We start from the raw sequence: 69,327 nt of genomic DNA, 5'->3' as shown, positions 1-69,327 counted from the left end.
GCAAGAAGCTTAATGTGGCACCATAGTTCTCTCCCCCCTGCCCTCCCCACTTTTACTCTCACAACAATGCTGTGACTTAGGTTAGGTTGAGATAAGTTGACTGGCCCAAGGTCACTCATTGCAGAATAAAGATCTGAAAACGAGTTTTCCCAGGCCCTAGAACCAAAACTCTTAACTACTACCTCTCTCTTCCAAAGTACAGTTAGGTTGCAGAATTTTAGGTGGTGTGATCCTGCGGGACTTGACATCCTTCCGCAGGGCCTGCAAGATAGAGCTGTTCCGCCTGGCCTTCGGTCTGGGCCCAGTTTGACCCCCCTCCATGGGACCCTGTAGGTTACCTCTTTGCCCTTTTATCAGCTCATGTGGGACCAACATGGACAGCTGGCCCTGATGAATACTTCAGGTTCCCGACCCCTAAGGTTGTAATTCGTGGGCAGTCATTTAAGTTTATCCTGATTCTAATTTTTAAGCTATATTTTAATCAGTTGTTTGATTGTATTTTAATGTATTTGATATTTGATGTTAGCCGCCCTGAGCCTGGTCTTGGCCAGGGAGTGCGGGGTATAAATAAAAATTTGCTAACTTACTACTTACTTACTTAAATGAGAGGAAAAAAATACAAAACGAACAACCAGTGCTTATACACGTACAAGTTACCAATTGCTTTTATGTGAAATTATGAATACATAGGCAGTGGGTTTAACTGCAGGTTGGAAAGCTAGCGGTAATACTTGTAGGTATTAGACAAGCATGAAAATGGCTGCACACTTCTTGTATATGACCACAGCCAAATAGAAACTGATGAGGAATGTCAGGGAGCATCCATCACTTTTACCGTTCTTCCCCAAGGAAAAGGACCTCAATTGAGTCTCTTTTTTTTAAAAAAGAGAGAGATAGATTCCTGTGTATAACTAGGGTCAATGGGCTGTGTGTGGCTTCCTTTCCTACTGTCCTGACGGGTTTGCCTGCTCTTGGAAAAGTGATGGGGCTGGGCTGGGGGGGGGGCGGAGTTCCTAGCCAGAAGTCCCACGGTATACTGTCAGTGCGACAGCCTTAGATAGCTTCAGCTGCATGTACACCATGCATTTAAAGTGTATGGCTTCTCCCAAAGAATATTGGGAACTGTAGTTTGTCAAGGATGCTGAGCTTTGTAGCTCTTTGCACGGTTGCCTGCAGATCCTAGGATTGGTTTTTTTGGGGGGTGGGGAGCAAAGGTGCTTTAAATGTGTGGTGTGTATGCAGCCTTCCTAATTGATCACTTCACTCCTCTCCTGCTGGGTGGGTGCATGGCTGGTGCTAGGAAGGTGCCTGCACCTACCTAGCAATTGCCCCGTGTTGTTGTGGGTGGGGGCACACACTCTCCTAGCAGGCCAGTGCTCTAAAGCAGGCAACACCAGTCAGGGCTGGATATTCAGCTGACCTGACCAAGTGAGGTAGTTACCACGGTATTAAGGACGTCCACCCCACCACAAGGGAGACCTACAGTGTAAAATGAAGAAGGCAGAGAAGCAGCCGTGCCCTTTTCCCACTTAACTGATGTGAATGACGCACAAGAGTGCCCCTTGCATCTATAGGGCTTTGTTGAGAAATGGAATTCAGAACTTAAGGGGTGTTCACTGTAAACACGACTAGGGGCATTTTCACAGACACTAAAATTGGCTCTTGCCCCCACCAGCTGCATTGCCTGCACCCATAATTCAAATGCACCGCCTTTGTTTGGTGTGGGCTGGAAATGCACAACCTACAGTGAGGGGGGAAAGTATTTGATCCCCTGCTAAATTTGCCCGTTTCCCCTCTGATGAAGAAATGACCAGTCCATAATTTTAATGGTAGGTTTATTGAAGCTGGGAGAGACAGGGTTTTGCCAACAAGTACTAAGTCATCTTTTGCAAAGGGATCAAATACTTATTTCACTCAGTATAATGCACATCAATCTCTGACTTTTGTCTTCTGGTTTCTGGGGGTTTACCTGTTGTTATTCTGTCTCACAGCTACAATAAACCTACCATTAAAATTATGGACAGGTCATTTCTTCGTCAGAGGGCAAACGGGCAAATTTAGCAGGGGAGCAGATACTTTTTCCCTTCACTGAGCTTAGAGCTCCTTGCGGGGAAAGGTGGGGCACAATAAATGCATAAATAAATGAATTAATAGTTTCAATTTTCTGGAAAACATCATGTCTCAAGGAGTGTGTGTGGACAATTCCTTGGGGGAGTTGTGGGGGGCAGGATACGATTGATATAAGAGACAAACCCCAGATGAAGGTAGTATAGGATTGAGATGAGACTTTTGAGGGGAGAGAGGCTTTTGTGGCCGAGAGGGAAATGGGGTGTAGGAGGGTGTGGGCTTTTTGTGTGTATGTTTTTGCACGTCTCTATCCTGGTATATGAAGCGGGGCCGGATTTCTCAGGACCGTGGGGTGGGGGGGAAGTGGGAATCAAAAATATACGCAAAGCAGAGCATGTTCCGAAGGGGCACGGACCGAGTGCGCGTGGGGCATCCGTGGGGAGGAGGTAAGGATAACGCGGAGTTGGGGCTCCTGTCTTTTTGTTCCGGGGAAAGGGGGACCTGGTCTTGCTAGGTGCCCCCTCCCCTACACATCTGGGGTTGTTAGAGGGGGCATTTATGCAGGGGAGAAATATTGTGAACTTGGGGATCGTGGATCGTGCCTTTGGGTGGGGGTGGGTGGGCGTCTGGCTCCGCAGTGTTCCACCACGGGGCAGAGACCACCCCCAGGAGGGGAAATAAGAGGAACCTCCAGGGGAGGGCGCTCACAGATACGGTCCGGATGGGGGGCGTTGCAAGGGGGCGGGCCCTTCCCTAAGGCGGGAGGGAGGATAGAAGGTGGAGGGGTCCTCTGGCGCCGGCTCCCCAGCACCCGTCCCTCCCTCCGTCCGTCCCGGAGGCGGTGCCCGTGCCTGCCCCACCCTGGACGCGCGCTCGCTCTCTCCGTCACTCGCCTCCCCGGGAGACGCTGCGGCGGGGCTGCTGGTGGCGAGCGGGGAGCCGCGCAACCTGCGGGAGAAGAGGTGAGGGGGCGCCGGAGGACCCCGGAGGTGTTTTATGCGGCGGGTAGGAAGAAGGAAGAGGAGATTCAACAGGGGCAGCCCCACTTTCATGTGTGTGTGTCTGGTGGGGTGGGGTGGGGGGTGGCGGTTCTTGGGGAGGGGGCGATTTCTTTCCTCGCGACCCCTCCTTAGATTTCGGAGGTAACCGTTGTGTTTGTTGTCGTTGATCGAGATGGGGGAGGCCGGAGGGACCCCTTCCCGTACCTTCCCTCCCCGACCCCCCAACCCGCACCAACCCCCGGCGCCGTTCCGCGTTTCTGCCGTTCCGCGTTTTCCATCTCGCCCCCCCGCTCCGGGCAGCCGTGCAACTCCGCGCCGGGTTTTGCGCGCCGCCGGGCCGGTCTCGCGAGCCCGGAGCCCCGAGCGGCCAATCGGGGCGCGGGGCCCGAGCGCCGGCGGCCAATCGGGGCGCCGCCCTGGCTCGCGCCGCGGCCAATCGCAGGCCTCCCCGGACCGTCCCCCCTCGCTCGGGCTGCGGCGCGCTGAGGGCTCCGAGCGGCGCCTCCATTTAAAGGGGCCGCAGCAGCCACCCGAACCTTGGGCGGGCTCCGAGTTAAAGGCAGGGCTGGCGGGCAGAGAGAGGGAGGGGAGCTCGGGGAGGCCGGCGGCGGCGAAGCTCGGGTCGGGGAAGCTGCGGCAGGTAAGGGGGCGCCGGGCGGGGCGTGGGGGAGGGGGCGGCCATCGTGGGCTGGGGGAGGGGCGGCGGCGCGGGACCTCGTGACAAAGGGCGGGGCCTGGCTTGGTTAGGGGGGCCCGAACCCGCACTGGTGGGCGGGGCCTGTAGCGATTGGGCCGCGTCACGGGGTGGGATCCTGCAGGTACTTGCTGTTCATGGGAAGGAGCCAGGCCAAGTCTCACCTGGAGCCCTTGGAGGGAAAGGGAAAGCGAGGGAAGAGGGCACTAAAAGGAGGCGGGCCTGGGATTGGCCAGGCCTGCAGTGGTGAGGTCAGGATCCTGCAGGTACTTGCTGGGCAAAGGGGAGGAGGTTGTGGTCGAAGCTGGTGGCAATCCTGGCCAAGTGTCACCAGGGGTGGGTGGGAGGGTAGCCTAAGATCTGTGCAACAAGGCAGGTCCGGGATGCACCGGAAGGGTGGGATTCTGCGGGCACTTGCTCAAGGAGAAGAGCTTACTTGTGGGTAAGCCCATCAGGTTGCAGCAGCAGGCCGAGATGTGCTTGGCATGCCACTAGAGTGTGCAGGGAAATGCAGCGGTGTTGTGCTTGTTAGGCTGCCTCTGAAGATGGGTTGGAAACTTCAGCTGGTGCAAAATTCGGCAGTGACACGAGAACGGGCCTTTTGTGTGGTGGCTCCCTGATTATGGAATGCTCTCCCCAGGAAAACTCGCCTGGCACCTTCCTTACATATCTTTAGGTGCCAGGCAAAAGTGCTCCTCTTCTCCCAAGCTTTTGGCCAATTAAACAATCTATGGCTTTTAAAATGCGTTTGTTGGAAGGGGTATTGGTTTGCTTTATTTTATTGTGTATTTTGTGTTGTCATTTTTTATTTTATGTTGTGAAAAGCTATGTTGTGAAAATCATGAGGGATTCTGCAGGTACTTGCCTTGCAAGGAGAGTTCTACTGTTAGCAGGGATGGACTACAAGCTCAGTTCAGAGAATTGTAGACTTTGAGGTAGTTTTGTAGGCCACAGGGTAGCCGTTTTCCTGTCTAAGCCAACATTGGGGAATCTGTGCCCCTCCAAATGTTGTTGACTGCAACTTACATGTGCCCCTGACAGCATATCCAGTGGTCAGGGATTTGTAGTCAAAAAATATCTGAGGAGTCATGTTGGCAACCTCAATTGTAGGCCCACCTATCTTAGCCTATTGCTCAAATTGGGGAAACCCTGGTCAGATCTCACCTGATACTTAGAGGACAGGATAGTGGTTTGCCCTGGGATGTATTTACACTAGGGAATAGTCATTCATGTCTTTGATGTGAAGGGGAGGAGCAAAACCCCTGAACTGGGACCAGTTCAAGCTATAGTAGCTGATTGGCTTAAACCAAGGTACCTGGAAAGGACCATAGATTGCAGGTTTGGGTGTTGGACTGTACTAGGAGAAAGGATCCTGTAGGCACTTGTAGAAAACAGAGGCAGTAATTGGATTGAGCTGCACCACGTCTGAAGGAGAGAGAATGGCTTAGAAGGTTTGGGGGCAGCGGGGGGGGGGGGAGAATCTTGGAGGTCTGAGCTGGGACAAGGCAAGCATGACTAAGTTGTACTTGTGGAGGGAGGGGAGCTGGTCTGCAGAAAGGCAGATTTGGTTTGAGCTTGGAAGACATCAAATAGCATGCAGATATTTGCAGAGGAAAGAGGGAGTGATGGCTTGAACTGGACAAGTTTTTGTTTTGTCTAACATCAAACGCTGGATTGTGCTGAGGAGTGACCAAGGCTTGTGGGAGGTGTAGGTCCCACAGCCCTTATCCTTGGGAAAAGCTTTTTTCAGTAGACAACATGCTTAGGTTTAGAGTAACCAAGGAAGGAATCCAACATGAAATTGTTGAAGATTAAAGAGCAAATGGCTTCAGCTCTGTTAGCTGTTTTTATCGTACCACTGAAATACTGCTGCTTTGAACTTCTCTGAGATGCCTGTCTGAGGGAGAGCAGTTATTTTGAGTTCTTATGAGCAGGATGCAATTTAAACATTAAAAAGATGAGTTGCTTCCCTAAAACCCAGGGGTCTTGTTCTGGTGCAGATTCTCTACAGCTTCCAACCCATTGGGTGTAATCCTGGCTCTGTGTGTAGGTTCACCAGCCAAATAGGAAGCCTGTAGAATGTGTGGCTTGGTTATTGCATTTGGTCTTTTGTCCTCCCCACTGCCCCTCCAACTAAATGATTGGCAGCACCTGGCTTGATGTCAGCATTCAGAGTCCCAATGACTGAATATTAAATTGGACTGTTGATTGGATTGGACCAAGGAACCTCTGCACCCTGCATTCTGATGTGGGTTCAAAGCTAGTGAAAGGCAAGAACTGTACATTAACACTCATTCTCTGCTCCAATGTTGGGATGGGACTTTTGTAATATTAGCTGTTCTACTTGATTTGGAGAATTAAACTGTGGCGTGGAAAGGTTCCAAAGGAGTTGCAGACAGAGGGAGAGGAGGTTTTGCTTGTGATGTATGCAGAAATAAGAAGCGTGGAAAAGCTGTTATATGTCCCCATGGGGGGAAGTAGTAGTGACTTGTGCTATTAACCCATAGAGTGGGCTAGAAGACTGTGGTGGGTCCCTTCCTGACGGGATACAGCAAACAGTGAGGGTGTGTGTGTGTGTGTATATATACCTCTGTGTAGAGCAATTATTAAGAGACATACATTTTCTCAAAGGATGGAATCTTGTTCCTAGGTGGTTTAAAAAGATTTGAGACCACTGAATGCAGAGTTTCAGAAAATCTGACTAGGTGACCTTTGGGTCCCCTTTGTGTCTGTGTATCAACCATTCTTGCAATGCACTTAGTGCTCCTTGTGTGAGAGGCCCCTAGCTGAGAGAAAGAGAGGGGGGGAATCTCCCCCACCATTCCCAGCCTCTTTACTTTCCTCCTAAAAGGGACATTTGCTTTTTTCCTAGATCAACACATAGCTTGTGTTTCACAGACTGTTCCTGGAAATAGATGCCCTGCAAACCTGTGTGTCCTCAACATCACCTGGCACACGCTGTTGGCTTGTTGTCTCAGAAGTGGCTTTGCTTTTTCCTTGTGGCTGGGTTTCCAGGGTGGGCCTCCGTGAGCAAGCTCAGAGAATTGCACTTGAGTTGTATACTGACTGAGCAGGAGGCAGATCCACAGGAAGTTGTTTGTCTGTCTAGGACTTCAGAGCCTTCCCTGGGTTCAGATAGTCCACCTGTTCCCAGACTAAGGAATAGCTGGTGTTGTAATTGCTCAAAACAGAGATCTTCACTTGGAGAAAGCTCATAAGGTCTGCTGCAGATTCAGTACATGTAATATATTGATAACCCAGGCGACCTCTGTAAGGAAAATGCACCCGTTTTACAGATAGGGGAACTGCCCATTGCAGGTTGGTCTTTAGTATAGTCACTGCCAACATGTTGTTTTCAGTGTCCTTTATGAAGCCGGCAGGTGTCCCCTCAGGATAGAACTTGCATACCTGCTAGTCCGGGCTTAGCCAACATGTTTTTGGACAGCTGCCCCATCATCCCTGACCATTGGTCATGCTGGCTGGGGCTGAAGGGAGTTGGAATCCAACAACACCTGGAGGGTCTCATATTGCCTGCCCCTGTTCTAGCTCATAGCTGATGTACCCACAGTGCTGTTCAAAGGAAACCAGGGTTAACTGAAAGGCGATGGGAGAGGTAGGAGCTTCTGATTTCTTGCAGATGCTTGCTTGCTAAAGAGCCTTTGTTAATTGTCCAAAGAAGCATTTGGGCTTTTTTATTTTTTCCTGAGTCCCACTAACACAGGTGCTGATTGGTTCACATCCAGCTCTGAAGTCTTCCATGAGGCTGTGGCTACCTTGCCTTTTTCAGATTTACATATTCGGATTTGTAGCCTTGTCTCTCCTATGCCTCAGAGGTAGCAACAGGATTTAGAAACAAGCAATCAAAATGCTTAATTGGACAGCTGCTGCTTCTTTTTTGACCCAGTCTTTAGAAGTCCAGTGTTCCTGATCACCAAAAACCAAACCCAGATTTCTGTGAAAAAAGGCTTTCTCAGGCATGGGTTGCTGTAAAGCTGAAGAAGAATTCGGTCTGGGAGGAACAGCTTTTGCAAGGGCCCCTCTCTGCCTGGCTTAGCTGTGTAGAATTGTCTGGTGGTAACACTAAGGGGCTATTCTAGACTAACTGGATCCTAATGGTGTCTATCATCCTGAGAGCACCTTGCGTACTTGGAATGTGTATTGTCTGTTGATCTTTTTAATAAACGGAGCAAGTGACAGGCGCTGGTGGAAAAACATGACACTTCACTGAGACTTCAGGGTTGGTGTGGGGTAAGGTCAGGGACACAATTTCAAATTACAGTATACCTACTCATCACCTGATTCCTTCTTATTTTTTAAGATCTCCTCCAGCCAATAACTTTTGTGCGAACATAAATTTTCTGAACCCTGACTAGTTCAGAATTGCTCCCCTGAGTGTGAAAAGGCCTAAGTTGGTGTGTGGGGGGTTTTAAGGATTATGTGTCTACTTCTCACAATGCTTAAAAGATCTTCTGTCTTCTGGACCACTTCCAACGGATTCCCAGTATTTGCCATGAATGAATCAGTTGAATTTGAAGTTAGAAATTTTTGGTTTGTGTTAGTTCTGGTTCACGAGGGGAGGCACCCTTCTGAGCCAATTTTGGGGTCTGATTCAGTTTGGCTCCTTGTTGCTGGCAGCTGATCTCCAAGGCCTCGCACGGTTAGCTGCTCAGAAGAGCTACATCCCTTAAATTCCCATATGTGCTTAAACTTGCTAACATTCTATAATCTCCCCTTTCTGCCTCCTTGTTTTAAGCCTTTTTCTGAATGGAGTCGAATGAATTTCCTGGCTCCTTGGGGCCAATGTCGCTGCCTGATAAGCCACTGATTGGAGACCTTCCTGCAGACATGGAGTATGGAGAGGATCTGCTAGCGTCCCAAACAGCCTCCATCCCACAGGCTTCAGCTCAGCAGCCCCAAGAGATGGAGTGGGAAGCACCTAAGCAAGCAACTTCAGATGCAGACCTGGACCCGGGCTTGGTGAAAACAGCCGGATTGTCTGATCTGAGCAAATCCAACAGTCTGACCCTCAGCAAGTCTGGTGCTCTAGATGTTACAGAGAAGCCCAGTCTTCTCGGTAGCTTGAGCAACAATGACAACCTGGTGGACCTAGATAAGTCTGAGGACCTGGACAACGTGTACAAGACACGAGGTTCTGCAGATCCAGAGGATGGACCTAGGGATCCTCCTGTGCCAGGAACCGAAGCCCTTGTGCCAGAAGCATGGAAAGAAGCATCAGCATCGAAAGTAGACTTCAAAAGCACAAAGGATGATGGAGAGGAGAGTGCAGCCTCCCTTCCCGACACCCATGTGGTGAAGTCGCCTGACGTGGTGGAGATGAGCAGCACTTCCTCCTCACAAGAACCAACAGAATATTCCGAGAACTCACCGAAAATTCCGCGACCGGTTAAGAAAGCCCGATTGAAAGCCCCAAAGAAAAGTGCTCCAGTGCAGAAGGAGGAAGTGGCGACATCTACAGATGAGGGGAAGGAGCCTGTTCTCAACAGTACTCCAGCTCCAGCTCCTGAGCCCATGAAAGAGGGTGTGACTGAGGCTGAGAAAGACAGCAGTGTCAGCCAGAAGGACCCTGCTGAGCCCAAAGCACAAGAGGCTGAACAATCGCTCCAACCTCCAGGTGGGTAAGCAGGAAGGAGGGCTCTCCCTAGAGCATTGCCCCAGCCCCACTTTTGCTTCTGCTCTGAGGCCAAGCGTGGGGAGGGGTGCCAGGAGCTGCTCCCACTGTTCTTGTCTTGGGTAAAAAGCTGTTGCAACTCGTTTCTGTTTATAACTAGCCAAACCTAGAGAATGTGATACCTGGCCAATCAGGAGATACGAAAGAGTAAATAAAATCAACTATATATAATGTTGATTATTTTGTTGTTGCTGTATATAAATCTTTGCTTATCTAAATTAATGAAATTGTGTTCATTTAGTACCTTTATTTATTCTTTTGCATCTTTTGTAAATAGCCCCTGCTTTGACTTTGCTCGGCAAACAACAAATTAGAGGTTATGTTATGTTATGTTATGTTAATATTTTATTTATCATTTTCAACAAATTAGATGTCTGGCCATTCTCCTGTTCCTTGCAAGATTATACGATTACAGTTCACATTTATACCCAACGTTTTCTCCATTGTTCTCCTCTTTCATTTCATCCTCACAACAACGTGCCATAGTAGTTTAGGCTGAGAGACTGTGACTGACTCCAAGGTCACCCAGCGTGCTTCATTGCTGAGTGGGGGATTTGAACCCTGGTCTCTCAGGTCCTAGTCCAACACTCAGACCACTACATCACACTGGCTCCTTTCCTTTCTTCCCCAGCTTCTTCCCCAGACAGAGCTAGAGAGCTTGGTCAGCTGTCTGAATGTTGCGCCAGTTGTAAAGGTGTTTCTACTCTCTCTTCCTCTCACCAGCCATACACACCCATAGATGGTTCATTGATAGCTTTCAAGCAGCATCTTAGCAATGCTTTCGGCATTAGTTTGTTTCATTCCTGACCCTCGTTAGAGTGTAAGACCATAAGAAGATCAGGCCAATGTCCCATCTAGTCCAGCATAGTGATCCCAGAGTGGCCGACCAGATGCTCTAATGGGAAGCCTGCAAGCTAGCCATGAGCACAAGAGCTCTACCCACCTGTGAGTCCCAGAAACTGGCATTCAGAAGCATAATGCCTCTGACAGTAGCCGTAACAGCTAGTACTAATTGATAATATAATCATAGAATGGTAGAGTTGGAAGGGATCTCAAGGGTCGTCTAGTCCAACTTCTAGTCTCAACATGCAGTTCCCCCATCCAATTTGAAACCATACTGGACCCTGCTTAGCTTTGCAGATGTGCGAGCAGTTTTCCTGCTGCACCACTGTTCTCCCTGAATTTGTCCAGTCCTCTTCTAAAGCCACCTAGACTGGCAGCCTCACAGACAGCTTTGAGGTCTCTCTTGTGTTTCTCTTGCAGGGGAAGACCCTGGCGCAAAAGGGAGCGAGAAGCCAGTTGTGAAGGTAAGGGAGGAGGCAGCTGAAGCAGCCGCCACCCGGTTGAGTGTTTGTCTTTCCACTAAGACCCTCCTAACACTTTCCTCGATCCCCTGGTTTTTGTTTTTTTGTTTTTTTAGCATGGGGGAAATTATTGACATGTTCTGTTCATTTCAGGCTTAAAGTTTCTTGCACTGTACGTTTCCTTCCTCCTCCTCCTCCTTTGTGAGTGGGTGTGCATCACTAAACCAGTGTCCCCCAACCTGGTGCCCTCCAGTTGTTTCGTAATGTGATGTTCTGGGCTTGGTCAACAACATCTGTATGGCAGCAGGTTGCAGGAAGTTGGTTTAGACTGTGGACCTGTGGGCAGGGGTTACTCTCAACCATACCTGCCATTCTTAGGTGTTCGGTAAACAATTTCAGAGATGGGGGTTTCCCTGGGCTGCTTGCCATTGTCTGTTTAGATGGTTCCTTGGTTCGTTCCAGGAGCAGAAGAGAAGCGAGCGTGCCAGGAGGGCGGAAGTGTCTCGGCCTGAAACAGTGAACTCCTCTGAGAGCAGTAAGTTACCTCCTTGACTGTAAGAGGACCATGCTTTACATATTCTTCACGTATTATAAGAAGCTGTGTTATTCCAGGTTAGACCCTTTCTTCATCTAACCTGTTGTTATCTACTGTAATGGGCAGCAGCTCTCCAGAGTTCAGGCAGAAGAGGGTCTTGATCAACACTTGCTTGCCTGGAATATTTTAAAACTAGGCGTACTGGAGCTTTCTGCATTCAAAGTGAGCACTCTGCCACAGAGGTGTGGCCCTTCTCCCAGAAGAGTAGGCCATTTTGGCGTGGTGGGTAGAGAAAGGTTTGGAGGGGAGACTCCTGGGTTCAAGTCCTGTTCAGCTCTGCAGCTCAGTGGGCCGTTGACTACCTCTTAGGATGGCCCACCTTGCAGGGTTGTTGTGTGGGTTAAAGAATGGGTTGAGGAAGAAGTATGTGCAATGCCTTGAGCTCTTCAGTGAAATGGGAGAGCGAAATATAGCAAATGTAGTCAGATATGTGTAAAGAAAGGGTGGAATCTGCCTTCTGTAGGATTTGGAGGCAAGGCTTACTAACGGATCTAGTTGCACAGTTAAAGAGGATCCTGCTCCAGTGTGGGAGTTGACAATCCTTGTTGTCTGTTTTGTGTATGTGGAAACTGTGCAGGCAGGATCTGCCCTTCTCCCGCTCTTTCCCCCCAGTTTCTAGACCCCTCCTGTGCAGCAGTGGCCAGCGAGAGCCAACAACCTCTTGTTCTCTCTTGTGCTCCACAGTCCCCGTCTCGGATGAGGATTCGGATGCCATGGTGGATGACCCCAACGACGAGGACTTTGTTCCCCACCGCACCCGGCGCACCACACGCCTGTCCCTGCGTAACCAGGCAGCCCAGCGAGCTGCCCGTTCCACCGTCACCAAGATGACTTGCGCCAACTGCCGGACCCCACTGCAGAAGGGCCAGACGGCCTACCAGCGCAAGGGGCTGCCCCAGCTCTTCTGCTCCAGCTCCTGCCTCACCACCTTCTCCAAGAGGCCTCTCAGCAAGAAGTGCTGCACCTTCTGCAAGAAGTGGGTGCCCCAAAATCAACCAACCCTCCCTCTTGCTGTAGCCAAGTGCCCTTTTCCCAATCTGTCCCTTCTGCTTTGGCAGGCCACAACTTTGCAAGTACACTTTGCCCTCTTCTACTTCCCTACCGCTTTCGTTGCTCTTGGGTCCCCATGTCACCTCTTGCCCACACTTATTGGGATAGTCCAGGGCGTGGCCTCCAGGCCCTAGTCTGACCAGTGTCTTTCTGCCCCTTAGGGAGATCTGGAATGCCAAGGACTCCGTGGTGGCTCAGATTGGCTCAGGCAGCTCTTTCCACGAGTTCTGCTCTTCTGTGTGCCTCTCGCTGTACGAAGCCCAGCAGCAAAGACCAACACCACAGTCGGCAGAAGCCTCAGACACTGTCCGTTGCAGTGTGTGCTACAAGGCTGGAGAGGTGAGCGTGTCGGCTGTCTGAAAAAGTATTGCAGGGTGGAGGGGAGATGGGAATCCATGTGAGTAGTTGAAAGCTGCCAGGCAAGCAAGAGGCCAGTTGAGGAGTGCAAGGGACAGACAAAAGGGCGCAGATCTTTGCTGAGGACACGGTTAAGCTATGGAATTAACGTTCACAAGTGGCAGTGATGGCCAGCAGCTTGAACTTGAAAAAGAGTGCTGGACAAAGTCATGTGCTACTAGTCACAATGGTTATGCTCTGCCTCTGCTGCCAGAGGCGTTATACCTCTGAAGGCCAGTAGCTGGAAGTCACAGGTGGGGAGAGTGCTGCTGTTGCCCTCATGTTCTGCTTGCAGGCTTCCCAGGAGAGGCTTCTGGTTGGGCCACTGTGAAAACAGGGTGTTGGCCTGGTCCAGCATCCTGGCTCTTCAGATGTTCTTCAGGGACAGGCCACAGAGGACTATTTGTTTCGCATGCAGAAAATCCCAGATCCAATCCTGTTGGTAGTATTACATTTCAGGTAGCAGGACTGGGAAAGGCTGCTGCCTTGAGAGTCCTGAGTCCCAGTAGGTGGTGTGGACCTCTATAAGGACCTGTTCATCTCTGTAACTTGAATATCAAGTAAGGTGATGTTGGTGGATGTGTGGGAAAAGACAGGTTCCAGAAAGGTAGCCATGGGGCAGATGGGCCCTTGGAGACTTTAACAGATCCATTGAATGATGGATTGCACGAGCATTTACAACCTGCTTCACTTTGTTCCTGAAGCACAATGTCAGGGGGGAAAGGGAGAATGGAGTAGATTATATGGGGATGTTCTGAACCAGAAAAAAACGTGATTTTTGGGAAGGAAGATCTGTTAAATAGAGGTTTCTCAAGTAGCAAAACAATCATATACTAGTATAGGGATCGAGACTAGAGATTCGTCCCGACTGACAAGCTCACTGAGAACAGAGAACTAAAATTCAGCAGCATGTCTTCCAAGATGCCGCAATTCCTGGTGCAAAGTGGAATGTCAATGCAGGATATTATAAGGTTGGCTGCTAGGTACAGCCTCCCCCGCACACAAAACGTTCAGCTGTTTCCTTGCACCTGGGCCCAGCCACCTCCAGTCATTACTTAAGGGCTGTAGAGCACCGCTGCTCTCTGGGGATGGAAGCTAATGCCAGCCCTGGTGACCCACAGTTCTGCTTTGCCTGCAGATCCAGCACGAGGTCAGCAATGGGAATGTGGTGCACCGCATCTGCAGCGACGCCTGCTTCACCAAGTTCCGTGCCACTAAGGGTCTGAAAACCAACTGCTGTGACAACTGTGGCCTCTACCTGTACAACAAGGGCCTGCCACTGGAGTACCTCTTCCACGAGGGGCAGCAGAAGCGCTTCTGCAATACCACCTGCCTCAACAGTTACAAAAAGGTGTGAATGGGTGGAGGGGATGTCCCAGAGCTTGGGTCCAGACCCTCAAGTGAACCTCTCTTTGAGCCAGGCCATGTGATGGACCTTGCCCTGTCTCCCCTCCCCAACGTGAGATTGTGTAAAAAAAGTTATTGTGGGAAAGGTGGTAAGGATAGCTTGGCTTGGGTGACTGAGTCTCGTGTGTGTGTGTGTGTGTGTGTGTGTGTGAGTGAGAGAGAGAGAGAGAGAGAGAGATATGTTTGATGGGGAAGGAGATGCTTGTGAGGGAGAGAGGTGTGTGTCAGAGAGAAAGACACACACACACACACACACGAGTGCAATATCCGTTAAAATCCAGGGGGGAGTGGGACATAAAGGGTGCCCTGCAGTGAAAGAGCCTGCGTGGCAGCTGTCCCTGCACTGTGTTTCTGCAGAAGAACACCCGGGTTTATCCATGCATGTGGTGCAAGACACTCTGCAAGAACTTCGACATGCTGTCCCACAAAGACCGGAATGGGAAGATGGGTCTTTTCTGCTCCGTCTGCTGTTCCACCTCCTACAAAGTCAAGCAGGCTGGCCTGACAGGTAAAAGCAGAAGGGTGGGTGAAAGAAAGAGCTCCTTGGATTCTGCTTAACCAAGGGTTGCTAGTCCATTAGCGCAAATGGGACACTGCCCCACCAACCTCAGCTTGCCCTCACCTGGCCTGGCTTCTTAACAAGCAGCCTAGGAGGTGGCACCACCAATCAGCTTCCTCCTCTTCCTCCTTCTCCATCTCATTGTTGCCATTTTATAACTTAGCAAGGCAAGAGGATGAGGACAAATCTAGAATTAGTTGGCTCTGCCTGCCGTTGGCTCTGGCTTCACCTATTGTTGGGCTCCTTGACTTCTGTCCAGCTCTCTGATAGCACCATTAGGTTTACTAGCACTTGGCCAGTCTCAGAAGGGTGGTGGTTGGCCACAAGTGTGGCAATTGCTAACCTTAGCACGTGGGGAACGGGAGGCAGCTGGATCTGTGCTTTAAGACACACGAGTTTGCTCCACCTGACTTGCTGCAAAATTCCAGACCAAGATGAGACCCCCAACTCCCATTGGGGTGGACTGTGCTACATGGGAGTGGAGAGAGAGAGAGGTCAGGTCTCTCCATGCTAAATATTGATTGCCCTGCCTGGGGTAAGAGTAGTTTGGACCAGGCGGAGGAGAGCATTTCTACTCATTTTCTCTGCTTTATGTTACATCATAGAACTGTAGAGTTGGAAGGGACCCTGAGGCTCTTTTTAATACAACCCCCTGCAGTGCAGGATTATGCAGCTGTCCCTTATGGGGATCGAACCTGCAACGTTGGCGTTATCAGCACCATGCTCTAAAACCAACAAGGCATCTTCTCTCACCAACCTCTGCCTCTCCTCTTTTCCCCAGGACCCCCTCGGCCTTGCAGCTTCTGTCGGAAGAGCCTGTCTGAGCCCTGCTACTACAACAAGAACGAGCAGGTGGTGTACCAGTTCTGCAGCCCCAGCTGCTGGACCAAATTCCAGGTACATAAGGAGGCTCTGCCGCCGTCACAGTGACGGGACCAAACCCAGGAACGTGGGTTTTCTGCATGGCTGAGATCTGGTGCATCCATCAGACTCCTGAAAGTCTCTTTCTCTTTCTCTTTCTCTCTGCTTTCATATTTATTTAAAAAAAGGGGGGGGAAGCATCTAGCTCGTTGTTTGCCAAGAAGAGTGTTGGAAGGCAAAAGGCATGCCTGCCAAGGGCTCTAAGGCTAAAGAAGACGTGGGGGAGTGGGCTTCTGTTGGCCAGGAGGAGAGGAGAGGAGGGGTCACGTTGCACTTCACAGTTGTCTGCTCCCTGCCAGGATTCCGTGCACTTTTTTTAACCCCGCCCTAAATTGCAAAAGTAAAGACATCCATGGCTTGTGATGTAAAATTCATCTTCTCGACCTTTTGGCACTGCTTAGTAAAAAGGAGCCCATTCTGCATCCCTCGTTCTTGGGTCCCGTATATGTGTGTGAAGATTTGCCACCTTCCTTCCTGGACCTGCAGCCCGCAACTGCCTTGCCTTCCAAGCTCCAACTCTCCTTAGCTGCCCAGTCTGCACACAGCTCCTCCTGTCTTAAGGCTTGTGTGAGAGATTCCAAACCACCCTCCTCCTCCCAGATCAACCTCCCTTCTCAGCAGCTGCCCTGTATATCAGCACTGTATGGCCTCACCTCTCCCTTCAGAACTTAGAATGTCCACCAGCACAACGCTCTGACATCACAGAAGCCCAGCCAATGGCCAGAGGATGGGGCAGGGCACGTTGGTGGAGCTGGTCGGGGCAGGGGAGGGAGGAGGGCGTGTAAAGCTTGCACACATCTACTTACCTTATTGATATATCTCTATATATGATGTCAAATCTATCGTGGGGGTCATTGTCTCGAATAAAACTGTTTCTGCTTCTGCTGACGTGGAAGAGAGTTTGTGTCTGCTATCCAATAAATAGTCAAATTTATAACATTTGTGTGATTTGCATAATTTATTCTACTCGCAGAGTGTTGGTCTTGTACTGCCACTGTCCAATGGCCAATCCCTGTTCCCTCCCAGGAGCAGCTGCAGTAGCTGGACGTCCCCTGGGAAGAACCTGTATGGGGTGCCTACTGGTTGCTGTCCCCCTCTTTGTGGAATGGGGTTCAGTCAGCCCTCTGTGTTGGGGGAAGCAGCGGGGACTTGTGTTTTACACTCAGTGGGTTGGGGGCATGGGCAGGTGATGCTGCTGGGGGTATGTGGTGAGAGGGTGGATGTGAGCTGGGGGGCTGGGGGGGGTAACGCACGGAGAGGGTCAGGAGCGTGGTGAATGCTGTGGGCAGTGCTGGTGGCGGTGGGGAAGTGGCAGGCAGGGATGCGGTTGGGAGTGTGTGGCTTGGGAGTGTGCAGGTGGTGGCAGGGTCGGTGCCTCTGCTGAGTAGTTGTGAGCCTGGGCACGGGCAGCTGCAGGCCAGCCAGAGTGGGCAGAGGTTGATCCTGTGTCCCCCTACCCACCCCTTCTGAATCTTTCCCCTTCCCTCAAAATGCAGCGCACCAGCCCAGAAGGTGGAATCCACTTGACTTGCCATTCCTGCCACAGCCTCTTCACTGGGAAGCCTGAGATCCTGGATTGGCAGGTGAGGGGGCCTGCAAAACAAACAGCAGAGGCAGAGGGATTGCCAGGGAGGGCGATGTGGAGATGAGCAGGACATGGGACCTCACAGCCACTCCTACAGAAAGATGGGCTGGGAGTGGCTGCTGATTTTTGCTTTGTATGTATGTGTGCGTGCAGGGGGTGGGTGGGTGGGTGGGTGAGCAGGAATCTGGAGCCTGCCCTTTGAAAGCAGTGGGGGTCCAGTCCAGCTGCGCAAGATCCTGTCTCGCTGCTGTGTTGCCCGATGGCCAAGCATGGCCTCCTCCTCCTTCTCTCTGGCAGGACAAGGTCTACCAGTTCTGCTGCCGAGACTGCTGTGAGGACTTCAAGCGCCTGCATGGGGTGGTGTCCCAGTGCGAGCACTGCAAGCAGGAGAAGCTGCTGCACGAGAAGATCCGCTTTTCTGGGGTGGAGAAGAACTTTTGCAGCGAAGGTACCTGGGCAGCTACGGGGGGAGCAGGGCCCTGTGCTGGAGAGGAGGAAGAAGGGGGCCTTGTGTGTGGCAGAGAGTCGTCCAGGGGCTGAAGGCAGGGCGGGGGGAAGGCGCCCCTTCTTGGAGGGGCCCTTCCTGCTGTGCTGGCGACCAGCTGGCCCTGCCACGCCTCTGGGTCCTTGCATGCGGTGGGCGATCGTTTGGTCACTCGGAGCAAACTCTTCTTAGAACCAGAGAGGTGAGCGATTGGTGAGTCCCCACCACCCACCCCTGTTGTCAATTCCCGACCCCCGGGGGCCAGTGCAGGACACGTTTTGCTCTCAGGAATCTCTCTCTCTCTCTCTCTCTCTCTGTCTCTGCCTTCCTGTGCTTCGCTTGTTCCTCCAAGCCTTCGCTCTAGGCTTCCTGCTGGCATTGGTGTGCCCACACGTTGCTCACTCTTTCTCTCCCTGCTCTGGGAAGGTTTCACCCGTCTCGTTTCTCCGCAGGGTGTGTGCTTCTTTATAAACAGGATTTCACCAAGAACCTGGGCCTGTGCTGCATCACCTGCACTTACTGCTCCCAGACGTGCCAGCGAGCCGTCACCGAGCAGCTGGAGGGCAGCACCTGGGACTTCTGCAGCGACGACTGCAAAAGCAAATACCTGCTCTGGTACTACAAGGTCAGTGCAGGGGCTCCGCTGGCCTCAGTGCCCACCTGCCGCTTGGCCCGCAAGGGGCCGGAGCGGAGCCCTGGAGCCCAGGTGGCCCCCTCCGCAGCCTTGTCGTGTTGTTTGTTTTTCAGGCGGCTCGGTGCCACGCCTGCAAGCGTCAGGGCAAGCTGCTGGAAACCATCCATTGGCGGGGGCAAATCAAACACTTCTGCAACCAGCAGTGTCTTCTGAGGTTTTATAACCAACAGAACCAGCCCAACCTGGACACCCAGAAAGGGCCTGAGAGCCTGCTGAACAGTGAGTCGCTGGGTGCTTCGGCTAGCTGAGAGCTTCAGGGGTCTGGCTTGAGCGCTAGGGAACGATTCTGCACTGGCCCCGGGGGGTGGGGGTGGGACGGGACCTGGCGGGGAGCACCCCTTCCCCCTCCATCGCTAACCTCTCTGGTTCTATGACACACAGGGCCAGCCACGAGAAGCCGGCGCTGCCTGTAGCTCCCGGGCTGTTTCCGTGGGTGGCTCCCCTTCTCCAGCGGACAGTTCCATGTGTAGGGGTGGGGCCTGGCCTGGCATGTGGCTTGCCCATGCCGCTCCCCAGAGTCCAAAATCTAAGCCAGTGTTGGGCCAGGTCAGTTCTGGGATGGGAGACCCAGAAATATGAGCAGGAAGGGAAGATCCTCCCGTGGCAGGAGCAGTGTCCAAGGCAGGCACTGGAGGCCGTGGTGTTGCCAAAAGGTCTGCTGCTGGGAACAGGCAAGAAGCCCAAGGACTCCTCCTCCTCTCCCATTCCAGTTTCCTTCCTTCCTTCCTTCCTTCCTTCCTTCCTTCCTTCCTTCCTTCCTTCCTTCCTTCCTTTCTCTCTTTGTCACGCTCTCAGCATCACTTTCTGTCCTTTGGGTTTCTGCTCTCCCCTCCTTCCTCCTGGTCCACCCACCATCCTCTTACGGATTTCCTAGGCAGTGATCCTCAGCCGACATCGGGGCGGCAGATGCCCTGTTGAGAAGAACCAACCTTTCGTTTATTTTCATTTTTATTTTACAGCTGTTGAGAGCGGGATGCTGTGACTGTTGCGTCCAGTAGATTACGCATGTGTATCTGAACTCATTAGCCATGAGGGCTAGGAACGTGTTTTGTTTCTGTTTTTAAGGAAAGGTGGGGTTCTTGGATGCTGCATCCACAGTGAATATCAACTTCTGTGTAGGGGGCTTTTGCACTTGCGCAGAATAGCAGAATTCTCATGTGGGTGCTGACTTGCAGAGAGTCCAGCGAGTAAAGGTGGGTCTCCCTTAGAGGCAGGCAAAGACAGCAACTTGGCAGAGCACAGACAGCACTGTTTTCCTCCCGGTTTTTTGTCCTGACTGCACTGCCCTGACTTGCACCCTTTCTCTGGAATAAGTCACATCACTCCCCTGCTTGGCCTGTTAATGGATTTGCCTGAGCTTCAGTGGACGGCTCTTGCAGGGGAGGGGGAGGGGGCTTGTCTAGTTCCTCCCTACCCCACACCAACACTTCTGTGATATTCCACATATCTGCTAAGACCTGGGAGCCTTGCCTCAAACGTACTACCTGAGCCCTGATAAACTCCTCCTTGCCTAGGTCTTTCTGTGGCTTCTCTGCCGGCAGACGGGCCAGGCCTTAACTCTCCAGTGGTGAAGACTTGCCAGACTGAACCTGGAGGAATGGGAGATAATGAGGAAAGCTCCCCTTTATCCCTTCGGCACCAAGCGAAAGGTGGCCCGCAGGACTGCCTGCCTGCCAGATCTGGGCAGGTGGCGACAAGGGGGAAAGCATCTCACTCCCCAAGCCCTTTTTTCTTTCCAGGTCAGACCCCCGAGCCAAAGCAACCCTCCTCTACCACCACCTCGCAGAAAGCAGAGACCAGCACGGTGAGTGGCCTGAGCAGGGATTTCCCACTGTTTGCTGGGCTGCTCCATGGAGGGAGGTGGTTGGCAGTGTGGGGCTTGGAGGCTAAGATGGGGGAGGAGGGCAGCATTTGACCCCCAGGCAGCAGGTTGGTCTCTGTCCCTTCCCCCATGCCCTGCATTGCTAACATAGCCTGGCAGCTTGCAAGGAGTGGGAGTCCACGAGTGGCCCTGCCAAGACGTGAGATGTGCAGCAGAATGCCTTGCAGGAGCGAGGGGTGGGTGGGGCACCATCTCCCTCTGGAGTGGCTTCTGACACACGTATGGATCTGCCCAGGTACCTGCGAAGAACAGCTCTGCCCCGGCAGCCGCCGCCTCTGCTGCTGCGTCCCAGCCGTCGTCTCAGCCAATCACCCCGCGGAAGAACAAAGCCGCAATGTGCAAGCCTCTCATGCAGAACCGAGGGGTCTCATGCAAGATAGAAATGAAGTCCAAGGGCTGCCAGACAGGTGAGGGGGCACAAGGGAGGCCGGGGCCAACACAGCAACCTGCTGGGGCGATGAGTGGTCAGGCATTCTCTCAAGTGGCTCGGTCCTGGACTGTGTGCAGGGCCCGTAGATGTTAGCCCTGCAGCCTTAAACTTGGCCCTGCTGCAGATTGACAGCCAATTCGGTTTGCACCCCATGAGCAGCGTATTTGCTGTGCATCTGGGGACTGGAGGACCTGATCCAACACCTTTGGGAGCAAGTGGCATCCCTGTCCTGGAGGGCTGTGGACGCCAGGCAAGGAGAGGCTCTCCTGACGGTGTGTGCTTATCTTTCCTGACAGAAGCTGACTGGAAGCCCCAGGTGGTTGTGCTGCCCATTCCTGTGCCCATTTTCGTGCCTGTGCCTATGAACATGTACTGCCAGAAAGTACCTGTGCCTTTCTCCATGCCTGTCCCGGTAAGTGCAGTTCCCTGCGTCTCCCGCACACCGGCCCATTCAAGCTTTCCTGCATCCCCACCACTGCCACCACGTTCGCCTTAATCCCCCTTCCCTGCTGCTCATAGGTGCCTGTGCCAATGTTCCTGCCCACCACGCTGGAGAGCACGGAGAAGATTGTGGAGACCATAGAGGAGCTGAAGGTGAAGATCCCTTCCAACCCTCTGGAAGCCGATATCCTGGCCATGGCTGAGATGATCGCAGAAGCAGAGGAGCTGGACAAAGCCTCTTCTGACCTTTGTGGTAGGTTTCATGATAGCAGTTCTCTGGGAGCAACAGCACCTACTGCTACTAGAAGGGTCCCTAGCTCAGTGACAGATCATCTACCTTGCATGTAGAAGGTCCCAGGGAGGGTTGGGAATGGCCCTTTCCTAAAACCCTGGAGAGCTGCTGCCAGTCAGAAAAGGCAGTCTTGAGCCGGATGCACTCAACGGCTTGGGCTCCTCCTCTGTATCTGCTCGTTGCAGCAGCTGGTACTACGATGTTAACATACCCAGGGCTGGGAGCTAGAGAAGCAATGGTTTGCCTAGGCCAACTTCAATGAGTTCAAGGCAGAGATTTGAAGCAGCGACTTCTTTGTTCACATGCCTGACCCGCTTTCTGTATTTGCAGACCTAGTGAGTAACCAGAGTGCAGAAGGCCTCCTGGAGGACTGCGACCTCTTTGGGCCGGCAAGAGACGACGTGCTCGCCATGGCGGTCAAGATGGCAAATGTCCTGGATGAGCCGGGTCAGGACTTGGAGGCTGACTTTCCCAAAAGTGAGTGCCAAGGCAAACTTGAGGTGTTAGGCATTTGCTGGTGCAGGTGGTGGTGGGGGATGCAGCACTGGTCTCCTCTGAGCTCTGGCAGGTGCCAGTTTGGTGGTAAGAAGGATTGCTTGTGTCATGCTTGTCTCAGATCCTTCCTGGGCGTCCCTAGGGCAGGCGTGGGGAACCTTTGGCACTTTAGGCATTGCTGAACTGAGCATGATCAATACTGGCTGTCTGCCATTTTCAGTTATGTAATATGTTGCAAGAGCCCTCAGTTTCATCTCTGCCTCCTCAGCTGGGAAGAGTGCCTGGGTAACAGGTGCAGGGCTTTCTGAGTGGTGGTTCCACCCTCATTTCCCAATATCCCTTTGGGGAAGCTCCACCCTGCCCCTTCTCCCTGTTTTCAAAGGGCACCGTGGTCATTGACCACGCTTGCTGGGGATGATGAGCATTGTAGACTCTCAGAATTGTAGAGTTGGAAGGGACCCCAAGCATCCATGACAGGTGGCCATACAACTTCTTCTTAAAAATTTTAAACTTAAAAACCATCAACAAGTGGGAGGCTGCAGGTTCCCCACACCTCTCCTGAAGGAGCCCTAGGAAGCCCATTGGAAAGAAGCTGTCTCATTGGCTCGCTCTCCCTCTGCAAGGAGTGGGGGTTTGTTCTCTGCAGGCTTGGTCCTGGAAGGTTATTGTGTGTATCTGCTTGGGGGCAGGAGAGCTCCATAACTGATCCACTTCCCATACTGCTTCATTCCCTACCTAGACCCATTGGACATTAACCCCAGTGTGGATTTCCTCTTTGACTGTGGCCTTGTGGGCCCAGATGATGTCTCTGCTGACCAAGACTTGCCTCGGAGCATGCGCAAGGTGAGTCTGCTCCTCAAGGCCACCCGCTCGCCTCATTTCATCTAATGTTGGCTGATTGATTGAATTCGGGGTTGAGTAGCCCTGTGATAAGTTTCCCATTCTGGGCTCAGAGCAGCCAGCCCTTCCTTCAGCAGAATGGAACCATTAGGCATAGCATCACCATTTGGAGGAAGGGTTGCAGCTCAGTGGAGGGTCATGCATCTCCAGGTAGGACTTTGGAAAAGGCCCTGGCTTGATACCCTGGAGGGCCGCTGCCATTCAGACAATGCTGAGCTTGTTGGGCCAACAGTCTGATTCGGGATAAGGCAACTTCCCGTGCTCTGTTAAAGTTAGGATACCCAGCGTGGTGCCTTCCAGATGACTATGACTACAACTCCCAGCATCCCAAACAGCTTGGGCTACAGTCAAGGGGGCAATGGGAGCTGCATTCCAACAACAGCTGGAGGGCACCATGTAGGAGTCAATTGTTCACAAATGCATTCTCCCCAAAGGTTTTTTAATCGGAAAGGAATGGGATGAGCACCAGGGGGAGGGAGGGAACTGGTGTGAGGGGCCCACTGCAGAAAAGATTAAACTAATGCAGATATTTCCAACCCTTTTGGGTCCACGGCTCCCTTGACCAACTACATTCTTTCTGTAGCCCCCCTGTGGGGCTCAGGAGCCCAGTTATGCTATCCCTTGCCTGCAGAGCTGGCAGCTCCTCACCCCTTTTTAAACACTGTCCCTGGTGGGGTGTGCCCTCAGCCTCCTCTCTTCTCCCCTCTTCCTGGGAGTCCTCTGGGCTGCCAGCTCCTGGTCTCTGAGCTCCCCCCCCGCCCCGCCCCAAAGAGAGTTGCCTCTGCGATGGCTCAACGGCACTTTCTCACCCTGGCTCCGTTGGGCCGGCCCTCAATTAAATATAGTGCCACCACCTCATAGTACACCAATTACACGTATTTCTACAGTTTACCCCAGATTATTTAGTGGGGGACTTGTGTGAGGGAAAACTTAATGATTTAGAGCAGGGGTCAGCAAACTTTTTCATCAGGGGGCTGGTCCACTGTCCCTCAGACCTTGTGGGGAGCTGGACTATATTTTGGAAAAAGAAAAAAAATGAACGAATTCCTATGCCCCGCAAATAACCCGAGATGCATTTTTAATAAAAGGACACATTCTACTCATGTAAAGACACGCTGATTCCTGGATTGTCTGCGGGCCGGATTTAGAAGGTGATTGGGACCCCGGACCTTAGTTTGCCAAACACGAAAAGTTTTATTAAATTTATGACACAAAGTCGGTCAGGAAACGAGTTCTTTCAGGTAGAATTCAACTTAGTTACTTTAACTATAAGATGTCTCAGGCTTAAACACAGTATTATAGGTACAACTCTTCTTAAATTTCAGTTACTAAACATCAGTTGGCACACTTCAGGTAGATATTCAGGTTTCCAGTAGAGATGGTAAAATGTTCAAATCAGTGTCTGTCACTTAGTAATACAATACTTTCAACACTATACCACTTCCTTCACAGCTTAATCCTTTGAGAGAGTGGCATTTTCCCTCAGTTACCCCCCTTTTAACAATCCCACACCTGAGGTATTTAAATGGTATTACAGACCCAGGGGGTCCCCTCTCCCCTTGTCACTGGGTTGGGAGTCTTCTAGGTACTGAACTCTCCCCTCCTGGCTAGACTGACACCCAGGGAGCCTGAATTCCCACAGGATCTGTCTCTCCTGGCTCAGACTCAGCCCTCCCACCATACTCCTTCCCCAGACCCTCAGCCTGGTCTCCCTATCCCAGCTGCGAGACTCTGTCCTCTCCCTAGTCTCCTCAGTGCGTATCTCCTCCTTCCCTCAGAGCCCCTTCACCCTCTTTTCCAACCTGAAACCTGTTTAACCTCTCCAAACCAATCATATTCCTCCCCCGGAACTTTGGCCAATCAGACGACCGTTTGCTGATAGGGAAAAAAACAACACTTGGTGACTCAAACTGCCCAGCAAACAAACTTTTCCATCATACCTCTTCACACTGCCCCACAGGGGCCTGTGAAGCACCCCCTAGCTAGCCCCAGAGGCAGCATTCGCCTGGGTAGCTCATAGCCAGAGCTGCTACAACAAAGAGCTATGAGATGTGAAAAGGCACCTGAGGGAGGGAAGGAAAGAGGGACAGAGGCCAGTGTTGCCTGCGGCACCCCTGACCATCATTCAAGGCACCCCAGGGGGCCAAGGCGCACAGGTTGAAAACCACTGTGCCCAAGGTAAAGGAATCCAAGGGTGTGAGATGGAAATGGTGAACTGTGTGGACTACCCTCCTTCCTCAAGCAAATGTCATGCAAAGCAGATTCTGGCTACGTCTCCCCACCCCCACCCCAATTTAATGTGGATGCCCTTCTCCCTTGCTGACAATTGTCTTACAAGACAGACCTTCCTCTCCTCCTCCCTTCCTCCCCACCTCCCCCAGGGCCCGAAGCGCCTGGTTCTCTCAGAGAGCTGTTCGCGGGACTCCATGAGCAGCCAGCCCAGCTGTACAGCCCTCAACTACTCCTATGGTGTGAACGCCTGGAAGAGCTGGGTGCAGGCCAAGTATGCTGGCGGCGAGACCAGCAAGGGCGACGAGCTGCGCTTTGGCCGTAAGTCTGCGCCATGTGGAGGGGCAGTTGCAGTTCCAGGAGATGGGGATGCTGGAGTCAAGGAGGGAGGGAAGAGGAGGAGGAGGAGGAGGAGGAGAAGGAAGGTGTGCCCCCCTGGCACTCAGAGGGGGTTTTCTTGGTCGTTCCTCTACCCTCAGAGACTTGAGTTGGGAGGTTGTGGCCTCTAAGTTGTGGGCCTCCCCACAGAGGTGCACTCCTGACACCTTTGTTGCACTGCATATAGCAAACGCCAAAGACGTACTCTTTGCCCTGGCTTTTGACGCCAGAGGTGCATATTTTAGGGCTTCCCTTTAGTTTTGTGGTTGTAAGTTTGTTTTAGGTTGCTTTTATTAGTTTCGTTTTAGTGCTATAGCCCAACTGGGGGACCTTAATTGATGACGGTGATGATGATGATCACTCTGCTCTGTTGCTGTCCTGCAGCCAAACCCATGCGGATCAAAGAGGACATTCTGGCCTGCACAGCGGCAGAACTGAATTATGGTCTGGCCCAGTTTGTGAAGGAGATCACTCGTCCCAATGGCGAGCGCTATGAGCCTGACAGCATCTATTACCTCTGCCTTGGCATACAGCAGGTAAGGAGACCTCCCACCCTCTCCCAAATCTTACCTTCTTTCCATATGCCCAGAAGCAATTGGACCAGCATCCTGCTGCCGAAACACCTGTTGGCTGGCAAGAGAGCTTTCTCTGGGACTGACACATAGGGCTATTGTGTAGGAGGCTGTGATGCTTTTGAATACCTGTTGCTGGAAACCACAGGAGAGGAGAGTGCTCGAATGGGAGAAATTCATGGAGGAGAGAGCTATTGGTGGCTACTAACCACCGTGGCTCGGTTCTACCTTCACAGCGGGAGACAGGAATGCTTCTGAATACCAGCTGCTGGAAACCACAGGCGAGAGGGCTCCTATGCTCTAATCCTGCTTCCTGGCTTCCCACAGGCATCTGGTTGGCCACTGTGAGAACAGCATGGCATTGGCCTGATCCAGCAGGCTCTTATTAGGTTCGCACGTTCTTGCCAGCCTAGCAAGTGTTCTGTATGGAGCTGGGGGGAGGTAATGAGAGTGTGCATGGGAGAGAGCAGGTTTTGCAGTTTCCTACTTGACTTTGTGTTTCCCATCTCCCCCTTTCAGTACCTGCTGGAGAACAACCGCATGGTGAACATCTTCACGGACCTCTATTACCTGACCTTTGTGCAGGAGCTCAACAGGTTGCTCAGCGGCTGGCAGCCCACCATCCTGCCCAACAGTACGTGCCTTGAGGGGGGGGGCAGAGGGAGGGAAATAAGAGAGGTGTTTTCCTCTTCCCTCGGCATCCTGGGAGAAGTTTCCAGATTCTGGGAAAGGGATATATATATCGGGCTGTCCAATTTTCAGCGGGTCGCACTAGAGCAGGGAATGGGCTCTTGCCTTCCTGCTTCACTTAGGGGCTTTTCTTGGGACACCCTCCCAGGCACCTAATGGATCTTTTGAGGCTCTCATCTGGACTTAATGCTCAGTCACTGTCAAGCAAAAGGGTTCAGAGGCTTCCAGGTCAGGCTTTGGGCATTTGTTTCTTGGTGTCCTCCCCCCACAACAATCACAGTTTGTGGAAGCAGGTTTAATATTTATTACCCACCCTTCACCCCAAGGTCCTGGGGTGGGTTACAGCATTAAAACACAATATCAAAAGCAACTTGTAACCATAAACGTTAGGTAGGTCCTAAAACCACATGTCAGAAGCCCAGGGTAAAGAGGTGTCCCTTAAGCGTTCTCCAAAAGCTGTATGATGAAGGCACCAGATGCACCTTTGTGGGGAGGGAGTTCCACAGGCTGCCACCCCTTAAGCCTCTGAGGGTGGAGGAACCACTGAGAGGACCTTCTCTGCCCATCTTAGCACCCAAGAGGGTCTGTGGTGCTTTGTGCATAGGATATTGACAGCTCTTGGTCTTTTCAGTGAACTGTTCATCAGTCTGTTTTTATAGCCATCCCAGGAAGCAGGGCTGTTTTTCACCCTCTTTTCTTCATTCTTAATTTTGGCCCAAGAAGGCGATGGCCGAGCCAGGATTTGAACCCAGGCCCAATCTTTTGGGTATAGCTGCCGAGCCAGCCCTTGCCAACTTGTCGCTCTCCAGATATTTTGGACTTGCTGCCGAGAGTTCCCAAACACCTGGAGGTCAACTGCTTAGGGAAGGAAAGAGTTCAAAAATTATTAGACCAGGTGTTGGAAACCTTTAGTCCTCCAGATGCTGCTGAACTACAACTCCCATCATCACTGACTATTGGCAGGTGGGAGTTGTAGTCAGAGAACCAAAGGTTCTTCATGCTTTTATGGGGCCAAAGAAGGCGAGCAAAGAAAGAACGCAGCAAACGTACAGAAAGATGAGGAATGGTTGAGGAAGTTGGCAGTGTTTAGCCTGGAGAAGAGAAGACCAAGGGGAGATAAGACAGCCATCTTCAAATAACTGAAGGGCTGCCACACGGCAGATGGAGCAAGCTTGTTTTCTCCTTTTCTGGAGGGTAGGACCTGAACCAATGGGTTCACGTTACAAGAAAGGGGATTCCGGCTAAACATCAGGAAGAAATTTTGGGCACTAAGAGCTGTTTGACAGTGGAATGGGCAGCCTCAGAAGGTGATGATGGCATCTCCTTCATTGGAACGGAGGTGGTGTGGTCGTCTGTCATGGATTATTTAGCTGTGATTCCTGCATTGCAGAGGGTTGGACTACATGGTGCCTTGGGAGCCTTTCAGTGCTATGGTTCTGTTCAAGTTTAAAAAAAGATGGTCTGGAAGCCGTAAACCAATTTCCTCTAAACTGGTGCCATGTCCGGTTGTTTTAGATTCCCCCCCAGCCTGTGTTGGCCGGGGCTGATTGGAGTTGGAGTCTGAAACATCCAGGGTGTCTGGGTTGGGGAGGGCTGCACCAAATGATAGGTTCATGCGTGTAGTGCAGAAAAAGAGCTAGAAAATATTCTGAAATGAATATATGTATATAACAAACACTTCCCCCCTCCAAAGTAACAATTGATGGGTTTCTCGTACTGGTTTCTTGCCAGCCGTGTGCTCGATTGTGCGCACAGCAGAAAACGAGCAACTGAGTTTATTATACTAAGGCCAGTTCTAAATGCGTCAGACCTGAGAAAAGGAGGGGGTCCCATGGCAACAGGCTACTTAGGTTTCCTGGTATTGCACCAGATGCAGCCTTCCTAGCCTCCTAGTGCAGCACTCTTCAACCTGATGCTTTCTGTATCTTTTAATTAAAATATATGTATATATAAATAAGCCACACCTTCAAACTGAACATCAAAAGGCAGTATGCAGCTTAAAAGCGCAGCAGTGTAATAATAAAAAAATTAAGAATGTCAGATATATCAATAAAAGCTTGTGGTAAAGAATGTCAGGTCTGAAAGGCCCACTTGAGTAAAACAGTTTGCAGAAACAATGGCTTCAAGGTACAAGGAAGGACTTTCTGATAGCAAGATCTGTTTGACATGGAACGGTCTCTCTCAGGAAGCTGTGGGCTCTCCTTCCTTGAGGGTTTTTAAGCAGAGGTTGACTGGCCGCCTGTCATGGATGCTTTAGCTGAGATTCCTGCATTGCAGGGGGTTGGGCTGGATGACCCTCAGGGTCCCTTCCAGTTCTGCAATTCTATGATGCTTACAAGTTGAGCTTGGATGACTCTTGCCAAACCTCTGTTCACAAGGAGTTCCACAGGGCAGGGCCAAGGGAACCTCAGGAGCATGTTGGACCACCCAGAGTTTCCCATCAGAAGGCTTAAGTGATCCAGGTGGGGCATAAGACATCAGGGGCTTCATAAAGCCCAATCGACTTGATCTGCAGCTCCCATGAGCCCTAGCCAGTGCATCAAAGCACAGTTCTTGGCTCTGTCTGTTGCCTTGTGGCTCACTATGCCTGTGACAGTGGTGGCTTGTCCTTTTGCAGACACCGTCTTCTCCCGCGTGGAAGAGGAGCACCTCTGGGAGTGCAAGCAGCTGGGCGTCTACTCCCCCTTCGTGCTCCTCAACACACTCATGTTCTTCAACACCAAGTTCTTTGGGCTGCAGACAGCTGAGGAGCACATGCAGCTCTCCTTCACCAACGTCGTGCGCCAGTCGCGCAAGTGCACCACAGCACGGGGCACCACCAAGGTGGTGAGCATCCGCTACTATGCTCCCGTGCGGCACCGGAAGGGGAGAGGTAGGGAATGCTTTCTGCCCACATCCATTTGCTGCCCATCTGTCTTGGGGATGCCCCTGTCCTGACTGCACCTCCACACTCTCCCTGCAGATGGCGGCCTGGGCAAGCGGAAGCGAGAGGAGGAAGCGCCTGTCTTGGAGCAGCGAGAGAACCGTATGAACCCTCTGCGCTGCCCGGTCAAGTTCTACGAGTTCTATCTCTCCAAATGGTGAGAGCCTTTTGCAGCAAATGCCAGAGGGTGCAGGGCTTCTGAATGCCAGCTGCTGGGAAACCACAGGAGGAGTGAGGTGGCTCTTGTGCCCAGGCCTTGCTTGCGGGCTTTTTGTTAGGGCGTCTGGTTGGCTACTGTGAGAACAGAGGGCCCTTGGCCCATTCCAGCAACAAGGCCCATTTGATATTCAGTTGGTTCCTGAACGTTAGTTGGCTGGGCTCAGGGGTCCCCAGTATGATGGCAGTAGGCCATGGACCTCCGCAGAGGCTTTCCCTGGTGCTTGGAGGGTCGTCCCTGACCCCAGTTTTCCTCTGCGGATATTAAGCTTGGGGAGGTTGACTGTTGCTCACTCCTCCAAAACTTGCACCCTCCAGAAAGATTGCACCATCCTCTCCCCCCCCCCCCGACACCCATTAGGCTTAAGAAAAAGAAAAAGCCCCCTTTTGAAGCCTAAATGCGTTGGTAGGAACGAACTCCTAGTGGTGTAACAGTAAAGGTGCTAGCACATTTGCAAAGCTAAGCAGGGTCTGGTATGGTTTCAAATGGGATGGGGGACTGTGTGTTGGGAATCCTGCATTGTAGGGCATTGAGCTAGATGGTCCTCAGGGTCCCCTCCAACTCTACAATGCCTCGTTTCTGTGTGCACAGGGTCGCAGTGCGCAAGATTGCAGCTCATGCATGGTGGTGCTCATGACAGTTTCTCTGCACTGCCTCAGTACTCGAAGGACCCAGAAAGCTTGGCTACAAACCCCCCCCCCCCCGTTTTGCTGTTAGGTAGATGCCGATGGCAGGGGGAGGCTAGTGCCGTTGCTGCCAGCGGTGGTGGTAGTCATACGCAGTGGTGTTTTACCCATTCATTTTTTTAAACGGGCATCAAGGGCGGTGGTGGCAGCAGGATGCAGCAGGCATTGAGGCAGCCATTGTGAAGATGGAGCAGGTGGTGTTGAAAGGTTTTGGCCAGAGCAGAAAGCCGCTGCTCTGCAGTCCTTGCTCCTCAGTGCAGCTTGGGGTCCCCTGTCTCTTGGTTCAGGGCTTATGTGCTGAACCTGAAGAGCGGGCAGTGGGGGACCAGGGAAGGGTGGGGTTCCCGCCTAGGCCAGGAGCCCCTTCTCTGACCTCATTGCTTATCTCCTCTTGCCTTCCTTCCTTCCTTCCGGCTGCAGCCCTGAAAGCCTGCGAAACCGCAATGACGTCTTCTACCTGCAGCCTGAGAGGTCATGCATCGCCGAGTCGCCGCTGTGGTACTCCGTCATCCCCATGGACAAAAGCATGCTCGAGAGCATGCTCAACCGCGTCCTGGCTGTGCGCGAGATCTACGAGGAGCACAGCCGCGGAGGCGGAGGCGGCCTGGATGACGAAATGGACTGAGCAGGTGGTGCCGGTCTTGCCAGAGGGAGATTGGGGGCCCCCAGCACTACTCCAGTCAGCTAGTGGGTGACTGTGGGGTGTGTGTGGCTTGCTGCCCCTTTCCTGCCTGGTTTGGCAGGCACATAGGGCTCTAGACACTCCCCACTAAGTGATCACTTTCCCTCTGACGAGGAGCCACCCCCACCCTCCCCTCTCCTCCCACGCTGCCTAGGAGTGCCTGCTTGCCTGCCCCTTTCTCCTTGCTATGTGTTGGCTTGGGGGGAGTGTCACAGGTAGGCTCTTCGCCTGGGGAGGGAAGGGTGCAGGGCGTGTCTTGGCTGTTGCAGGAGAGCTGGGCTCTGGGGGTGCAGACCCTGTGCCTGGTTGTGCTAATTGGGGCGGGGTGAATGAATTGGCCCCTTGCCGTGCACGTTCTCTTGCACGGGGTGGGGATGGGGCTTCTACAGTTCTCCCCTCCAGTAGATGGCAGTCCTCCCTCCCCCCACCCATCCCCAACGGTTGAACACTCTGTTCTCTCTCGTATTGGGGGAGACTAGGCCCTAGCATTGCACCCTGAGCCTCCTTCTCCCCTGCTTCCTCGATGCTAGCTTGGCCGCCCACCCCACCACGCCCACTGCCCCATGAGGCAGAGGCTGCTCAGCATCCCACCAACCCTTTCCTCACCCATCTCTGTGTGTTGCGTTGAACTCTGAGCTATGGCTGGTGCTGGTGCTGGTGCTGTCTGTTGAGCCTGTATATATTGTTCTGGCCCAGCCCCTGTCTGTGTCCTTGTTGCCAGTGAGCCAGTCTGCGGGTCTCGTCGTCGTAGTGATGCTCAGGGCATTAGGACCTGCCCTCCCCGCGTCTCTCTGGAAACCATTCATTTCAAATAAAGGCACAAAAACTTGGCCGACTTGTCTCTCTTCATCTCTTATTCCAGGGCTGTACTCCTTGTCTCTGTGCCCCCAAAATGTGGTGATGCACGAGAACAGGGTTGGAGGCCCCATGTCCCAGCGAGGTAATTTCCATTGGTGGGTGTGCATGTGGCAGCCAGCATGCCTTACCAACTTTTATGCCCCCAGGGGAAGACCTCCACCCCCTTCCCTGACTTGGCTGCTGTGGGTCCCATTGCATCAGCTCTCTGCTCCGACTGAGCCTGCCTTGAAGCGTGCTCTTTCCACTTCCTGGCCACTAAGGGGCAGCAGACACCAAGAGAATCTTCCAAAGTGCCTGGCCATTGTCCACATGCCCAGTGCTCTTCTCTGCTTGTGGCTTTGCAGCAGCTGCTCCCAAAAGTGGCTGAAGTCTCTGCTTCAGGCATTTGGGGCTGATGCCTAGAAGAAGAGGGTCTCGAGACTTAGGACCAGCCTGGGACTCTCCCTCAGAGTCCCCCTTCTTCATTGGAAAGGGAGCTGTGAAGTCTCTGCTGCTTCTCCTAGCGTGGCAAAGTTGCTCTCTGATGAAAGGGCAGGCTTGGGAGGTAAAGGAGAGAGGCCTGAGGCTTCCTAATTCCTGAGCAGGTACAGGCTACCTTTCCTCCAGCCCAGGAATTCTCTGTCTGATCAGGCATTGGGGTAGGGATTTCAACTTGGTGGTGCATCTAACGCCCGTGGGAACACTTGGGTCTTGCTATCCAGTGTGAGGTTAGCCAAGTCCCTTGGCTAAACAGCCAGGTCACTGGACCTCCACTTGTTGCTTGATTTGCTGGACTTGCTCCCTCGCTTCTGCCCTCCGCCCCAAGCGGGGCTCTCACTCACTCCCTCCGTCCGTGGACTGGCTTTCTCTGCAGGCTGCAGAGAGGGGCTGCTGGGAGGCGTAGCACTGGGGCAGTGAAGCAGGCGGTGGCTGGCAGGCTCTCCTTCCGGCCGCCCTTCTGGGCTGAGCTTGGGCTCATGACCTCGCCTGCACTTAGTGGTGGCCACGTGGTACAGCTCCACCATGTTGAGCAGGAGGGAGAGGCAGGCGACGGCCAGCATGAAGAGGATGAAGATGGTTTTCTCGGTGGGCCGGGAGATGTAGCAGTTGACCGTGTTGGGGCAGGGCCAGCGGCTGCAGGTGTAGAGGGGCTTCAACTCAAAGCCGTACAGCACGTACTGGCCCAGGATGAAGCCCACCTCAAAGAGAGCCTTGAAGACAACATTGCAGAAGTACGTTCGCAAGATGGCTCCTTGCAGGCGGATCCTTCCGCAGGCGTCCCGCACAGGGGCTGTGCCAGGCCTGGGCGGAGCTGCTGGGCTGCTGCTGACCTCCACCTGAACCCCCGGGGAGGCCCCCAGCTCTTTCTCTTCCATGCGCACCAAGTGCAGGATGTGGCCCAGGTAGATGAGGCTGGGTGTGGAGACGAAGATGATCTGCAGCACCCAGAAGCGGATGTGGGAGATGGGGAAGGTCTGGTCGTAGCAGACGCTCTGGCAGCCGGGCTGCTTGGTGTCGCAGGAGAAGTTGGACTGCTCGTCCCCCCACACCTTCTCTGCTGCTGCCCCCAGGACGAGGATGCGGAAGATGAAGAGGACAGTGAGCCAGACTTTGCCCACCACCGTGGAGTGCTCCTGTGCGCTCTCCAGCAGCCTCCCAAGCAGGTGCCAGTCGCCCATGGGGGCAAGGTGGGCTTGCCCTGCAAGAAAGGGAGGTTCAGACAATGGGGTGGGGTGCTGGCACTGCTGCCTCTCTTCCCCTCCCTGCCAACGGGGAGAGAGGAGGGGCAGGACCTACCTGTGCCAAGCAGGCTGCCCTTTGATGTATGAGGAGTCATTGTGCTTTTGTTCTTAGGGTAGGGCCCATTGTGTGCATGTCCCTTGAAAAGCCAGGCATTTAACCGGATAAATAGCTTAGTGCCCAGGAGTGGAGCTGAGCACCTGTTGCCTGCAAGGACAAGCCTTGGCCCCAAAGCACAGTTCTTCCCCTCAGATCTGGGCACAGCTGGGAAGTGGCCAAGACCCCCTTTCTGCCCCTCCAGCCCTATGGTATGGCCACAGCTCAGGGGCACAGCACCTGCTTGGCATGCAGAAGGCATGCAGTTTCAACCCCCAACATCTCCAGGTAGGACTGGGAACATCCCCTGCCCCAACCCCGGAGAGCTGCTGCCAGTCAGTGAGGACAATACTGATCTAAATGGAGCGGTGGTCCGACTTGGTTTATAAGCAAGCCTCCTATGCTACACACCACCCCTAGCACCACCTGCGAAAAGTAAGTAAATAGCGGACCAAGATTACTACCGGCCCAAGCTGGGGTTGTGCCCAAAGCAGCAAGTTCATAGAGCCAAGGTGGCTGCTGGGGGTGGGGTGGTAAGCCCTTCCAAAGTCAGACTCCACCCAGGTGCAGCAACACTCACCCTGTCTGCGTTTGGAGGTCCTGGCATCAAAACACTTCACATCCTGGCCAGCATCCCAGGTGTTGTCAGCTCCCTTGGGTGTCAGCAGCTCCTCCTTCGAGCCACCTCTGAGCGCCTGTCCGGCCGTCTCTTCCGCCGGTGACCACAATGGAGCAACGATCTCTTCCTGGTGTCTCTCCTCCCTGGGCTGGGGCTTTGTTGCCATTGGGGCTTTGCTGCTCATTGGCTGTTTTCATGACTGACCTCTGCAGCATCCACTGGGGGGTCACTTCCAACACTCTTATTTTTGGACAGCACACTTGGTTAATTATAGCCCCTCCTGCAGGGCGAGTGCGAAGGGTGAGTGGGGTTATATTTAGGCAGGAGCTCTCTGGTGAGAGGGACCTTGGAATGACCTGCGGACGAGAGAGGCTATGCTCTGGGATGGTTGTTCTGCTTCCTCTAGCCAGTCACCACCTCGTCGCCCTCGGAAGCCTCAGCATTCCTCCCTCTTGTGTCTGTAGCAATGGTAGGGAGAAAGTCAACAAAGAGAAAGGGGAATATTTCCCCCCCGCATGTGCTACTAAAACTTTGGACCACCCGGTGAAGCAGAATGTTGGAAACCTTAACAGACAAAAGAAAGGACTTATTATGGTGTTCCCACCTGGTGATGGCCACCTACCTGGGTGGCTTTAGAAGATTATAGACAAAATCATGGAGAACAAGGCTGTTGGTGGTCACTGACCCTGATTCCTGTGTTCTCCCTCTGCTTTGGAGACAGTAAACGAAAACCAGTTGCTGGGAATCCCAAGCAGAGAGAATTGTGTTGTGCTCATTTCCCAAGTGTGGGTTTCCAAGAGACATCTCCTTGGCCAATTTGAGAACAGGATGCTGGACTAGATGGGCCCCTTTGGCCTGATCCAGGAACCAGCATCATCTTACATTCTGAATGTGACATTTTGGGGGATGCAGTGCCTCTTGTACAGCTTCTTGCAACAAGCCAGTATGCTCCCAACTCAAGAGAGCTGCTTCACAAGTCAGGGAGAGTAGAGTGACAGGTTACCAACCTCCTTTGTGACCAACCTCCTTGCCCACATCCCAGTCCAGTGGTCACTGGAGCAGGTGGTACACAGTGGCTTATATTGAAAAGGGAAATAAATATATCTTGTGTTCTTGCACAGTGCATTTTCCTGTGCAGTGTACAAGCCAGTGTGTTGTGTGGTTTGAGTGCTGGACTAGGACCTTGGGAGACCAGGGTTTGAATCTCCTCTGAAGCTCCCTAGGCGACATTGAACCACTCACTGCCTCTCAACCCTAACCCACCTCACAGGGTTGTTGTGGGGATTAATTGAGGAGGGAGGTAACCATGTCCTTGAGCTCTCTGAAGGAAAGGTGAGATGTAAATGCAATGCAATGCAACCAATCAATAAAACCACTCAGTGTTTATCAGGGACCACTTGAGGTGAAGAGGAACAAAACATTTTCAAGGTGAGCACAGCACAAGGTTCATCTGCCATGTGGACCTTAGCAATTTACCCTGCACACTTACATACCATAAGATAAGCAGGTGGTGTCAGAAGGCTAGGCTTCACTTTATGCATTTTAAAGTAAAAAAAAAAATAAGTCAACTGCATCATACGGAGTCAGGTCTTTGGTCCATGTAGCTCAGTATTGACAACACTGGCTCTCCAGGGTTTGGGGTAGGGAGACAGTCTAAGTTCTGATCTGGAGGTGCCATTGGATTTGAACCTGGGACCTTCTGCATGCGAAGCAGATGCTCTGCCTCAGACCTGCCTTTTGGTTTTCAGTTTTCTAAAACTAGATACCTGCATTTGTTTATAAGCCAAGGTTAACTCATTTAAAAGTAGGAACATTTTAAAAATAATTGCAAGTGTGAGCTGGGGATTTTGGGGAGAGCAGTGCACGGACGGGAACAACCTGTCCTCTGGCAGCTTTTCCTCATCCAGGCTGAAAAACCTGCAGGAATTTCCCTCGGATCTTGTTCTTTGAAAGAAAAAATGGTACTGGTGGATGAAGCACAGCTTCCAAACCTCCCCACCCACCTTACTCTGCAAATGTTTGACCTTCTTTGAATCGCAGCCCTGTCCCTCTGGCCTGAGCAGAGCAGCCTTCCTGCCAGCAATGTCCTTCATGCAGCAAGTTTTGATAGGCTATGCTCTTATCTTCACTGTTGGAGGCAGTATGCTCCGAAATCCCCACTGCTGGAAACTACAGGGAAGGAAAGGTTGCTGTTGGATCAGGTCCTGCTGGCAGGCTTCCCATCTGGTTGGCAACTCTGCCGGATTAGATGGGCCACCAACCTGATCCAGCAGGGCTGTCCTTAGGTTCTTCAGCCTCAAGTCTCCAGAGGTGGCTGTTCCCAGCCAGCTTAGCCAGTGGGCATCTTGGACACTCAAGGCTGAAGAACACCAGAATAGACTATGTAAGAGCCCTGCATGAAAACTTGCAGCCGTGTGGCCGTTGAGGATTAGTGCCCTTCCTGAGCTCCCGATGAGAAGCGGTTACTCAATGGTCAGTACATGGGGCTATTCTCAATTTTGGGATGAAGCAGGGCTTTCCCCTCTGGGCATGTTGCTGAGAGCCGTTCCCAACCCACTGGAGATTTGCCCTGCTCTTCTTGCATGGAGCTCCAGACCTTTGGTTGAATGAAAGAGCCGCCCTACCTTGTTAGGAAAGAGGCACAGCTCAGGGGTAGGTCCACGCAGGAGGTTCCATTTGCCATATGTCCAGTTAAGAAGGATCAAGTAGTACGCAGTAAGGAGGACCCTGCAGAACTACTGTCAGGAAGTGGAGAAAAATCCTAGCTGGACAAAGAAGTCTGCCTTAGGATGCCAACTTCTGAAATATTGCCGGAATAATGCTGGAAGGATTGCCCCAGTTGCCAGGAGGGGCTTAATTTGAGTGTGTGGTTCCTACAACCTACTACTATTTGTAACACTCTGTGTGGGGGGCGGGACGGGACACAGACAAACCCCCAGATGAAAAACAACTCTTGAGTCGAGAATTGCAAAACCAGCTTTTAATACTGTGTGACTGCTTTGGCAAAATGAGGTGTAGCAGGTGATGAAAATAGCCTGGGAATGCCCCACCTCTCTGCCCCCAACCCAATTTTCTTTGAACCCTGGCTAAAGGAGAGCAGCAGTGATGATGCAGAGGTGGGGGTTGCTGGTTCCCCCCCCCCAGTGGGAGGGCTCCCCATCCTTTAACCTCTGCCTGGCTAGCAAATCAGGTAGTTGCAGTGAAAGCAGTGGCATTTTACCTTTCTCTGTTGTGTTTAAAAGGCCCAGGAACACTCCCAATGCAAAAAGGAGGGGGCAGGAAAGAGGTGCCCCCCCCCTGGCCTGCATGGGTTGCTGCTGCTGCAAACCTTTTCCTCCAAAGCACTAGCCAGGGCGGTGGAAACCAGCATGAAGTGCCGGCTAGAAACAGCAGGGAGAATTCAAAAGACGCAGACCAATGTGCATGAGCTCTTGTCCCGCCTGCTGGTGAATCCTGGGCCACAAATTTCCCTGGACTACACAGTATGGATACAAAGTGCTTCCAGGATGTAGAAAGCACGTCAAATAATATAATATTTGGGTTTAGCATCTTTTATTTTTACTTTCCTTTCTTTCTGGTGTAGGTTAGGGTGATAAAGAGCAGGAGGTGTTGGGAGGGCAAAAGGAAAAAAGGCCTGGCCAGACAAGGAAAAGGCACACAGGCCCCTCAATTCTGCAATATTTTGATCCCCAGAACGGGGCCCAGCAGGGGAGTCTTAGTGACTACCCAATCATCCCTAGGCTGCTGAGGCCTAGCTAATCACAACCAGAGGCATATTCAACAGAGGATCTGCAGTGGGCAAATTGTGTGATTCTCGATATCAGAGGCCATCTGTCCACAGGGACTGTGCCTGGAGGACATTATGTGGGCTAGCAGTAGGGAGGAAAAGGCCACGGCTGGTGGGGCATCTGGCAACGGGAAAATCAGAGGGAGCCCGGTATGAGGGCTTGACAGAGTGATGGTGATGCGACTTGGCAGGCCCACAGCCGCGGCCCCCCCTCTCCCCACCAGGCGTGCTGTGCTGTAACCAAGTTGTGAACACCCCTGCCCTCCGGTCCTGAGACCCTTAGCAGGCTGAGCATCGGTCACTCTTCTCTTGTATCCCTGAGTTCCGCCGGAGAATGTCTTTGAGGGAGCCGTCCTGCTCCGTCAGCAGCTGGTTGATTTCGTTCTGCTTGTACTCAGAGAGCTTGTGGCCCAGGAAGGAGCCCTTCTTCGACGAAGGGTTGTGGCTCTTGGATGCGCGGCGGGCACAGGCCCTCACCAGCAGGAACACCACCTCCGTCAGGTTGAGGATGATGCAGATGCCCGAGGTGGCCAGCATGAAGACGGTGAAGACGGTCTTCTCGGTAGGGCGCGAGATGAAGCAGTCGACCGTGTTGGGGCAGGGGTACACGTCGCACTTGACCAGGCGGATCATCTGGTACCCTGGGTAGATCATGTAGAAGATGTACATGAAGGTGCCTTCAAAGACGATGCGGAAGATCACGCTGCAGATGTACGTCCACCACAGGGACCCTGAGATGCGCATCTTGTGCTTCTTCACCTCCTCCAGGTGCTTGGGGTCTCCGTGGCCCGTCATGACCAAGAGCTTCTTCTCCTGGTGCTGCTGGTATGCCACATGCATGGCCACCAGCAAGGCCGGCGTGGTCACCAGGATGAGCTGTAGGGCCCACAGGCGGATGTGGGAGATGGGGAAGTAGTAGTCGTAGCAGACGTTCTTGCAGCCAGGCTGCTGCGTGTTGCAGGTGAAGGACGACTGCTCATCCCCCCAGACGCTCTCCGCGGCCACGACCAGCACCATGATGCGGAAGATGAACACCACAGAGAGCCAGATGCGGCCAATGGCGGTGGAGTGGCGGTTCACACCGATCACCAGGGCATAGAAGCCTTCCCACTTCATTCTTCCACACTCCTACAAGGGAACAGCAGAGCCGGGTCAGAGCAGGATGTAGGCAGGTACAGGTTCCTCCTCCTCCTCCACCACCACCACCGTGCTGCTGGTAGGGATACAGGTGGGTGCATAACACGAGTTATGCCAGAGAGGTCTATCTAGTTCAGTATTGTCTACACAGGCTGGTAGCAGCTCTCCAGGGATTTAGGAAGGGGACATTCCGAGCTCTACTTGGAGATGTAGGGGATGGAACCTGGGGCCTCCTGTGTACAAGGGAAAACCTTTTCTACTGAGCTACGGCACTTGCCAGAAGGACCGAGAGTGTAGGCATCGCAGATTCTCCTAAGTAATATTTTTCAGAGAAAGGCCCATTTCCCTACCTCCGTTCTGCTAAGCAAGGCAGGCGTGTATCGACTGCTCCAAAGCCGTGCTGTTGCCAGACTTCTGAAATCAAGAGTCAATGCTCCTGTGCCCACCTTTATCGTTTTATTTTAGGGCCTCCTTTAGTTCAGCCTTTACCTGCAAGCACTGTGGCCGAAAAAAAGCCACATTTTAACAATGGGCGGAGCTGCAGTGCCTGACACCCAGTTTGCACAACCCCTGTTTTCAAAAGAAAGACATGTTGAGTTTAGCCCCTGGACTTGGGTCTGATGGGAATTGCTCTGACCTGCACAGTCCAATGCCTTGAAAAGCAAGTGTGAAAAAGGTAATGGTGCTACTCAACAATTTTTACTCAGCATAGACCCATTGGAAGGAATGAGCATGACTGAGGTCCATTTCTTTAAACAGGTCTACTCTGACCAAAACATAGCTGAATGCCACCCCAGGATCATCCAAGGAAATGCCAAGTTGCAATCCAGACACATCACAACATTTCCAACACTGTTTCAACACATCCAGTTCTAGAAGGGAACAGAGGCAATGCCAATTCTGGCTGAGACTTCTTGTACAGGCACACGGAGGCTCAAGAAACAAGTCTGCAAACAGAGGGGCTTCTTGGGGCAACAGGCAGTCACAGAGGAGACCACTTTCAACTGCTCCCTTTCTGCTGCTGCTGCTGCAAGGCAGTCTTCACCAACTTGGATCTCTCCAGTCTTGGGCCATGCTGGGCAGGGCTGATGGGAACTGTATGCTAAAACAGCTGGAGATCACCAGGGGCGAGAGATCTTTCCCCTGCCTGCTTTTGTTGGGGGCTACATTCCCTGGGAAGGCAGCAGAATCTTTCAGGGGCTGCATGGTGGCCATGAATGGGGCCAAAGGCAAACTGTTCATAGGGGAAAAGTTAGGACCAGAGGTGCCAGCTTGCAAGGGCAATGGGGTGGGGAGCAGTGTCACATGCAAGCATCATGCCTTCCTCCCTAACCTGGGCAGAAGCTTCCCAGGATTTGGGAAGGAGGCGCCAGTGGAACATTGAGGGGACTAGCCTACTCCACTGCCAGCATGGCACTGGGCAAAGCCCAAGCTAAAATCAGATGGGGCCTTTAATTTCTGCCAGTCCATTTCCCCCCGCTCACACCCTGTTTGAAAGCTGAGGGCTGCCCCAATTCTAGATAGTAAATGAAAATGTTCGCTCTGAAACCCACAGGTGTGTCTTCATAAGTCTCCTGCTTTTTAGCCATGGAGCTTTTCTCAAGGGAGCAGCACAGCCCAATGATGTCTGTCTATTCTCCCTCCCTTCCTCCCTGCTTCCCTGACCACCTCCCACTGTTCCTATGAGAGGCACATGACATGCAGCAGAGCAGAGTGTTTGATGGGGAGGTCCTGAATTCCATTGGGGGCAAAGCTTTGCTGCTTGCTTGCTAGCTGGCACTCTCACTTACTTGCAAAGATGAGGTGCAAAACAAACAACGGAGGTTTTCCAGGCATAGTGTGTGACCAGAGATGCATGGCATCTCCTTTACTGACGTCCACAGCACTTTCTGCTCTGTCACCGTGCAAGCCAGCCCAAAATGGGCCTTTCAACATGATGGTTTGGAGAGCGACAGAAGTGTTGGTCAAACATTACATTCAACGAGGGTTTAATTAATGTAAATGTGAACGCTGCTTAGGGAGTCAGATCATTTGTCCATCTAGCTCAGTATCACCTGCACTGACTGGCAGCAGCTCTCTGGGATTTTGGACCATGGTCCACCTAGAGATATCAAAGGTTGGACTTGGGACCTTTTGCATGCAAAGGGGATGCGCTCCCACTGAGCCACAGATCTTCTAAGAGCCATAGCTTAGAGGAAGAGCACCTGGTGTGCATCCAGTAGGTTCCAACTTCAGCTTTTGGTACCTCCAGGCAGGGCTTGGAAAGACTGCCCTGTCTGAAATGCTGGGCAGCCGCTGACGGTCAGTTTCAACAATACTGAGCTGGATGGGCCAATGGTCTGACTCCACAGAGGGCAGCTTCCTTTTCTGCCTCTGCATACGAACAGCTGAGCTGTAAAGCCAAACAGTTACTCACATGGAGCATTAAAGTCTCTGAACACCTGTGGAGCTGCACAAAACAACACAGGTAAGCTCATCCATGCACACATTTGTACACGTGGCAAAGGCAGGTTGTACCTGTGTTTGAACAAGCCTACAGCCAGAAAAAGAGGCAGCACTGCAGATGCCCAAATGCCTTTCAAGCAAAAAAAGGGGGTTCTCTTTCTGTCAGAGACAGGATGAGTTCCAGGAGGTGAAGAGGTGCAAGTATCACCCAAGAGGCACAATGATCACCCAGCCTGCCCCAGAGGCAAACTCCGTGTGAGCTAACAGAAGTCAGAAGTCACCACAGCCCCAAACTCACTAGGTGGACAATTGGCTCTCCGGACCTCAGGCGTTCAGCAGTGATCCAGAGATTGCTGTAGTGAGCAACCTTGCAAGGTTAAGGATTGTTAAGGAATAATACAGCTATAAACAAAGCATTTTGATTTTTAAAAAATTCCTGGGAAAGAGCTTTCCCAGCTTCTGGGCATCTCTTCACACCCATTTAGGTTTAAGTCTTATCTAGAAGCAGCTGCCATTGCGCACTTCTTCTGATGCTACAGCCATTGACGCTTCAAAGTGGGAAGGAGAGCTGCAGAAGAGTGGGTTGGGGTACTGGCTTTTTAGATTGAATCCGTGCCCTTTGCTTGCTTCTGGAAAAAAAGACAGGTCCTTCCCATCCCACCACTGAGGACCACCACCGCTGCCCTAATCTAGACTGCTACCCACCAAGTCATTCCTGCTTCTACAAAGATCTGGGTCAGGGGAGGTTTCACAGCCGGGACTTTACCTTGCCGCAGGTCCTTCTCAAGGCAGCCGCAGGCTCCCTCTGCAGGGTCAGGCCTCCCAGCAGACTGTGCCCAGCTCGGGGAAGTCATATGCTGCTTTATAAACTGCTTTGCATACAATGAGGCCTTTATCGGCCCCCAAACAACACACTTTAGAATTCAGACCAAGCGCCCGGACTTCCGCCCACCCTTGCCAAACAAAGTGTCTGTGTACGGCATTCCAGGCCGTTCTAACCAAGCACCAGCACCTGGTCCCAGGCTCTGCCAGGGGCCAGAGACCCCACACAGTGACCTCTCCCCTCTGGACATCAAAGGATAGAAGCTGGGGGTGCTAAACTTTGTGGAAGAAGGAGCCAGGAGTTTGACTGGAGGCGGCTGCTCTGCTCTCAGGCCAGTGCACACAGGCATGCCTTGGAAAGATCTGCAATGGCCCTGGAGGAAGTGGGGCGGGAGAAGGAAGAGTTAAGGCTGCTAGTTGCTGCCCCCGGGGGTCAGAAGGGAGGATGCTCAACACGCCAGCTGCCTCAGCCATGACGCCTTTTGGCGTCAGCTGTACCAAGTCCCACGAAAAGGGATGGTGATTTGCGTCTCCTTCCGGGGTGCAAAGTCAGTACCGGAATCTGGTGCCAAGCCTGGCAGAGCACAATGATGCCTTCAGTCCTTTGAATTAGGAAACCGAACCCTGTTCCAGTGCATCCTTCCCTACACACTCAAACACCCACACACCACACCCACACACACACCCGCCCACACACTCACTGCCCTTCATGAGCTCAACAGACAGAGCTGCCTGCCTAGAGCACAGGAGGTAACTGCTGGGCAGAAGAGCTTTGCTGCGGAATAAGCTCACAGAGCATAAACTCGGTCCAAGAGAGATTCCTGCCACATGCATGAAGGGGTGAAGGCAGGGGGAAAAATCACATGGACTGAAACTGGGGCAACTGCTGGCAGGTGCTGGGCTGGGGGCTGGGCATGGAGGCAGTGCTGGATTAAACCCTGTGGAGGCCCCTAGGCAGTCAAAATCCGGGGGGGGGGGGGTTTGAGCCTTGCTAATTATCTCCTAGTACATTTTTGCTCTTTCAAGATCAAATCAATATTGTTTTGCTCCATTGTGGGGCCCATAGACCAGCACCTACTCTGCCTATTGGTAATCAGGCACTGCATGAAGGACTTATCAAGCAACTCAAGGCAGCTGTCTGGAGTATTTGTGGGCTAAGACCTTTCAAATGCAGACCCGTAGGAAGGATGATGGCTGAGGACAGCTCACAAAGTTCATGCAATGCTACAAGGAGGCTGGAAGGACTGAGCACTGTCCCAACTGCATGGCAACTTGATCCCACATCCCAATCTAGTACTTGCAGTGACGGCGGGTGGGTGAAGCTGCAATGAAGCAATAACACAGTGATTTTTCTGTGGGAAGGTAACCATTAAACCAGTTCAAACATAGCTGGACAAGGGGCCATGGGTCTGGAAGGAGCAAAGGTCCTAGTCAGGGCACCAGAAAGCTTTGGAGAGGAAGTGGCTCTCGCTTGAGAACCAAAGGTGAGTCATGTTGGGGATGGGAGTGAACGTTAAAAAGTAAAATAAAATGCATACACTTTTCCACCTTCCTTAGAGCACAGTGCAGTTCATGGAATCATACAATCTAGGAGTTGGAAAGGACCCAAGGGTCATCTAGTCCAACCCCTTGCAATGCAGGAATCTCAGCTAAAGCTCCATGACAGATGGCCACCCAACCTCTCTTTAAAAACCTCCAAGGAAGGAGAGTCCTCCACCTCTCGTGGGAGACCGCTCCACCGAAGAACAGCTCTTTCTGTCAGAACGTTTTTACGAATGCTTAGTCAGAATATTTGTTTGTTATAAAACATTCACTTTGGGTGTTGGTATGCATCCCAATAAAACAAGGCAATTAGACAATGGAAAAATAAATACTGGTCAGCACATAAAGCAGATCTAGGAAAATGACCAAACCGCAGCACTAGTTGGTGGTCGAAGGAAAGGAAAGTGACGTTCAGTGATTGGATAGTTTTAGAAAGTTGCTACAGCAACGTTGTACTGGAGCTCTATATAAGCAGGCTGACTGAGCCCTTCAGTTCAGTTCTGTTCTGGCCTCTGAATAAACAAGAGCTGTTTGAAGAATTGCTGTGTCGTCTGATATGTTCACCCACAACTTAACACTGGTGACGAGGATGGGATCGATGGACATCAGAGCACAGCCAGAGGCAGCCACCCTCTGAACTGAGCTGAATCACTGAGTGAAATCACTGAACAGAACCAATTCAGAGCTGACTGTTCTGGCTAGAGCACTGTGTTCCATCCATCGCCCTTCACGCCTGCATCAGAATCATGGCTTCACTTGTGCCTCTACCGCTGTTTGCGCAGCCTTTGAATCATGGGACTCCTACCTCACTCGCTTTGACTGCTACCTCCAAGCCAACGAGCTGACAGAAGTATCAAAGAAGCAGAAGCAGGGCCTATTCCTCAGCCTCTGTGGGCCTGAGGTGTTTGAGACGGCCCGGGCATTGGTTGCACCTGAAGCAGTCCAAGCAACACCATGGGACACGAATCAAAAGAAGCCCCGCAACCACTAGGCGCCAAAGCCGTCCAAGATTGCTGCCCGCCATGCATTCTACCACAGGAACCAGTCAGAGGAAGTTCCAAAAGAAGTCCAAGGGCCAATCGGAATGTGCCGGCTGTGGAGACAACCATTCCTATGCCAAGTGTCAATTCAGGGATGCCATCTGTCAGAAGTGTTCCAGAAGGGGCTACATCGCTAAGGTCTGCCGTTCGGCTCCATCTGACACCCCCCCTTCACTGACTCGCAAGTCCAAGTCTTCACTCCAGTCCGCCAAGAAAAGCTGTTTCGCTCTCACCAACTGCCGCTGCCCATCTGGAACCACGATTGGCCAAACCGACTTGCCTACATGACGCAAGCTGAACGTCACGGTGCTCATTGAAGGAGCTCCATGTGACATGGAGATCGACACCAGGTCTGCCCTGTCCATCGTGTCTTGGAGCACCATCAAAAGACTGGTACCCAGAGTGTCCAAAAGGCAACTCGACTCTCACCGCGTACACCTGAGAGACTACCAGGGAAACGACATTCCTGTGGTAGGCGTTGGCTGGTTCCTTCAAGGATTTTTCAGGCCTGCTCCGACTGGTGGTGGTCGAAGGTCAGCGGCCAAGCCTCCTAGGGCTAGACTGATTTGATGCCCTCGGCCTGGAAGTCACTGGCATCAGCTGCATCTTTAACACAGAGACTGGTCAAAGACGTTGCCGAGGTTTTTGATGGCACTTTGGGGCAATATACAGGTACGCCCATCTCCTTTAGCCTTGATCCACAAGTCGCCCCCATCAAGCTAAAGCCACGCCGGGTTCCCTTTGTTCTCAAGGCTAAAGTGGATGAACAACTGGACAAACTGATCGCCCAAGGAGTTTTGGAGCCGGTTGACCACGCCAAGTGGGAAACCCCCATCGTCATGCCTGTCAAGCCAGACGGGTCGGTGAGAATTTGCGCTGACTACAATTGCACGATCAACAAGGCACTTCAGCAGCACGCTTATCCGGTTCCTGTTGTCCAACACCTGCTGCATTCCCTGGGTGAGGGTAAGGTCTTCGCTAAGCTGGACCTTGCCCAAGCCTATCAACAACTGCCCGCCGATGATGCCACTGCTAAAGCCCAGGCGATCGTCACCCACCGAGGGGCATTCTGTTGCCGCCATTTGCAGTTCGGGGTGAGTGTGGCTCCTGGCATCTTCCAAAGCCTTATGGAGCGTCTCCTGCAAGGGCTTCCGGGCGTGGTACCATATTTTGATGACATCTTGGTGTCCGCAGACTTACACCAGCAGCTGTTCAAGTGCCTCCGTGCCGTGTTGACTAGGTTCCAGGAAGCCACGCTCAAGGTAAAGAGGGAGAAGTGCCAGATCGCCATTCCACAGGTAGAGTTCCTGGGCTATCTTATTGACGCCTCCGGCCTTCACCCAACCACATCCAAGATCCGTGCTATCCAGCAGGCCCCCATCCCAAAGAATAGGACGGAGTTGCAGGCATTCCTGGGACTGCTGAACTTTTATAATATGTTCCTGCCCCACAAAGCCACGGTGGCTGAGCCTCTTCACCGACTCCTCAGCACAAAGACACCTTGGTCCTGGGGTCATCGGTAGACGATGGCCTTCAACGCGGTCAAGGCTCTCCTTTCATTGGACAGTGTGCTGGTACAGTACAGTGAAGCCAGGCCACTGGTCCTGGCCAGCGACGCCTCACCTTTTGGCATCAGCGCTGTCCTTAGTCACTGTTTTCCAGACAGAAGAGAAGCACCGCTCGCCTACTTTTCCAGGACGCTATCTCTGACTGAACGGAATTACAGCCAGCTCAACAAGGAGGAATTGGCACTTGTCGCTGGAGTGAAGAGGTTCCATGAATACCTCTATGGCAGGACTTTTGAACTCATCACTGACCACAAGCCACTCCTGGGCCTCCTCGCCGGTGACCGTCCAACTCCACCAGTCCTCTCACCATGCATGCTGCGATGGACTGTTTTCCTGGCTGCCTACCACTACCGGCTCGTCCATCGCCTGGAGAAATCGATGGGCCATGCCGACGCCCTCAGCCGTTGCCCTCTTCCAGCGTTTGTGGAAGACCCGGCTCCTGCTTCATCGCTTCTCCTGATTAAGGATCTTCCGGCAGCGCCTGTATCGGCTGCTACTGTGGCCTCTGCATCTGCCCAGGATCGCACCATCAGCCATGTGCTCAACTGGGTGTGGAGGGGGTGGCCACAAGGGCCTTTCGCATTGGAGTTCCAGCCCTTCACAACCAGACAACGTGAACTCTCGGCTCATCGCGGCTGTCTGCTGTGGGGAGACCGCGTCATGATTCCCCAAAGACTCCGTCAACGTGTCCTGGAGGCTCTGCATGTTGGCCACCCGGGAATCGTCAAAATGAAGGCGTTGGCTCGGTGTTACGTCTGGTGGCCTAACATGGACGATGCCATCACTGCCTGGATTTCCGCCTGTCAAGCATGCCAAGAATCGAGGCCTGCGCCACCGGCAGCTAAGGGACACACCTGGGAGATGCCCAAGACACCCTGGTAGAGGGTGCATATCGATCTGGCCGGCCCCTTTCACAGCCGGACCTTTATGGTAGTGGTGGACGCCTATTCCAAATGGCTGGAGGTGGCCCTGATGCCCTCCACCACTACGAGGCCTCTTTGCGACGCATGGGTGTCCTGATGTCCTTGTCCACAGTTCCCGTCAGGCACTTTTGAGTGGTACCTTTTGGGACTGGGCATCCGCCATGCCCTAATGGCACCATTTCATCCATCCAGCAACGGGCAAGCAGAGAGAATGGTGCGCTCGACAAAAGAGGCACTGGCGCGTACAACACATCACCCCTCATGCGGCCACAGGGCAGAGTCCTGCCGAACTGCTTATGGGTCGCCGCCTCAGGTCCCCGCTCGACCGGCTACATCCAGAGTTTGCAGTGGCTGAACCCCCAGGCTGTGCCAACGCGCCATGGTCATTTGTTCCAGGAAACCAGGTCTTTGCCCGGAACTTTGTGGGGGACATTCCTTGGGTGCCAGCCACAGTAGTGGGAGTCACTGGACCTCGCTCATACCAGGTGGCACTCGAAGACGGACGCTTGTGGTGCAGGCACATAGACCAGCTTAGGCGCAGGGTTGGGGACTTGGACACTACCGTGGTGCCCCCAACTGCGCTCGTGGCTCCGGAACAGACACTTACAGATGGTGAGGCTCCACCTACACCTCTCTCGCAAACTGCTGGCGTGGAGCCGAACCAAGCCACTTCAGAGGGTCTGCCAGACTTACCACAGACTCAGACCACTGCCATGCCTGACATTCCGCCAACTCCACTTGTGCAGGTTCCACCCACAGCAGCGGATCCAGGGGACTTGGTTTCAACGCCACCTAGGGTCGCACCACAGCCTCAGCAAGAATTGTGTGGCCCCCCGGACTTGGCTACCAGTCCCCGGCGGTCTGGCAGAGTTTCCAAGCGCCCAACTAATTTAAAGGACTATGTTGTTGGACATGTAACACTGTTGGTCTAAGTATGTGGAAGTATGTGAAATGTAACCGATATGCTTTTGTGCCTAATTGAACCAATACGTGTAGTGCTGTATATAAGGAAACCAGTACGATTGTAACTAACACCTTATCTTGGTGGGGAGGGGTGTTATGTACTGAAGTTCTCACCCTGGGCCAGCAGGGGGATACTGTAGATAGTTATGCAAATGAAGGATCAAAAGTGACGTTCAGTGATTGGATAGTTTTAGAAAGTTGCTACAGTAACGTTGTACTGGAGCTCTATATAAGCAGGCTGACTGAGCCCTTCAGTCAGTTCTGTTCTGACCTCTGAATAAACAAGAGCTGTTTGAAGAATCGCTGTGTCGTCTGATATGTTCACCCACAACTTAACACTCCTCACTATGGAGAACACTGGCTGGAGTCTGAGGAACAAGAGGAGGCACAGCATGAACAGCGTCCACCCATTTCTGCCACCACCTGAACACCCCCCCCCCCCGTCTGCTGAAACTCGGTGAGGATGTTCTGCAAGGCGTTCTGCCACTTGTCTTCTGCGCCTCAGATGTGAGGAAGACAAGCAGCGACACCACACACCAGAAGCATCTGAGTGGGCAGGGTGCTGCCTCTTGCGCTTCTGCCACCTGAGGCAGCTGCTTCATCCTGCCTCATGGGTGGGCCGGGTCTGAGGCACAGAGATTCCCCATCCCTGTGCTGTCTTTAGCAGCCAGGGAAAAGATTTAATGAAATAATAGACCAGGCAAATTTCCTGTGAGAGTTCTGGAATTTGGGAGTTGCAACCAAGAAGACTATGCCCTGCATGTAAAGGGACACAGTTCAGTGGTTCAACATCTGCTTTGCATGCAGAAGAATCCAGGTTCAATCTTGGGGAAGATCCCCTGTCTGAAATTCTGGAGAGCTACTGCCAGTCAGTGTAGGCAGTACTGAGGCAGAAGGCAGCTTCTTATGTTCCTAATGTAGTGCCAATAAATTGTTTGCTATGTTGCCATAGAAAGGAAGAGCCCCAGCTCAGTGGTAGAGCATCTGTTTGGAATGCAGAAGGGCCCATGTTCAAACCCCAGTATCTCCAGGTAGCATTGGGAATGTCCCCTACCTGAAATCCTAGAAAGCTGTTGCCAGTGAGTGTAGTCAGTTCTCAGCTAGGTGGACCAATGGTCTGACTCAGAATAAGGCAGCTTATTATGTTCCCAAATGGCCACACCAGCAACAGCGGTGGCAAAACCAGGGCAGATGTGTTTGGGTGCGGCATGCAAACCAAGATAGCAGCCGTTTGTCTCACTGTGAGCCAGAACAATCGCCATCCCTTGGCAGAGTTTACCTAGTGGGAGAGGACCAGGGTGGGCTGCAGGGAGCTTGATTCCACAGGTCAGCATTGACGGCAATGAGCCTTGGCTGAGCTCTTTTCGGGGGGTGGGGCCTGGCAGAGGTGGCAGAAGAGGGACAAGAACAGCCAGGACTGGACAGGGGTTTGCAAGAGAGAAGGGAGCACAAATCCAGCAGTGAGCCTGAGCCCAGCAAAGGGTGCTTTTGGAGGGGGTGGGGCTCTGCGTCAAAGGAGCATTAACCCACTGCTTGCAGGATAGGAAATGGCACCGTCCTCATCAATTGTGTTTATTTGTATGCAGCTTTCCTTTGGTAAACACATGCTCAAAGTGGCACATAACACCATACAGAACAAAATAGAGCAACATTTCAAGGTAATGAAAGGACAGTTAGAAAAAAAGAACACATTTTAAACAGCTGTACTATTGTTAATAAGGCAAGCAAGCAAACATCTCCTATTAATAAACATTGAAGCAATGCCTAGTAATATAACAAGAAACTTCCAAACAGCAGCAACAACTGCACATTTTATCCAAAACTAAATGCTGCCTGAGCAACATCCCACTGGAGCTTGCTCCAACCTAAAGCAGCCTTGGGACAGCCCCAGAGGATGCACCTGTTTTTGTCACAGCTTCCAGGTAGGGCATTCACATTCCCTAAGCAGCGCAGGCATTGCTGTTGCCAGCTGACACCATGGCAGAGTTTACTGGCCACTTCAACATCATGGTAATATTTCAGCAGCTGCAGTCAGGAGGTTACGTGTGCATTTCTTGGGGTGGGGAAGACAGCTTCCTAAGTTCACGCATGCATTTCATGCGCCTGTGAATTGCACTTCTGGACAAAACATATTTTCGCAAGGACAAGAGAGCAGAATCTTGAAGTTCACATTCACACTTAACACTTTCTTATCATTTTCTCTCTACAGACCGCTAGGCAGAGAGGCCAGGGGCTAAGCAAAGCATAGCAGTGTCCTTCTTTTCCTTTTTTTAAACCATATTTATTAAAACTTGAGAAAAGAACAAAAAAGCAATATACAAAATTAACAAGAACACCAAACAACAAGAATTTTTTAAACATATAAACTAAAAGAAAGAAAATATAGAAAAAGAAAAGAAAGAAAAGAAAAAGAAAAGACATCCAATTCTCCGTCTATTAACTTTCTAGTCTTATGCAGCTCCATATTAGCTCCATAATAGCCTCTAACTCTTCTGCTTTCCATAAACAAATCTTTTTTAGTCTTAAAACCCAGATATCACAAGATCATTTTCCGTTTTGCACACCAAGTCCCTAAGGGGTTTCCAATTATTCATAAATGTCAACAAATTTTCTCTTAATTTTCCTCTAATTAAGCACATCAACTTTGCCATCTCAGCCAAATCCACTAATTTCAATAACCATTGCTCCATAGAAGGTAATATATGTGTCCTTGCATCCTTTTACAAATAACAATCTTGCCGCTGCAAAGCATAGTCATGTTCAACTTCCACAGCCCAGTTCCCATCACTGCTCGGCCTCCAAAGTGCATAAGCCCCAATAAGGGCTAGAAACTTGCACTTGGCTTTTAAACACAGACACACACTAAAGGAGATTTTCTCAGCTTGCTGTAAAGTTTACACCCAATACTGATTTCTGCAGTGCTGCAGAAGGAACATTATGCTGGAACAGGGCAGGATTTCCTCCTTATCCAACAGCCAGCTCTGTTGCTTAATTTCTGGCACTAACTTCAAATGTGAGAAGTTCTGTTGAACGCTGAAAATTTCAGATACGAAATGGCATGAATCAGAAAACGTAGTGGAAAAACAAACGAAAGGTTAGGGTGGGGGAGAAAGAGCATTTGGGTTGCAGGTGTCTGGATTTGACTATGCAACTTTGGGACTTGGACGTTTATAGTCTTCCATTTGCTCTGCATCAAGCGAGCTCCCGCTGCTGTTTTGCGAATGTTCCAGCCATTGCTTATGAAATAACTGTACTGTATTTTGAAGTATTCCAACCCCCCCCAAAAAAAAACCCCCAGCTTATATCCGAATTGAGAAAAAGAATGACCTAGTTGCATTTCAATGCATACATAGTCTTCCTCATTAAGTTTAGATTCTGGATGTTGAAGTCTGTAGGCACTAACTCCTAGGAACTCCACACACTGACAAAACCAAAGCACTGCCTAACCCCACAGGATCTCTGCCACCCTTGTCCCTTGCTAGTACACTTACCTGTAGCCAATCAGAGGACAGTCACCAGCATAACCTTTCTGCAAAAAGCTTCAGCCCAGCTGCCCCAGCTGAGCTGTTTATACCTTGGGGCAGCCCCTCCCACTTCCCTCCCTCTTTCCATCTAGGGAAAACCAAAGGAAGGAGGGGAGACTCTTTTGCCCACCCTGACTTCACCTCTTCTTTGCCGCCTCCTGCACATATAAAGCACAAGAGGCACATAGCATAAGGATGTGTGGTTGGCACTGCCGGTTCAGCCCAGAGATTTCTGCAGGAGCAGTGCCCACTCATCTGGGTCAGATGCCTTGGGCAGATGCTCCCCACCCTGACTCTGCCAGACACAGTGGTGGCGGCAGCAGCAGAGTTTCATGGGCCAAATGCTCCCTTTCCCCCATGCAGGACCCAGAAGATGCCAGCTGTGAACAGAGCACTATGTGCCCACACCTCTCTGAGTTGGCAGCACCTGCTTCAAAACAGGAAGATGGACTCCTGGGTTAATTCCTCCAACCCACCCCATGTCCACACACCTTAGAAGCAGTTTTTGCAATTAGCTGTGAACACCACAAACCAAATACTGTGCCCCCACAAGTCTTTCAAACTCTTGCAAAAGCCAATTCTGTATGTAAACATTAACTCACGTGTACTAAGACGCCCCACTCCAAGGTTCCGCTAACAGCTGTTGAAACAGCCCAAAGGTCACAAGACCCGGAGAAGGCAAAGCAAGCAATACCTTTGCACTAGGCTCACTGTCTGGGCACAGCTGGATCAACTGTGCTTCCACACAGACACCAGAGATGATGGCAAAATCATTGGCCATTGCAATAGCTGGCCAGTAACCTTCCTCAGGGCTTGAAATTTACCCCAGAAACTGCTCTGGATGTCAGGGATCAATTCCAGAGACATAACATTTTAATACTGTCTCCTGAGCATGTGCAGAGTGCCTCTTTCCTTTTCCTCCACAGTAGGTGGAGAGGCTGAACTCCTGTCTCGGAGGAGCTGGTTTCCAGTCAGGCTTAAGTGCCAACAGGTCTCATTCTAAGAAACCAGCTGGCTATGCTTCTGCATGGAGTATTTTGCATTGTCAAAGGCAGCCTGTGCCTCCATAAGCAACGTGGAAGCGGCCCCAGCCTCACAACCTGGCCCACAACCCCTTTCATCTGCGAGGTGGTCGGCTGGTTGAGGACAACAGAGAGAGGAACATCAATCCTTATTGCGCAAAAGACCTATCAAGTTTGTGGTGTGACCGTGGCAGTGACTCTGAGCACCTATAGCAAAGGCAGGCATAGGAAAAGCAGCTAGGACATACAAAGAGCCTGGCTGCTGGATCGGGCCAGTGGCCCATTTAGTCCAGCCGCCCTGTTCTCACAGCAGCCAATCAGATTCTGGACCTGAGCTTCATAGCTCCTCAATACAACTGCAATTCCAAGACCTTATTTTCAGAGGCATCTGCCTCTGACAGTGGAGGCAGACCCTAGAGACATTGTGGCTGGCAGCTATCAATAACCTTGCCCTACATGCCTTTCTCCAGTCCTCTTTTAAAGCCATCCATGTTGGTGGCCGTAACTACTCCTTGTGGGCAGCTGTTGACAGCTGAGTGGGAGGATCCCTCCCTCCCCTAAAGAGGTAGAAAAAAAACTTGCCAGAAAAAGGTTCCCGGTTTCTTCTGCACTGTCCTCTAGCTTTGATGGGCACAGAACTGGTGCCGCCTCGCGGGGTGGATCCTGTGTCTAACTATGCCTTTCTTGGGCAGTGCCCTCTCTGCAACGCTTTGGTGTCATAGAAGGCAATGATTTTATTTGTCCCTCCCTGCCTCAGTTAAGGAAGGGCAGGGCAGGCGGGGTGCCAAAGTACTTATCGCCTTTAGTAACAAGTACAGCTCACCCTGTACTCACCCAAGAACTGGGAGAAAGTTAAAACAGCCACCCAAATGGGCCGGATGGCCCTCGTGTAATGGACAGGTGCCAGGTGACTGCTGGGCAGGATAGCACCTACTGGGGGCTGCCGAGGGTGCTGGTAGACAAAGCCAAGCAAGACTTGAAGCCTCCTAATGAGGGCTAAAAGGGCCCATGACACTTAGGCATACAGGAAGCTGCCTTTGCAGAGTCAAGCATATTGGGTCCTTCAGTATTGCCTGCACTGATTGGCAGCAGCTATCCAGGGTTTCAGGCAGAAGACATTCTCAGCTCTCCCTGGAGATTCCAGTGTGGGAAGTTGAACCTGGGACCTTCTGTTTGCAAAAAAGATACTTTAGCACTGAGTTATGACCCTTTCCTTGAAATATCTGTGTTGCTTATGTTCCAGTCTCAATGCACTGTCAGATTTTAGTGGAGAGTTGCATATATATTTTTTGTTAAAAATCAGTAATTTCACATCTGGATTCTTTCACAAAGCTCTTGCCCAGGTTTATGCCATCTGGGCAAAGTAACCTTTAAAAAAAAATCCATGAGCCAGTTTGCCCTAAAATGTCACATTTTGTCACCTCTTTCATTTGCTTAAAGATGATAAGACCTCCCTGAAAAAGTGGTTCAGGCACAGCTATCTGCAGTGAAGAATTCACCCAACTTCATTGCCATCTCCTTAGCCATAGCTTAGAAGTAGAACAACATGTGCTTTGCAGCAGTTCCTTGGTTCAATCCCCAACATCTTCAGGTAGGGCCAGAATATACTCTTTGCCTGAAATCCCATAGAGTCACTGCTGGTGACACTGAACTCAATTGACAAAGGATCTGGGTGTGCATAAAGGCAGCCTCCTGTGGGAGCCAATCATGTCACACCTTTGTCACCTCACAGTCTGGACCAGTTCCTTGGGTGCTCTCCTGCTCACAATGTATTGAAATGACACATTTGTTGCTTGTTTTTAATGTTTTTAACAATCTGCTGAGGAATTCTTTTCTCCACATGCTTCACTATCAACCTAAGATTTGTTTTGACAAGATTTGTTTTCCTAGTCTGAGCAATCCTTCTACTTCCCAAATAAAGCTTTCTTGTCTTTTATAGCTTCCATGACTCTACTCATTAACCAGACTTTACATCCTCTTGTGCCTTCCTGAACTAAGGTGTTTATTCTATCTGAACTTTATTGTAGTGGTTTGAAATAATGACCAAACCTCTGCAACACAATGGCAGAATACGCTATTCTCTTTTATTTTAATTTATGTTAGTAAAATGATTTTTTTTAAAAAAGAGAAAGCATAAATCTAACTTCAATTTAATTTTTCTAAACATATAGAGGACTCTTTGTATGTGGTTTTTGTTTATACGGTTCTGTTTATATTTTTGTTCATTCAAGGATGTGTTAACAGAGAAATCCGAGGGCTCCCTTGGACAAAAACAAAGACACCAACCAGGATAACTTGGAGCAAAACAGCAGCCTGTAGGCTTGGCTTTTATTGAATAGTGTCGCGACAGGACTCCCACCCACAACAAGATGAAGCAAAATGGAAGTCCAGAACACAATAAGACCCCACCTTTTATTAGTTACTAATTCCCCAAACTACACCCCTAAGACTACATCACAACTACATCACAAAAAGGAGGGGTTGAGGGAGGAGTTGTGGAGGTAACCTGAGTATCTTGTCACCTGGCTGGTTTCCCCTTTCCCCCTCCCCATGAGTGCTTTGCAGGTGACAGAGGGGAGTTTGCAGTTTCCTGCCCCCAGAGGGAAGAGCTGATCATTGCCCTTTGTTCCAGTCCGTGCTGAATCTACTCCTATATGCAAGTTCTTTGTGACCTTTATGGTCTTCTGTCTGAGACCATCAGGGTTGGCATAGCAACTGGGCAGGGCCTCCTGTGTATGTGCTGGTATGCTCAAGGGATATGGCTGGCCTGTATCAAACCTTCCCCATTTTGTAGTCCTTCCTTCATGGAGTAAAATAAAAGTGGAACGGTGCAGATCCAATGTATGGTTGATTTTCTATCAATTTATAACAGAAGCGTAGCGTATGTAGTGTGTGTGTGTGTGTGTGTGTGTGTGTGTGTGTGTGTGTGTGTCAAGTTTGTACAAACTGAATGATTGGGGGGGGGTTCCTGCGACAGTTGTGTACATTATTTATGTTATATATGAATTTCAATAAAGTATATTTTCAAAAAAATAAAAATGGCAGAATGCGCACACCAGCACTGAAGTGGTTTGGGGCACATGTCCATGTTCCTGGGGTGATCCAGAAGCCAATAATCACCTCCAGGGGTAGAAACATAGTAAAAAGTTTATTTCAAGCTGCAGCAAGAAAGGCACAGAAGACTGACACCAAAAGTCTGTTTGCCATCTAAGGCATGAGGCTGAGATTTATATGGTTTCTCTACGGAGTTTTCACAGGAAACACAACATGTATAGAACATGCATTGGCTACTTGAAATGTGAGCAACACATGTGTCCATTTTCATTGGTTAATAAATACATGCTCCTATCTTTACATGCAAAATGCCATGACAATGGGTAACCCTAAGCAAAGTTGCATTTTTAGCTTTGCCTGCTGTCCATATCAGGTAGGTGTGACCTATTCCTGATTTACTTTGACTTACTGTTGCTCTTTGTCTGAAGACTCCTGGTCTTTCCCTGAAGGCCTTCTCATTCTTGCTGTTGCGTGCCAAGGGAGAATGAAGCAAGAGGCCCAGAGATGGGTGCTATGCTGGGAAAAGACAGAAAATGCATTTTCTATTCAGGGTGCAGAGAGAAAAAGGGAAACTTGCAGTTTAAGCAAAAGGGGGAGAAGGCAGCTTATTCACCTTGCACCCCACCCCATCACCACCCTGTAGCCAATCTCCCTTCACTCTTTGCTGCAGTTATTCAAAGGGTGCCTTCAGAGACCCTGCTTATTGAGCCTTCCCAGATATTACATGTAGGTTACACTGTGTCCTGTCTGTTACTGAGCACCTGTTCCAATTTAACTGCAGGGAGTTTTTACGACGATGGGCCTTCACAAAGCTCACATGGAGGTTAAACTAGGACTTAACTACATTGGCAACACTTTATATGTGTTATGTATTTATATGTATTATGTATTTAAATGTATACACTGTGACACCAGATGACACTGTAATAATTTTTTTAAGGTCTTATATATATAATAAATGTTCATAAATGTACCAAGCGAACACATAAGTATATAAACCATGTGCCTGAGACAGAACTGGAGAACAATCCTGCAGCCATTTTTACCCTCCCAAATTGACCTCAAACATTTCTCTGCAAGGGGGAAGGAAAGGGGAAAACCTCCTGTTGTCTCTTTGATCACAAATCCTAAGGGTGTATCTGTGTATGAATAGGGTGAGCCTGTGACCTGGATTCAGGAAATGAGTATTTACCATCACAAAAGAATGACCAGACTGCCCATGTAAATGCAATCAGCAACCATTATCAGGTATCTGGCAGAAAGGATTTCTGCTGTAGACTGCCCTTCAGTGATATAATGTATTGGGGGGTGGTCTTGAGCTACATGGTGGCAATTTCAAAATCTATATAAGAGCTTGCACACCAATGTTTGGGGGGTGGTGAGCACCCAGTTGAATAAAGATCAGGCTTACTAGCTGCTTTGCTTCTCAATATTATCTGGTTGGCCTCTGTTATTTTCTCCTACCGATGGAGAACCTAAAAAAAAACCCTCTATAAGGGCAGATTTTGTTTACAACACACTGTGGAATCCTGTTTTTGCCAACCCGATTTCTCTTGCAAATGTTACAATGCATTTAACTGAAACGCTTCTATGATGTGTCTAGATTCAGCCTATGTTGGGTCCATTATTGAGCATCTCTGTGTGCAGTTCTTACATGCAATTTAGATGCCTTTTTTGGAGGGGGGGTTCTTTTGACATTGAAGCCTGGACCACTCCAGGCAGGGGCCAAGGTAGGGGTGTGTGGTGGGTGCGGGCCGCCCCAGGTATTACCACTGAGGGGGGTGACAAAATGCGGGGCGACACTCACCGCAGGGCCTGCAGCATGCCTGGGAGAGACACGGTGGCTTGGGCGCATGCAGGCTCCGCGCCGCCCACTGCCTCCCCCCAGCTGTAGGGCGGCTAAGTGGGAGGAGGGAGGCAGACTCCAGAGGCCCCGCGGTGCGCCCTGCCCCTATGGGCGGCTCGCCCCTGTCCCTGGACATGCTGCCCCAGGAGCCCCAGAGGCTTCCTCCACTGCTGATTCCAGGGTTGACACAGACAATAGATAAATCAAAAGTACAATCATTACATCAAGAGGGAATTAGCACGTTTACAGACCTTCATAAAACAACCAGCTAAGTTTTAAAGGGTTTTAAAGCAATGTGAGACTGATTCTTAAAAGCATGTTTGAGAATAAAAACTAGAATGTGGTCAGGGAAAGAGGGGGTGTTGGTTGAAGGAGGGGACCTGGGGTGAAGGTGTTGCTTGGGTGGTTGTTGTGGGGAAGGGAGTTTGGGTAGAGATTTAGTGGTCGAGGAAGTTTGCAGGTAAAAATCTCAGAAGAAAGCTGGCACCTGTCTCCTTGATCCTTGCCCATCCTGGCTTATAAAAGCTAGCCGGGAAGGGCTGGGCAATGGGCTTCATGGGGTGGTGAATGCTTCTCTCTGTGAGGGAGCGTTCCCAGACCTGCTGAAAGAGGCGGTCATTAAACCGCTTCTTAAAAAACATCTTTAGACCCGGCCAGTATGGCCAACTATCGCCCAGTCTCAAATCTTCCATTCTTGGGCAAGGTGATAGAGCGAGTGGTTGCTGAACAACTCCAGGCACGCCTGGAGGATGCGGACCATTTGGATCCCTTCCATATTTTTTTTTTATAAGACATTTATTAAAGTTTCACAAATTATATAGACAAACACAATAATACAAACAAACACAAACAAAAAACAAGTATAATTTCAAACCCTTATTTTCTTATAAATTACTTCTCCGACCTCCTCATACCTCCCCTTTCTGTATTCCAATTTCAGATTTTAATTCAGCAAATCCTCACCCTTAATTTTATCTAATTTTTAACCTTTCTTTTTCTTTTAACTTAATCCTTACAGCTGTAATCCACTTAATTTCTAAAACCGCATCATTCTAACATTCATTAATTTTACAATGTTTCTTAAGATAGTTCTTCCAGTCTAAATTTCTTCCAGTCTTCTTCTGCCGTCTCTTTTCCCTGGTCTCGGATTCTGCCAGTCATTTCTGCCAGTCCCATATAGTCTATCACCTTCATCTGCCATTCTTCCAAGGTGGGTAGATCTTGTGTCTTCCAATACTTTGCGATGAGTATTCTTGCTGCTGTTGTAGCATACATAAAGAATGTTCTGTCTTTCTTTGGCACCAATTGGCCGACCATGCCCAGGAGAAAGGCCTCTGGTTTCTTAAGGAAGGTATATTTAAATACCTTTTTCATTTCATTATATATCATTTCCCAGAAAGCCTTAATCTTTGGGCATGTCCACCAAAGGTGAAAAAAAGTACCTTCAAGTTTCTTTACATTTCCATCATTTATTATCAGACAAGTGGTAAATTTTTGCAAGCTTGACTGGGGTCATGTACCACCTATAAATCATTTTCATAATATTTTCCTTTAAGGCATTACATGCCGTAAATTTCATACCGGTGGTCCACAACTGTTCCCAGTCAGCAAACATAATGTTATGACCAATATCTTGTGCCCACTTTATCATGGCTGATTTCACTGTTTCAGCTTGTGTATTCCATTTCAACAGCAAGTTGTACATTTTTGACAAGTTCTTAGTATTAGGTTCTAACAATTCTGTTTCTAATTTTGAATTTTCCACCTGGAAGCCAATTTTCCTGTCCAACTTGTAAACCTCCATTATTTGATAATAATGAAGTCAATCTCGCACTTTATCTTTTAATTTCTCAAAACTCTGCAATTTCAGTTTGTCCCCTTCTTGTTCCAAAATTTCCCAATATTTCGGCCTGGATCCCTTCCAGTCGGGATTCAGGCCTCATCATGGGACTGAAACTGCCTTGGTTGCGCTGGTTGATGATCTCCGGCAGGCTAGGGACAAAGGTGAGAGCTGTTTCCTAGTTCTGCTGGATCTCTCAGCGGCCTTTGACACCATCAACCATGACATCCTTCTGAACCGTCTTGAGGGGCTGGGAACTGGGGGTACTGTCATACAGTGGTTCTGCTCCTTCCTCCTGGGCCGTGTTCAGAAAGTGGTGGTGGGGGATGAGTGTTCAGACCCCTGGGCTCTCACTTGTGGGGTTCCTCAGGGTTCTGCCCTCTCCCCCATGCTTTTCAACATCTACATGCAGCCGCTGGGAGAGATCATCAGGGGGTTTGGGCTGGGTGTTCATCAGTATGCAGATAACACCCAGCTCAACCTCTCTTTTAAATCAGAACCAGTGAAGGCGGTGAAGGTCCTGCGTGAGTGTCTGGAGGCGGTTGGAGGATGGAGGATGGATGGCGGCCAACAGATTGAGGTTGAATCTTGTCAAGACAGAAGTACTGTTTTGGAGGGACAGGAGGCGGGCGGGTGTGGAGGACTCCCTGGTCCTGAATGGGGTAACTGTGCCCTTGAAGGACTAGGTGCACAGCCTGGGAGTCATTTTGGACTCACAGCTGTCCATGGAGGCATAGGTTAATTCTGTGTCCAGGGCGGCTGTACCAGCTCCACCTGGTACGCAGGCTGAGACCCTACCTGCCTGCGGACTGTGTCACCAGAGTGGTGCATGCTCTGGTTATCTCCCACTTGGACTACTGCAATGCGCTCTACGTGGGGCTACCTTTGAAGGTGACCCGGAAACTGCAATTAATCCAGAATACGGCAGCTAGACTGGTGATTGGGAGTGGCCGCCAGGACCACATAAGACCGGTCCTGAGAGATCTGCATTGGCTCCCAGTACGTTTCCGAGCCCAATTCAAAGTGTTGGTGCTGACCTTTAAAGCCCTAAACGGCCTTGGTCCTGTTTACCTGAAGGAGCGTCTCCACCCCCATCGTTCAGCCCGGACACCGAGATCCAGCGCCGAGGGCCTTCTGGCGGTTCCCTCATTGCGAGAAGTGAGGTTACAGGGAACCAGACAGAGGGCGTTCTCGGTCGTGGTGCCCGCCCTGTGGAACGCCCTCCCTTCAGATGTGAAGGAAATAAGTAGCTATCTTATCTTTAAAAGACATCTGAAGGCAGCCCTGTTTAGGAAAGTTTTTAATATTTAAAGCTGTATTGTTTGTAACACTTGATTGAAAGCCGCCCAGAGTGGCTGGGGAAACTCAGCCAGATGGGCGGGGTATAAATAAATAAATAAATAAATAAATAAAAAAAATAATAATTATTTTGCAGCAACGGCTGAGAGCAGCAACGGCCTGTGTTTTTTTTTTTTTTTAGGGAGGGGGTATGGATACTAAGGAAAGAGAGATCTGACATTTTGGGGCAAGACAACAAGGATGAAGAAATGAGCATAGCAAAAGGAAGAGAGAGAGCTAGTATCCCCAGGAAAGAGGGACCTGACTGGGCTGAAATCAGAGGATAGGGGAAGGGGGGTCTTGCTAGCTGGTGGACTTGCCAGGTAAGAGACAGAAAGAAGTAAGGTTTAATAGCTTCCCTTATTCCTCCAGGCAGGGCTCTGCATGTTGGAAGCAACAAAAGAGAAAGAGAGAAAGAAGGAGAAAGGAAAGGAGGAGAAAGAAAGTTCCTGGGCAGACAGCTGAGGTTTCTTGAGTGTCAAAAGGTTCTCAGTTGGCAAGATAAAAAACATAATCCTTTATACCAGCTGTGGGCTTAAAAATTAAACCAGAAACAAAACAACAACAACTCTTATATTCCTGGCTGTGATCAGAGGGTTAAGAAGTTTTATGTGGTGCCAATTAGGAAGTGTTTGTCTAAAATGTTTGCAAAATGACTTTTAAAAAGGCTTCTTATCTTGCAGGGGAAGGGAGATTATTATATCTTCTGGGCTGGGCTAGCAACAGCCAGAAACTATGTGATTAGTAATTGGCAGGGAGGAAGGAGCGATACTCTGGTGACCATGGCTTAACACTTCTAGAAGGATTCTGATGCTTTACAATTTACAAATGATAAGGGAAGGGTGGCAGAGGTTTACAGTGAAAGGAGATGGCCGTCAATGGGCTCCCAGGAGGTCTTGTGACTCAACGTGCTTAGAACTTTTGGTCTGCGTGAGTCCTGTAATGACTCATGAGCAAAAGCTGGGGTTTTATATTCTGTCAGGTGGGGACCAAAGGTGAACAAACTACCCCAGAAGGAACTCAGTGTGTCCCCCACCAGAGCTAATACTCTTCCCTTAACACCCCATAAACCCCAGCTTTGGCAGTAAACCCTAAGGAACAATCCGTACTCACTGCCTTGTGAGACATCTTCAGGAGAAATAAAGGCTAAGGAGTAAACCCTAAGGCGGTTGAATGGCGTCTTGCATGTCACCTTCCGGCAACTCCTGCAGCCAAGCTGGTGCCAAATGTCTTGCTCTGCTTTCCTTTGGACCATATCAGTGAGGCCGAGAGGGAGGGGTCTTGCCACCTGGGCAGCCCAGGACCTCCAGACACACTGCCCAAGCTTGTGCCCCTGAGGGATCACCTCAGTGCTGCTGACGAAGCAAAAACAACACAAAAGGCAGTGGTTGTGAACTCTAAGCTCAACCTGATTGGAGTAAGCTACAAACGATATAGGTTGCCTTCATTGGTAGGAGAGATCATTGTGTCTCATAGAATAATAGAATCTTAAGAGTTGGAAGGGACCCCGAGGGTCATCTAGTTCAACCCCCTGCAATGCAGGAATCTCAGCAAAAGCATCCATGACAGATGGCCACCCAACCTCTGCTTAAAAACCTCCAAGGAAGGAGAGTCCACAACCTCCCAAGGGAGTCTGTTCCACTGCCAAGCAGCTCTTATTGTCAGAAAGTTATTCCTGGTGTTTAGTCAGAATCTCCTTTCTTGTAACTTGAAGCCATTGCCTCGAGTCCTACCCTCCAGAGCAGGAGAAAAGAAGCTTGCTGCATCTTCCATGTAACGGTCCTTGAGATATTTGAAGATGGCTATCATATCTTCTCTCAGTCGCCTCTCTTCCAGGCTAAACATACCCAGCTCCTTCAAGTGTTCCTCATAAAGCTTGGTTTCCAGATTCTTGATCATCTTGGTTGTCCTCCTCTGCACACCTTCCAGCTTGCCAACATCCTTCCTAAATTGTGGTGCCCAGAATTGGACATAGTATTCAAGGTGTGGCCTGACTAAGACAGAACAGAGTGGTACTATTACCATACTTCCCTTGATCTGGACACTAGACTTTTGTTGATACAGCCTAGGATAGCATTAGCTTTTTTTGCTGCTGTATCGCACTGTTGACTCATCACACTGTTGTCTCACTAGTCAACTACTGCCTACCATAAGCCAGGAAGCTTCTGATCAATAAACTGCTGACCTGCCACTGTCTGCCTGGCTTGTCCACCGACTTGCTGCAAGTCAACGACTCACAGAAGGACCACCTTTGACCGTGAGCTGAAATCTGTCAACATTGACTTTGTCACTCTACAGGAGGCTGCACTCACTTCAAATGGCTGCCTCTGAGAGAAGAGCTACACCTTTTTCTGGCAAGGAGGCCATCCAGAAGAACCATGTATCCACAGTGTAGGCTTCACAGTGAGGAACTCTCTTCTGAACTGCCGACTGAAGGCTCAGAATGCTTACTTTTCCTCCACCTCTCAACCACCTCTAGTCTAGTTAACATTTTGAGGATTTTCACTTCCGCAACAAGCTCTAATGTGCAGTCCAAGGACTAGTTCTACGAGGAACTAGACCAGACTGTCAGGATGATCTCAGACTGGGAACACCTATTCCTGCTGGAAGATTTCAAGGCCAAAGTTGGCAAGGACTATCATACATGGGACAACTGCATAGACCGCTTTGGTATTGGTCGCAGGAACGAGATCCAGTCACAGACTTTGGGTTTTCACATTTCAGTGGCACCCTGTGAAAATTTTGGGCATCACATGGCATAACTGAGTCTCAAACAATGGTGTTCTCCCCCAAGTCCATATTCCCAACATGTTCACACTCCTGTCTCAGTGACGTCTATGCTGGCTTAGTCATGTACACAGAATGGAGGATGGAAGGATCCCCAAGGAAGAGCTCTATGGGGAGCTGTCTTCAGGCACCAGGCCTGTTGGCAGACCCGCTCTGCTTTACAAAGATGCCTGCAAACGTGACATGAAGGCTGCAGTGGAGGACCTACATTTTTGGGGCCCTGAAGCTTGAACTGTTATGGGGCCCCTTTGCAACCAGCAACAAGGTCTGGGTAACCACTGTTATCTTCTTCAATGGGATTGTTCACAACAAGCTTCACAACATCTGTGCTACTGACTCTCAAACTTGGGGATTGTTGAAATATATACAACAGAAAATAAATCAGTTTGAGTCGTGCAACTCAAATTGCATCTACAGTCATACCTCGGGATAAATACGCTTCAGGATAAGTATTTTTGGGTTGTGCTTCATGACGACCCAGAAGTAACGGAGCGTGTTACTTCCGGGTTTCACCACTCGCGCATGGGCAGATGGTCAAAATGATGTCATGCGCATGTGCAAAAGCAGCGAAATGTGAGCTGCGCATGCACAGACGCGCAGTTGTGTCTTACGTTCTGTTCAGGATGTGAACAGGGCTCCGGAACGGATCCCGTTTGCATCCCGAGGTACCACTGTACTAGATCCAATGTTTTTAAGCAATGTGGACTAAAGTCACTTCTGGGGCCCCTCTGGGATTAGGGGCCCTGAAGATTAAGCTTCATTAGTTTCATAGTAGCTCTGTCCCTGGAAAGCTAGCAAAATCAACCCCACCATGTGGAATCTCTTGCAGACGACTGCAGCGTCTGGAGACAGACTGTCATGTCATGCATCTATGGTAGCGACCAGCAGAGCAATGCCCGCTGGGAGGAGCACAGAGAAAAGAAACACCATAATACACCTGCACCAGCACAACCGGACGCCTTCATCTGCCCTGGCTGCAACAAAACATGTCTCTCCTGTGTCGGTCTGTACAGCCACAGTAGGTGCTGCAACCCTCCAATGATTTGACCAGAAGGTGCATTCCTCCATTGTCTCCCAAAACAGACAGATGCCAGCAACGGCAAGGCCTTTGACTTCAGGAACTTGAAGCACTTAGCACCTGACGTCATTTGGCACATGGAGGCTGATTCTGTTCTTGATAACAACAAATATTGACTGAGGAATGTTTACTGCAAAAAAAGGAGAGGGCTTAAAAATTGTTGCACCTGTTTTCAATGGAGAACAGAGGTTCACAGGCATTGTTTCATTAATGAGCCTCCCACTCACCTTACTGTCTGGATTTCATTCTTGTTGTTGGCATCTGTCTGTCTCGGGAGACAATGAAGTCTGCCTCCAGAGGGGTGAAGTCAAACCTTGTTTTTGCTGCGTTAGCAGCACTGAACTGAAGTGACCTCCCTGGGGCCCGGGCAGTGTGTATGGAGGTGCCCAGATGACAAGAAAGCAGAGCAATCCCTTTGCCACCAGCTTGGCTGCAGGAGTTGCCAGAAGGAGGAATGCAGGGGGCCAGTCAAATGCCTTAGGGACTCTGCTCTGGATTTGTGTGGGGTTTACTCCATAGCCTTTTCTTCTCCCAAATATATTCCACAAGGCAGTGAAGGTTTAGGATCAGAGTTCTCCTAGATGGGCTACTTTCCCAGGTGGACGAGCCCCACCTGCTCTTCACTTCTCTCTACAGCATGTGCAGAAACTGCCTTCTTGATCGTTGGACCCACTCTTGTCTACTCAATCCACTGGAGCCTGTCTTCACATGCAGGGGAGGTCCATAACTCAATGAGAGTTTAAGACTCCTTGGCTACCAGGCTTAACTGGCCAGTTGAAGCTGTTTCCTGGGATGTGGCCGCTGTCACATGCTGACAGCTTCTAGGAGCCCCAGTTGAGAGCTGAGTGCAGGGTGGGGACCAAAGGTGGACAAAAGGCATAACATATCCCATGAGAGGTACTATCCTTCCCCCAATACACCCCCATTTTATTACAGTTCTTGGCAGGGCTTTTTAAAAAAGATAAAAAGGTGCTGGTACTCACAATGAAGTTGTTACAGTAAGTGCCACATTTTTAACATTTGGGGTGGGGAAGGTGCCGGGTGGTGCTGTGGTCTAAACCATGGAGCCTCTTGGGTTTGCTGATCAGAAGGTCAGCGGTTTGAATCCCTGTGATGGGGTGAGTTCCCGTTGTTCAGTCCCAGCTCCTGCCAACCCAGCAGTTTGAAAGCATGCCAATGCAAGGAGATAAATAGGTGCTGCTGCGGCGGGAAGGTAAACAGTGTTTCTGTGCACTCTGGCTTCCATCACGGTGTCCCATTGCGCCAGAAGCAGTTAGTCATGCCGTCCTCATGACCTGGAAAACACCAGCTCCCTTGGCCTGAAAGCGAGAAGTAGTAAAGAAAGCGAAATATTTGGGAATTTGGCTAACCCCAAAGAATATAAATTTATTTCAAGATAATTATACACCAATGTGGAATGGAATTAAGAGAGAGTTAGAAGTGTGGGGACAGATGCAACTTTCTCTATGGGGTGGGATGTCAGTTATTAAAATGAATGTGCTACTAAAAATGTTATTTTTGTTTCAATCAGTTCTAATAATCAAAGGGACAGCTATATTTAAGGAATGGTAGAAAATAATTTCAAGATATATCTGGCAGGGGAAGAAACCAAGAATTAAATTTAAATTGTTAACTGATACCAGAGAAAGAGTGGGATTCGCCTTGCCAGACTTGAAGTTATACTATGAAGCATCTTGCCTCTGTTGGTTGAAGGAATGGATGTTGTTAGAAAATACGGATTTGTTGAAGGATCTGATAATAGGTTTGGTTGGCACGCATATTTATGGTATGACAAAACAAAAGTGCATAAAGGATTTGGAAACCACATATTCCGAAAATCTCTATATGAAATATGGGATAGGTATAAAAACCTATTGGAAAGAAAAATACCACACTGGTTATCCCCATTAGAAGTGATGAGTGTAAAAAAGATAAATATGAGTAAAAATTGGGCCACATATGAAAAGTTATTAAGAGAAGAAAGAAATAATTGGAAAATGAAACCTTATGAAGAGGTAAAAGAATATGTAAATGATTGGTTGCACTATCGCCAAATTAATGAAATGTTTAAAGAATATTTAAAGAAACATGGATTTGGTTATACTAAGTCAAAAATTGAAATGGAAATATTAAATGACAAATTTAAAACATTGTCAAAAATGTATAAATTGCTGTTGGAACGGCATTTGAAAGATGAAGAGTTTAAGTTGGTTATGATACATTGGGCCAAAGACTTTGGTTATAATATACAGTGGTATCTCGGGGTACAGAAGCTTTGGGTTACGTGTTTTCAGGTTACAGACCCGCCGAAACCCAGAAGTACTGGAACGGGTTACTTCCAGATTTCGGTGTTTGTGCATGCGCAAACGCGCTAAATTGCGTCACGTGCGTGCACAGACACAGCGCTGTGGGTTGTGAACACTGCGGGTTGCGAACGTGCCTCCCGCACGGATCACGTTCGCAACCCAAGGTTCCACTGTACAGTTAAAGGACTGGGAGAAATTATGGAAAGAAGGAACAAAATTTACTGCATGCAATGCTTTGAAAGAAAATGTAATGAAAATGATGTATTGATGGTATATTACACCAGTGAAATTAGCTAAAATGTATAAAGTAAGCAATAAATGTTGGAAATGTAAGGAAAATACATTTATAAAAAAAGAAACCAGAAGCATTTTTACTTGGTATTGTAGGCACTGACATTAAAAGACAAGGGGGAAAAAACTGTTTTTTATATGCGACAACTGCAGCAAGAGTATTATTGGCACAGAAATGGAAGCAGGAAGAACTACCGACGAAAGAGGGATGGCAGATGAAATTGATGGACTACGCAGAATTGGATAAGATGACAGGGAGAATTCGAAACCAGCATGACCAGAAATTCTTGAAAGATTGGAGTAAATATACCAGTTATCTGAAAGACAATTGTAACCAACTGACTACGCTTGTAGGACCACAATAAGTTTTGTAAGGAGAACTATATGAAATATTGCAGAAAAGATTTATGAGAATGGATTTTAAGTTATGGATTATTAAAAGTAATAGTTAGGATAACAAATGTAAGATTAAGAGATGAGGTTTGAAAATCATTAGATGTGGTTGATGGAAGTCTCAAGCTAAAATAGCCAAAATGTTGCATAAGATGAGATGAGATGAGATGATATATGTTCTATTTGGAAAATATATGTAAAAACTAATATATTTACCCTTAAGTACCCCCAGAAATCCGCACTTGTGCTTGGCTTTTTTCTTATTATTGTTGGCTTTTGTTTTCATTTATATAATGAAAATGTCTTAGCTGCTTTCAGTGCCATATTTCTAGGGGGAAGGCGGGACACAGAAATACATTGAAAATAGTAAGTTTTGAATCAGCCTTGCCCAGACTTGAAAATGGCACCCTAACTCTGCTCATGTTGCACTTGCCACAGAACACGGCAGAATTCTTACAGGAGACAAAAGAAGACAGGAAGCCGCCTTATACTGAGTCAGACTATGGGTGCCCACTGGCGGAGGAAGAGGAGTGCGGGGGGAACGCACCGCCCCCAGGAGCGCAATCCTGGTGGGGTGCCATCGCGGCTGCTCCCCCTGCCCTCGCTGGGCGTCACGCCTCTGCAGGCGGCACCCCCCCGCCCCTGGGACGCACACCACATCCCTGCAGACAGCACACCATGCCCCCAGGACGCACGCCAGCCCTGCCCCGCCTGCTCTCCGCCCCCTGTTGCCGGAGCATGAAGCTCTGCCACTGTGGGTGGGTGCCTCTCACTCAGTACTGACATAGGCATGGCAGCAGCTCTCCAGGGTTACAGGCAGTGGCCTCTCCCTGGAGATGCTGGGGATTGAACCTGGGACCTTCTGCATGTAAAGCAGGTGCTCTGCCACCAAGCCATGGTCATTCCCTTGCTATTAAAATGCAGTTGTGCATGCAAAGCTCTCTCTGTGTGGCTGCTCTTGGAAGCTTAAGCTAGGGCACAATGCTGCGGCTAGGCTGGTGATAGGACAAAACTACTGCCAACACAAGACATTGTTGTTAACTCCTATATGGACTTCCCATTTGCT

General features: G+C 50.5%; 3 protein-coding genes across 16 annotated transcripts; 1 reads left to right on the top strand and 2 right to left on the bottom strand.

The window, feature by feature from the left end:
- Nucleotides 1-2,793: 2,793 nt before the first annotated feature.
- On the top strand, nt 2,794-32,093 carry ZMYM3 (zinc finger MYM-type containing 3). Of its 10 annotated transcripts, none has more exons than XM_083486206.1 (25): nt 2,805-3,029; nt 8,516-9,394; nt 10,715-10,758; nt 11,218-11,290; nt 12,035-12,326; nt 12,562-12,739; nt 13,935-14,147; nt 14,561-14,711; nt 15,544-15,659; nt 17,180-17,266; nt 17,566-17,716; nt 18,205-18,377; nt 18,500-18,665; nt 20,186-20,250; nt 20,564-20,735; nt 21,055-21,170; nt 21,278-21,452; nt 21,822-21,968; nt 22,726-22,829; nt 25,268-25,436; nt 25,878-26,029; nt 26,585-26,699; nt 29,373-29,627; nt 29,718-29,835; nt 31,002-32,093. In XM_083486206.1, the coding sequence occupies exons 2-25, from the start codon at nt 8,527-8,529 to the stop codon at nt 31,204-31,206; spliced, it is 4,305 nt and encodes a 1,434-aa protein (XP_083342332.1). In that variant the 5' UTR covers nt 2,805-3,029; nt 8,516-8,526; the 3' UTR covers nt 31,207-32,093. The 10 variants fall into 10 exon arrangements, with proteins under 10 accessions (XP_083342336.1, XP_083342332.1, XP_083342335.1 ...); XM_083486209.1 differs by having other exon boundaries at nt 2,833-3,072; XM_083486204.1 differs by lacking the exon at nt 2,805-3,029 and adding an exon at nt 3,389-3,708.
- Nucleotides 32,094-32,236: 143 nt separating this feature from the next.
- On the bottom strand, nt 32,237-35,651 carry LOC310698816 (gap junction Cx32.2 protein-like). Its single transcript, XM_083486529.1, has 2 exons — nt 34,517-35,651; nt 32,237-33,799 (listed from the first exon to the last, which is right to left on the bottom strand). Exons 1-2 carry the CDS (start codon nt 34,737-34,739, stop codon nt 32,847-32,849), a joined length of 1,176 nt encoding a protein of 391 aa, XP_083342655.1. The 5' UTR covers nt 34,740-35,651; the 3' UTR covers nt 32,237-32,846.
- A 1,862-nt stretch (nt 35,652-37,513) lies between these two features.
- On the bottom strand, nt 37,514-66,438 carry GJB1 (gap junction protein beta 1). Of its 5 annotated transcripts, none has more exons than XM_083486611.1 (2): nt 66,255-66,438; nt 37,514-39,470 (listed from the first exon to the last, which is right to left on the bottom strand). In XM_083486611.1, exon 2 carries the CDS (start codon nt 39,456-39,458, stop codon nt 38,622-38,624), a length of 837 nt encoding a protein of 278 aa, XP_083342737.1. In that variant the 5' UTR covers nt 39,459-39,470; nt 66,255-66,438; the 3' UTR covers nt 37,514-38,621. The 5 variants fall into 5 exon arrangements, with proteins under 5 accessions (XP_083342737.1, XP_083342736.1, XP_083342733.1 ...); XM_083486610.1 differs by lacking the exon at nt 66,255-66,438 and adding an exon at nt 53,911-53,974; XM_083486607.1 differs by lacking the exon at nt 66,255-66,438 and adding an exon at nt 52,274-52,330.
- Nucleotides 66,439-69,327: the final 2,889 nt, after the last annotated feature.

This window comes from Podarcis liolepis (genome assembly GCF_965112155.1).
Source record: "Podarcis liolepis genome assembly, chromosome: Z".
Lineage (NCBI taxonomy): Eukaryota > Metazoa > Chordata > Lepidosauria > Squamata > Lacertidae > Podarcis > Podarcis liolepis.
The sequence above is the reverse complement of the archived record's forward strand: the minus strand, read 5'-3'. Positions and strand labels throughout refer to the sequence as shown.

Coding starts and splice junctions, on each gene's coding strand:
- ZMYM3 (XM_083486206.1), top strand. CDS start 8,527: ATGGAGTCGAATGAATTTCCTGGCTCCTTGGGGCCAATGTCGCTGCCT. Junction 22,830..25,267: donor TGCCTCGGAGCATGCGCAAG/GTGAGTCTGCTC, acceptor CACCTCCCCCAG/GGCCCGAAGCGCCTGGTTCT. Junction 25,437..25,877: donor CGACGAGCTGCGCTTTGGCC/GTAAGTCTGCGC, acceptor GCTGTCCTGCAG/CCAAACCCATGCGGATCAAA.
- LOC310698816 (XM_083486529.1), bottom strand. CDS start 34,739: ATGAGCAGCAAAGCCCCAATGGCAACAAAGCCCCAGCCCAGGGAGGAG. Junction 33,800..34,516: donor GACCTCCAAACGCAGACAGG/GTGAGTGTTGCT, acceptor CCTTTCTTGCAG/GGCAAGCCCACCTTGCCCCC.
- GJB1 (XM_083486611.1), bottom strand. CDS start 39,458: ATGAAGTGGGAAGGCTTCTATGCCCTGGTGATCGGTGTGAACCGCCAC.